The 60,948-nt window shown below is 51.4% G+C and overlaps 1 protein-coding gene across 2 annotated transcripts; it reads right to left on the bottom strand.

Moving 5' to 3' along the window:
* Positions 1 to 10,635: 10,635 nt before the first annotated feature.
* CLK2 (CDC like kinase 2) lies at positions 10,636 to 28,925 on the bottom strand. Of its 2 annotated transcripts, none has more exons than XM_063946617.1 (13): positions 28,753 to 28,925; positions 16,580 to 16,755; positions 16,269 to 16,497; positions 15,280 to 15,376; positions 14,937 to 15,003; positions 14,702 to 14,818; positions 12,487 to 12,653; positions 12,316 to 12,410; positions 12,048 to 12,174; positions 11,887 to 11,969; positions 11,727 to 11,806; positions 11,554 to 11,644; positions 10,636 to 11,200 (listed from the first exon to the last, which is right to left on the bottom strand). In XM_063946617.1, exons 2-13 carry the CDS (start codon positions 16,753 to 16,755, stop codon positions 11,030 to 11,032), a joined length of 1,500 nt encoding a protein of 499 aa, XP_063802687.1. In that variant the 5' UTR covers positions 28,753 to 28,925; the 3' UTR covers positions 10,636 to 11,029. The 2 variants fall into 2 exon arrangements, with proteins under 2 accessions (XP_063802687.1, XP_063802686.1); XM_063946616.1 differs by having other exon boundaries at positions 28,789 to 28,924.
* Between the last annotated feature and the right edge of the window lie 32,023 nt (positions 28,926 to 60,948).

Raw genomic sequence — 60,948 nt, 5'->3', positions numbered from 1 at the left:
GCAACACATTTTTCATTGCCGTAATCATGCATCGGATGGCCCTTGTGGACTGTACATTTGTCTCATCCTCGTCTACACTGGAGTCAGACTCCGTGTCGACATCTGTGTCTGACATCTGAGGTAGCGGGCGTTTTTGAGCCACTGATGGCCTCTGAGACGCCGGCTGTCCCAAGGCTTTTACGTCATCAAACCTTTTATGTAAAGAGTTGACACTGTCGGTTAATACCTTCCACATATCCATCCACTCCGGTGTCGGCCCCGTAGGGGGCGACATCACACTTATCGGCTCCTGCTCCGCCTCCACGTAGCCTTCCACATCAAACATGTCGACACAGCCGTACCGACACACCGCACACACACAGGGAATGCTCTGACTGAGGACAGGACCCCACAAAGTCCTTTGGGGAGACAGAGTATGCCAGCACACACCAGAGCGCTATATAACACAGGGATTATCACTGTACTGAGTGATTTTTCCCAATAGCTGCTTATTAAGACCAATTTGCGCCTAAATTTATGTGCCCCCCCTCTCTTTTTTACCCTTGTTGTACTGGATACTGCAGGGGAGAGCCTGGGGAGAGTCCTTCCAGCGGAGCTGTGAAGAGAAAATGGCGCTGGCTGTGCTGAGGAAGTTAGCCCCGCCCCTTCAGCGGCGGGCTTCTCCAGCTTTTTATAATGTTAGTGGCGGGGTTTTTGGACATATACAGTGTTATACACTGTATTATGTGCTATTTGTGCCAAAAGGTAAACTAATTGCTGCCCAGGGCGCCCCCCCCCAGCGCCCTGCACCCAACAGTGACCGGAGTGTGTGGTGTGCTATGGGAGCAATGGCGCACAGCTGCGGTGCTGTGCGCTACCTTAATGAAGACAGGAGTCTTCAGCCACCGTTTTTCATCTTTATCTTCCGTCTTCTGGCTCTGCATGGGGGACGGCGGCGCGGCTCTGGGAACGGACGATCGAGGTCGGGCCCTGTGTTCGATCCCTCTGGAGGTAATGGTGTCCAGTAGCCTTAGAAGCACAAGCTAGCTGCAAGCAGGTAGGTTCGCTTCTCTCCCCTAAGTCCCTCGTAGCAGTGAGTCTGTTGCCAGCAGATCTCACTGAAAATAAAAAACCTAACAAATACTTTCTTTTCTAGCAAGCTCAGGAGAGCCCCTAGGGTGCATCCAGCTCTGGCCGGGCACAGATTCTAACTGAGGTCTGGAGGAGGGGCATAGAGGGAGGAGCCAGTGCACACCAGATATAGTACCTAATCTTTCTTTTAGAGTGCCCAGTCTCCTGCGGAGCCCGTCTATTCCCCATGGTCCTTACGGAGTTCCCAGCATCCACTAGGACGTCAGAGAAATCGGTGAGGGGGTACGTCTTGAAACTCTAATTTGTACCCTTGCTCTACTATTTCTAATATCCAAGGATCCAGGTCCGAGAGAACCCAGACCTGACTGAAGAGTTTGAGACGCACCCCCACTGGTGCGGACTCCCTTAGAGGAGCCCCAGCGTCATGCGGTGGATTTGGTAGAAGCCGGAGAGGACTTCTGTTCTTGGGAACTTGCCACAGCCTGTGACCTTTTTCCCCTTCCTCTCGCAGCAAGGTAGGAGGATCCTCGTCCTTTTTTGTATTTATTGGCCCGAAAGAACTGCATCTGATAGTGGGGCGTTTTCTTTTGATGCGCAGGAACATAAGATAAAAATGACGACTTACCTGCGGTAGCCGTAGATACCAGGTCAGTGAGGCCCTCACCAAACAGGACACTACCTTTATACGGCAGAGACTCCATATCCTTCCTCGAGTCAGCATCAGCATTCCATTGATGAATCCGCAATGCCCTCCTGGCCGAGACTGCCATGGCATTGACCCTTGATCCTAAAAGGCCAATATCCAGCTTCTTTTAAATATGCTGCAGAATCCCTGATGTGACCCAGAGTCAAAAGCACACTATCCCTGTCTAGGGTATCCATCTCAGATGACAAGTTATCTGCCCACTTTTCAATAGCGCTAATCACCCATGCCGAAGCAAGCGACAGAGGGACAGACATGGGTAGATTCCCTGTCTGTTCTCTAACTTTTTTGTGCAATACATTCACCTCAGCACTTAATTACACATATCCAAACAGGTGTCGGCGTTGTCGACGGTGACACCCTCTCACACACACATTTGCTCCATCTCCTCCTTAGGGTAGCCTTTTACCTCAGACATGTCGACACACGTACCGACACACCACACACTCAGGGAATGCTCTTCTGAAGACAATTCCCCCACAAGGCCCTTTGGAGAGACAGAGAATGCCAGCACACACCCCAGCGCTATAAACCCAGGAATAACACAGTAACTTAATGTTAACCCAGTAGCTACTGTTTATATTGATTTTTGCGCCTAATTATGTGCCCCCCCTCTCTTTTTAACCTCTTCTACCGTGTATCTGCAGGGAGAGGCTGGGGAGCTTCCTCTCAGCGGTGCTGTGGAGAAAAAACATGGCGCTGAGGAAGAAGCCCCGCCCCCTCGACGGCAGGCTTCTGTCCCACTTCTATGTACAATTTTTGGCGGGGGCTCATACATATATACAGTGCCCAACTGTATATATGCTAAACTTTTGCCAAAGAGGTCTCTAATTGCTGCCCAGGGCGCCCCCCCCTCCCCCCCTGCACCCTTACAGTGACCGGAGTATGTGAGGTGTGTGGGAGCAATGGCGCACAGCTGCAGTGCTGTGCGTTACCTCATGTGAAGAACGGAGTCTTCTGCCGCCGATTTCGAAGTCTTCTTTGCTTCTCATACTCACCCGGCTTCTGTCTTCCGGCTCTGCGAGGAGGACGGCGGCGCGGCTCTGGGATCGGACGACGAGGGTGAGATCCTGTGTACGAACCCTCTTGAGCTAATGGTGTCCAGTAGCCTTGGAAGCAGGACCTAGCTTCAGAGAGTAGGGCTGCTTCTCTCCCCTCTGTCCCACGATGCAGGGAGTCTGTTGCCAGCAGAGCTCCCTGAAAATAAAAAACCTAACAAAAAACTTACTTACAGCAAGCTCAGGAGAGCTCACTGAAAAGCACCCAGCTCCTCTGGGCACAGTATCAAACTGAGGTCTGGAGGAGGGGCATAGAGGGAGGAGCCAGAGCACACCAGAATCTAAATTCTTTCTTAAAGTGCCCATGTCTCCTGTGGAGCCAGTCTATTCCCCATGGTCCTTACGGAGTCCCCAGCATCCACTAGGACGAGAAATGGCGCTGGTCAGAGCTGTGGGGGCTAAACCGCGCGCCCTCACCGGCACGCTTCAGTCCCGCTCAGTTTCACATTTTTATATTGGTGGGGGTCTATATTGAGTGCCTAGGCACTTTTCATATAACTTTTGCCAGTTACTTTCAGGTCCACATGCTGCCCCCCCTGCAACCCGTCAGTGCCGAAGTAGGGCTGCTTCTCTCTCCTCAGTCCCACGATGCAGGGAGCCTGTAGCCAGCAGTGCTCCCTGAACATAAAAAAATAAGAATTTACTTACCGATAATTCTATTTCTCGTAGTCCGTAGTGGATGCTGGGAACTCCGTAAGGACCATGGGGGATAGCGGCTCCGCAGGAGACTGGGCACAAAAAGAAAAGCTTTAGGACTACCTGGTGTGCACTGGCTCCTCCCCCTATGACCCTCCTCCAAGCCTCAGTTAGGATACTGTGCCCGGACGAGCGTACACAATAAGGAAGAATTTTGAATCCCAGGTAAGACTCATACCAGCCACACCAATCACACCGTACAACCTGTGATATGAACCCAGTTAACAGCATGATAACAGAGGAGCCTCTGAAAAGATGGCTCACAACAACAATAACCCGATTTGTTAACAATAACTATGTACAAGTATTGCAGATAATCCGCACTTGGGATGGGCGCCCAGCATCCACTACGGACTACGAGAAATAGAATTATCGGTAAGTAAATTCTTATTTTCTCTGACGTCCTAGTGGATGCTGGGAACTCCGTAAGGACCATGGGGATTATACCAAAGCTCCCAAACGGGCGGGAGAGTGCGGATGACTCTGCAGCACCGAGTGAGAAAACTCCAGGTCCTCCTCAGCCAGAGTGTCAAATTTGTAAAATTTTACAAAAGTATTTGACCCTGACCAAGTAGCAGCTCGGCAAAGTTGTAAAGCCGAGACCCCTCGGGCAGCCGCCCAAGATGAGCCCACCTTCCTTGTGGAATGGGCTTTTACGGATTTTGGCTGTGGCAGGCCTGCCACAGAATGTGCAAGCTGAATTGTACTACAAATCCAGCGAGCAATAGTCTGCTTAGAAGCAGGAGCACCCAGCTTGTTGGGTGCGTACAGGATAAATAGCGAGTCAGATTTTCTGACTCCAGCCGTCCTGGAAACATATTTTCAGGGCCCTGACAACGTCCAGCAACTTGGAGTCCTCCAAGTCCTTAGTAGCCGCAGGTACCACAATAGGCTGGTTTAGATGAAACGCTGAAACCACCTTTGGGAGAAATTGAGGACGAGTCCTCAATTCTGCCCTGTCCGTATGAAAAATCAGGTAAGGGCTTTTACAGGATAAAGCCGCCAATTCGGACACACGCCTGGCTGAAGCCAGAGCCAACAACATGACCACTTTCCATGTGAGATATTTTAATTCCACAGTGTTGAGTGGTTCAAACCAATGTGATTTTAGGAAATCCAAAACATTCAGATCCCAGGGTGCCACTGGAGGTACAAAAGGAGGCTGTATATGTAGCACTCCCTTAACAAACGTCTGGACTTCAGGCACTGAAGCCAGTTCTCTCTGAAAGAAAATCGACAGGGCTGAAATCTGGACCTTAATGGATCCTAATTTTAGGCCCATAGACACTCCTGCTTGCAGGAAATGCAGGAATCGACCCAGTTGAAATTCCTCCGTCGGGGCCTTTTTGGCCTCGCACCACGCAACATATTTCCGCCAGATGCGGTGATAATGCTTTGCGGTTACATCCTTTCTGGCTTTTATCAAAGTAGGGATGACTTCGTCTGGAATGCCTTTTTCCTTTAGGATCTGGCGTTCAACCGCCATGCCGTCAAATGCAGCCGCGGTAAGTCTTGGAACAGACAGGGTCCCTGCTGGAGCAGGTCCCTTCTCAGAGGTAGAGGCCACGGGTCCTCTGTGAGCATCTGTTGAAGTTCCGGGTACCAAGTCCTTCTTGGCCAATCCGGAGCCACGAGAATAGTTCTTACTCCTCCCCGCCGTATAATTCTCAGCACCTTGGGTATGAGAGGCAGAGGAGGGAACACATACACCGACTGGTACACCCACGGTGTTACCAGAGCGTCCACAGCTATTGCTTGAGGGTCCCTTGACCTGGCGCAATACCTGTCCAGTTTTTTGTTGAGGCGGGACGCCATCATGTCCACCTTTGGTTTTTCCCAACGGTTTATCATCATGTGGAAGACTTCTGGGTGAAGTCCCCACTCTCCCGGGTGGAGGTCGTGCCTGCTGAGGAAGTCTGCTTCCCAGTTGTCCACTCCCGGAATGAACACTGCCGACAGTGCTATCACATGATTTTCCGCCCAGCGAAGAATCCTTGCAGCTTCTGCTATTGCCCTCCTGCTTCTTGTGCCGCCCTGTCTGTTTACGTGGGCGACTGCCGTGATGTTGTCCGACTGGATCAGCACCGGCTGACCTTGAAGTAGAGGTCTTGCTTGGCTTAGAGCATTGTAAATGGCTCTTAACTCCAGGATATTTATGTGAAGTGATGTCTCCAGGCTTGACCACAAGCCCTGGAAGTTTCTTCCCTGTGTGACTGCTCCCCAGCCTCGCAGGCTGGCATCCGTGGTCACCAGAACCCAGTCCTGAATGCCGAATCTGCGGCCCTCTAGAAGATGAGCACTCTGCAACCACCACAGGAGAGACACCCTTGTCCTTGGGGACATGGTTATTCGCTGATGCATCTGAAGATGCGATCCGGACCATTTGTCCAGCAGGTCCCACTGGAATGTTCTTGCGTGGAATCTGCCGAATGGGATTGCTTCGTAGGAAGCTACCATTTTTCCCAGGACCCTTGTGCATTGGTGCACTGATACTTGGCCTGGTTTTAGGAGGTTTCTGACTAGCTCTGATAACTCTCTGGCTTTCTCTTCCGGGAGAAACACCTTTTTCTGGACTGTGTCCAGGATCATCCCTAGGAATAGAAGACGTGTCGTCGGTATCAGCTGCGATTTTGGGATATTGAGAATCCAACCGTGCTGCCGCAGCACTACTTGAGATAGTGCTACTCCGACTACCAACTGTTCCTTGGATCTTGCCCTTATCAGGAGATCGTCCAAGTAAGGGATAATTAAAACTCCCTTCCTTCGAAGGAGTATCATCATTTCGGCCATTACTTTGGTAAAGACCCGGGGCGCCGTGGACAATCCAAACGGCAGCGTCTGAAACTGATAGTGGCAGTTCTGTACCACAAACCTGAGGTACCCTTGGTGAGAAGGGTAAATTGGGACATGGAGGTAAGCATCCTTGATGTCCAGAGACACCATATAATCCCCTTCTTCCAGGTTCGCGATCACCGCTCTGAGTGACTCCATCTTGAATTTGAACCTCTGTATGTAAGTGTTCAAAGATTTTAGATTTAGAATAGGTCTCACCGAGCCATCCGGCTTCGGTACCACAAACAGCGTGGAATAATACCCCTTTCCCTGTTGCAGGAGGGGTACCTTGATTATCACCTGCTGTGAATACAGCTTGTGAATGGCTTCCAATACCGCCTCCCTGTCGGAGGGAGACGTCGGTAAGGCAGACTTTAGGAAACGGCGAGGGGGAGACGCCTCGAATTCCAATTTGTACCCCTGAGATACCACTTGAAGGATCCAGGGATCCACTTGTTAGTGAGCCCACTGCGCGCTGAAATTCTTGAGACGGGCCCCCACTGTGCCTGAGTCCGCTTGTAGAGCCCCAGCGTCATGCTGAGGACTTGGCAGAAGCGGGAGAGGGCTTCTGTACCTGGGAACTGGCTGTTTGCTGCAGCCTTTTTCCTCTCCCTCTGCCACGGGGCAGAAATGAGGAGCCTTTCGCCCGCTTGCCCTTATGGGGCCGAAAGTACTGCGCCTAATAATACGGCGTCTTTTTATGTTGAGAGGCTACCTGGGGTAAAAATGTGGATTTCCCAGCAGTTGCCGTGGATACCAGGTCCGATAGACCTACCCCAAATAACTCCTCCCCTTTATAAGGCAATACTTCCATATGCCTTTTGGAATCAGCATCACCCGACCACTGCCGCGTCCATAACCCTCTTCTGGCAGATATGGACAGCGCACTTACTCTTGATGCCAGTCGGCAAATATCCCTCTGTGCATCACGCATTTATAAAAACGCATCTTTTAAATGCTCTATAGTCAGTAATATAGTGTCCCTATCCAGGGTATCAATATTTTCAGTCAGGGAATCCGACCAAGCCACCCCAGCACTGCACATCCAGGCTGAGGCGATTGCTGGTCGCAGTATAACACCTGTGTGAGTGTATATACATTTTAGGATATTCTCCTGCTTTCTGTCAGCAGGATCCTTAAGGGCGGCCGTATCCGGAGACGGTAGTGCCACCTGTTTTGACAAGCGTGTGAGCGCTTTATCCACCCTAGGAGGTGTTTCCCAACGTGCCCTATCCTCTGGCGGGAAGGGGTAAGATGCCAATAACTTTTTAGGAATTATCAGTCTTTTATCGGGAGAAACCCACGCCTCATCTCACACTTCATTTAATTCCTCAGAAGCAGGAAAAACTACAGGTAGTTTTTTCTCACCAAACATAATACCCTTTTTAGTGGTACTTGTACTATCAGAAATGTGTAAAACATTTTTCATTGCCTCAATCATGTAACGTGTGGCCCTACTGGAAGTCACATTCGTCTCTTCATCGTCGACACTGGAGTCAGTATCCGTGTCGGCGTCTGTATCTACCATCTGAGGTAGCGGGCGTTTTAGAGCCCCTGATGGTCTTTGAGACGCCTGGACAGGCACCAGCTGAGTAGCCGGCTGTCTCATGTCAACCACTGTCTTTTATACAGAGCCGACACTGTCACGTAATTCCTTCCATAAGCTCATCCACTCAGGTGTCGACTCCCTAGGGGGTGACATCACCAGTACAGGCAATTGCTCCGCCTCCACATCATTTTCCTCTTCATACATGTCGACACAGTCGTACCGACACACAGCGCACACACAGGGAATGTTCTGATAGAGGACAGGACCCCACTAGCCCTTTGGGGAGACAGAGGGAGACTATGCCAGCACACACCAGAGCGCTATATATATGTTGGGATAACACCAAACAGTGTTTTTCCCTTTATAGCTGCTGTGTATATTATACTGCGCCTAATTAGTGCCCCCCCCCCCCTCTTGTTTTACCCTTTTCTGTAGTGCAGGACTGCAGGGGAGAGTCAGGGAGACGTCCTTCCAGCGGAGCTGTGAGGGAAAATGGCGCCAGTGTGCTGAGGAGATAGGCTCCGCCCCCTTCTCGGCGGACTTTTCTCCCGCTTTTTTTCGGAATCTGGCAGGGGTTAATATACATCCATATAGCCCTGGGGGTTATATGTGATGTAATTTAGCCAGCCAAGGTGTTTATATTGCTGCTCAGGGCGCCCCCCCCAGCGCCCTGCACCCATCAGTGACCGGAGCGTGTGGTGCATGAGGAGCAATGGCGCACAGCTGCAGTGCAGTGCGCTACCTTGGTGAAGACTGATGTCTTCTGCCGCCGATTTTCCGGATCTCTTCCTGCTTCTGGCTCTGTAAGGGGGCCGGCGGCGCGGCTCTGGGACCGGACTCTGAGGCTGGGCCTGTGTTCGGTCCCTCTGGAGCTAATGGTGTCCAGTAGCCTAAGAAGCCCAAGCTGGCTGCAAGCAGGCAGGTTCGCTTCTTCTCCCCTTAGTCCCTCGATGCAGTGAGCCTGTTGCCAGCAGGTCTCACTGAAAATAAAAAACCTAAAACTAACTTTTCCTAAGAAGCTCAGGAGAGCCTCCTAGATTGCACCCTGCTCGGTCGGGCACAAAAATCTAACTGAGGCTTGGAGGAGGGTCATAGGGGGAGGAGCCAGTGCACACCAGGTAGTCCTAAAGCTTTTCTTTTTGTGCCCAGTCTCCTGCGCTGGTCCTTACGGAGTTCCCAGCATCCACTAGGACGTCGGAGAAAAGTATTTTGTAGAGAAACTCAGTAGAGCTCCCCTGTGTGTGACCAGTCTCCCTGGGGACAGAATCTAACCGAGGTCTGGAGGAGGGGCATAGAGGGAGGAGCCAGTTCACACCCAAAGTCTTATAGTGTGCCCATGTCTCCTGCAGATACAGTCTATACCCCATGGTTCTTGAAGCATCCCCAGCATCCTCTAGGACGTATGAGAAAGACACACAGTTGGTTGCACAGCTCAGCGGGCTACTAGATGGTTTCTGTAATGCAAAGCATGGTGGGATCCTTGGTTCAAATCTGCTTCAATTTAGTTCTGTGCGCCAGTCAGTCATATAGCTGCCACTAGAGGCAGGTTCTTGCTGGATATACCTGCTGGCGAGACAGCGTCACCTCTCTAGAATGGCTCTTCCAGCGACGGCCACTTATTGCTTTCCACTTGATCTGCTGTAGATCATTTGCTGTATTTTGTGATGTCTGCAGCGTCATCTATTTTCCCACCGCCCATTCTCCTGACTTCCACCAATGAGTAGGGGAACAGACGCCCTCATTAGCTGCCAACAGTGCGTGACATGTCACACTACGTACCAGAATCTGCCGGGGATCACTCCGTTCTCTACAACCAAGTGCAGCTGCCACCCCCAATATCTGGCTTCCAGCTGGTACCAGGAGGGAGAACCCTAGAAGATAAACCATGACATCCCCCAGCCTGGAGCTATCGAAGGGCTGCATTGGCCGACAGCATATGGCGAGGAAATGACCCCCAACCCACTAAAGGATAAAACTAAGAAACCCGGCTCCAGACTGATGAACGATAGCGTCCAGCTGCATTCGTTGTAGAGAGAGTGTAAGAGGGGTAGAAGTCTACGGAGAGGTGCCTGAGACGTCCTGTGATGAAACAGCCGCCAATACAGCGGAGAACAGCGCACGATCGATGCGGCAATTTGCTCTTTGTTAGGAGTAGCAGAGACAACAGACAGGGGAAAGGGCAGATTTCCTAGGTACAGCTGAGGTAATAGCACGTGCGGGAGGCCCATTGCCTAGCATCTGGTTAGCAGTGGTTGTCACTATTGTTACATGTGTCGCTTGCTGCTCTATGTTCCAAGTCTCCTATGCATCTTTTGTTAACGTGCCTTCAACGCTGCGCCTTCCTTTCCTGTACATCCGGTCACTACATATCGGTCTGTGTAACATCTTCTAGGGTACGTTACTCAGCACCCCACCTCACACCAGACCATGCTCACCAAGATCACAGCGGATCCTTCTATCGGCTCTCCTACGCTCCAGCCTGCACTGTGGGACAAGGATGGATTTTAGTGAGCAATTTGCACTTAGGCTTGGGCCTACCTCTGCTGCCCTGGCCAGTCGCCCCATAAGTCAGAAGAATAGCGCATCCACCAGAGGCTGCAGCCTGGGATACACATGGATGGTTTATATAAAGGTAGAATGGACAGACGTTCTCCAGCAAGACTATAGGACAGGGACGCGCAGCACTGCAGGGGAACAGGCGTTTATCAGAGACAGAACCGCTCACATACAAACAGATTGTGTTTATTTCTCACAAAGACTGTACAAAACTTTATATATATAAAAACACTGCCAGATGCCCCGCAGGACGCTGCCCCCTCCCCTTAACACTGACATTATAAATTATAGGACAACTGTACAGGAGCAGTGTAGCCCACCCACCACCAGATGGAGCAGTGACAACACATCATGAGACGGAGCCATCTATTTACACGGCAGGCCCGGCTCACGTCACACGTGCGCCTTTACAGAATATATATATATATTTATATAGACTATTTCACATATTAACAGCTTTACCAGACTGCAAAGTGTTCAGTTCATTCTGTTTAAAAAATAAAACAATAAAGGATGAAGCACCAGGGGTTGTAAAGCAAAAGGTTTGGCGCAAGATGGGCGTCCTCATCGGCTGATGTCACGTCCGCTATCCCAGTGCTTTGGCGGGTGCGAGTTAAAGAACGGGTGTTTCAGGGCCTCTGACAGGGTGAGGCGTTTGGACGGTTCGTACTCCAGCAAACCCTCAATGAGGTCAAACAGCTGATGATGCTCCTCACTTTCAGAAACCATGTACCTCTGTAAGATAGGGAACAAGTCATGCCTCTCGCACAGTCCTGTCAGCACTTTATATGCACCGTTACCCCCCATGAGGAAATGCAATTGCCAGGGAAGGGTGCAACATGCCATAGCACTTAAGTGCCAGCAGCACCCTGTCTTATGCCCTTTGCCCTGGTCGCACAGAAGTGCTAGCTACCCTATGGGGCAGTAAACACTTGCGCGAGTTGCTGTGAAGTGTGGTGCCTAATTGGCTGGGCAAAGGATTCACCTGCTATTGAAACCCCCCTTATGTCTCCTTCCAGATCATCTCAGCAATCCCCTCATCCACTGCCACATTGTATGACAGCCCCCCCCCCCCAGTCCCTCCTTACCCTCAGCGCCTTGCAGTTCTCCCGCACGTAGCGCCCCGCAGACGTGTTCTCATCCCAGTCCAGTCGCCCGTGGTAGAAGTACTTCTGTTTCCTGATAGAGAAATGGTAACTAGGTGACAACGCACATGAAGCGCCCAGGAGGATTATAAGCAGTGTGTTTCACAATCGCTCACCTGGTCTTGCGGATCATCCGTGATGGAATTGGGCCCAGAATCCTCTCCATCATTGCCAGGTGCTCCCTGTTATCGTGCGTCTGCAGAAAGAAAAGACGGCCATGAGACACGGATTCAGCAGAGAGCTCACCGACGCGCCCCACCATCAGCGGAACCTCACCTGGAAGAGGGTGAACCCCACGTAATACTCGAAGACGATACATCCAATGCTCCACACGTCACAGGGCTGGCTCCAGCCCAGCTCTGAGAACAGGAAGAAGGGAGAGTCAGCCACACTGGGGTCACCTCAGAACACTGCAGCCCTGCCCGAGAAACACTCACCTAGGATGACCTCCGGCGCTCGGTAGTGACGTGTGGACACAATGGTGCTGTGGTGCTCATGATCAAACGTGGCACTGCCAAAGTCCACCACCCGAATATCTGTCTTCTTCACACATCTTTCATCTCTCTTCTTGGTGTGAAGGAGGTCACAGGGAGAGACCATAAGTACAAGAATTAGGTAAAGCCTGAGAGCAGCCCCATTCCCACGTGTCCCCCGGGGGTGGGGACAGGCTTAACGACAAAGGCAGGACAGAACCAGAACACCCACCTTGTCCATACTGTACGTCAGCTCAAAGTCCGAGCTAACAAAGAGGATGTTCTCCGGCTTCAGGTCCGTGTGCGTCAGCTTGTTGTCATGGAGAACTGGAAAGACAGAAGACATTACTACATCTGCCGGCCCACCCGGAAGACCCCATACCGCTGTACCGGTACCACTTACACTTCACAGCCTGGCACACCTGCTGGGCCATGTGCCGCACCTGGTGGATGGGGTACGGAAGATAGTTGTTTTCCTTCAGAAAATCAAATGTGCTGAGGCCAAGCAGCTCGAAGGAGATACACATGTGTCCGTGGTAGTCAAACCAGTCATACATCTGGACGCACAGACTGCAGAGAGCACAAAGCCCACTGGTTACACAGAGGTGCTGGGCGGAGGGGGCACCGTCACAGTATTCAGGCATGGGGAGCGGGTGGAGGCACAGTCACAGTATTCAGGCATGGGGAGCGGGTGGAGGCACAGTCACAGTATTCAGGCATGGGGAGCGGGTGGAGGCACCGTCACAGTATTCAGGCACGGGGAGCGGGTGGAGGCACCGTCACAGTATTCAGGCACGGGGAGCGGGTGGAGGCACAGTCACAGTATTCAGGCACGGGGAGCGGGTGGAGGCACAGTCACAGTATTCAGGAACGGGTGGAGGCACAGTCACCGTATTCAGGCACGGGGAGCGGGTGGAGGCACAGTCACAGTATTCAGGCATGGGGAGCGGGTGGAGGCACAGTCACAGTATTCAGGCATGGGGAGCGGGTGGAGGCACAGTCACAGTATTCAGGCATGGGGAGCGGGTGGAGGCACAGTCACAGTATTCAGGCATGGGAAGCGGGTGGAGGCACAGTCACAGTATTCAGGCATGGGAAGCGGGTGGAGGCACCGTCACAGTATTCAGGCATGGGGAGCGGGTGGAGGCACCGTCACAGTATTCAGGCATGGGGAGCGGGTGGAGGCACAGTCACAGTATTCAGGCATGGGGAGCGGGTGGAGGCACCGTCACAGTATTCAGGCATGGGGAGCGGGTGGAGGCACAGTCAGGCATAGGAACGGTAGAGTGGTTTAACAGTTACAGTCAGGCATGAGGGGGAAGTTAGTTACACACATAGGGTGCAGGAGAGGCACAGTCAGGCTTAGTGTGTGGTAGGAGGCAGTGTCAGGCATAGGGTGCAGATGATAGAGGTGACAGATTGAAGTTTGGGATGAGGCAGAATGCAAACGGGAAGGGGCACAGGGAGCAGCACAGTCACAGCCAAGCCCAGGGTGCGGGGGAAGGGGCACAGTCAGAGCCAAGCCAAGCGCCCTGCGGGGGGGAGGGGCACAGTCACAGCCAGGGCGCGGGGGGAGGGGCACAGTCAGAGCCAAGCCAAGCGCCCTGCGGGGGGGAGGGGCACAGTCACAGCCAGGGCGCGGGGGGAGGGGCACAGTCAGAGCCAAGCCAAGCGCCCTGCGGGGGGGAGGGGCACAGTCACAGCCAGGCCGCGGGGGGGAGGGGCACAGTCACAGCCAGGCCGCGGGGGGAGGGGCACAGTCACAGCCAGGCCGCGGGGGGAGGGGCACAGTCACAGCCAGGCCGCGGGGGGAGGGGCACAGTCACAGCCAGGCCGCGGGGGGAGGGGCACAGTCACAGCCAGGCCGCGGGGGGAGGGGCACAGTCACAGCCAGGCCGCGGGGGGAGGGGCACAGTCACAGCCAGGCACAGGCCACGGGGGAGGGGCACAGTCACAGCTAGGCACAGGGTGCAGGGAGGGGCACAGTCACAGCCAGGCACAGGCCACGGGGGAGGGGCACAGTCACAGCTAGGCACAGGGTGCGGGGAGGGGCACAGTCACAGCCAGGCCACGGGTGCGGGGAGGGGCACAGTCACAGCCAGGCACAGGCCACGGGGGAGGGGCACAGTCACAGCCAGGCACAGGCCACGGGGGAGGGGCACAGTCACAGCTAGGCACAGGGTGCAGGGAGGGGCACAGTCACAGCCAGGCACAGGCCACGGGGGAGGGGCACAGTCACAGCTAGGCACAGGCCACGGGGGAGGGGCACAGTCACAGCTAGGCACAGGCCACGGGGGAGGGGCACAGTCACAGCTAGGCACAGGCCACGGGGGAGGGGCACAGTCACAGCTAGGCACAGGGTGCAGGGAGGGGCACAGTCACAGCCAGGCACAGGCCACGGGGGAGGGGCACAGTCACAGCTAGGCACAGGCCACGGGGGAGGGGCACAGTCACAGCTAGGCACAGGGTGCAGGGAGGGGCACAGTCACAGCCAGGCACAGGCCACGGGGGAGGGGCACAGTCACAGCCAGGCCACGGGGGAGGGGCACAGTCACAGCCAGGCCCAGAGTAATGGAAGCCAGAGCAGTACATGTGGGGCGGGAGCACCGTGTCCTTACTGCTTATTATCAGGATCCTTCTCATTAATCTTCTCCAGGACATTGATCTCCAGGCGTGCCGCCTCCTTGTATTTCTCCACGTTTTTAATGATTTTTAGAGCGACTCTGGCTCCACCCCTAGAGCACAAGACAGGAAGCCATTAGCGCGCAGGCAGGAGACGGATACAGCCCAGAGTCCCTGCGGGGACACAACTAGTAATTAATAGCCGCCTCACAGGATCTTCCGCCCACTCACCTGCGATGGTCTATGCACTGTACCACTCGGCCAAACGTCCCCTCGCCCAAGGTGCTGACAATCTCATCTGTGAAGGGGAAGCAGAGAAGGGAATGAGTAGGGGGCTAGAGCCATTGATAGGCCACAATCCGTTACACTAGCTTCCTGCCCTCCAACTAGCAGTACAAGAACACTATATACAGTGTAGCTTTAATAGTAATAAAGGAGGAAGAGGAGGAAGAGGAAGGGGCATCTCTTTGTTTAAATAAAATCAAATAAACACAAAAGACAGACAGGCCTGCAGCGTCTCTGGGGAGGGGGTCTTAGAACTAGAGAGCTAAATTATGTTACGATTTGGCTGTACATCTTTCTTGTAGCCAGTCGCCGCTGCGATAGATCAGGTGACCCTCCACGTCGTCTTCCACACTCTTGGCCTGCCTGCTGCTGCTCTGGCGACTTCTCTGTTGGGACCGGCCCGTCAATCCCGGCAAAACACCACCATTCACCAGCCAATCAGATTTTCAAACCAGCGGCACATAGGTTGGTTGGTTTGGAAATTCACATTGTAGTTTGAGGTAGGAGGGTGTGCAGTAGATTCCCAGCCAATTCATACGGCACATAGGAATATATAACGATAGGGATATTGCAAGGGAACAGGTCAAGATACAAATACACTAACTCAGAAATAAAAAAAGAAAAGAAAAAAAAAATATAACGAAATAAAAAACATTCTGCGTATTTTCTCTTTTCATCGTTGTAAAAGCAGGAGCAAAAAGTAAAAATGTTGGACATGTCTTCACGTTAGTAACCAACCCCCTGAGGTGTCCCCTAAATATATGGTCTTCATTTACCTTCAGCAAGGGCCAGCAAAGGGTCGCCCAGTCTATACGTACACACAGGGGGACACAATCGATTGGGCCTCCGAGCCATTGCACCAGCAGTATTACTGCACCCCTACGAGCACTGGTGCCAGCACCAGGAACACCCCCCATCTATGAGCCTCTACAGCAAGTCATATGAGAAATCACAGCAGCCATGATGGCAGAGTAAGCGTAGCAAGGGACACCCGCTGGATCTCAGGCGCGCATATTCTGGGAGCAGGGCCAGTATGAGAAAGGTCACTCAGACTGGTTATAGCGAGGAGGGGGAGATTATACACTACAGCAGGCCTGGCCAACCTGAAACTACAAGTCCCATCATGCTTTGCCACAGTTTTGCTATGAAGGACTGCTGGGATGTGTAGTTTCAGGTTGGCCAGGCCAGTCACTTGCTATATACACACACAGCAGGGGTAGGGGGTAACTTACCCAGATTGGCTGTAAGAAAGAAATAAGGAGCCTCAGGGATACTCACCGATGTGGACTGGCTATAAGACCTTGTTCTGCGCTTCCTGCGTTTCTGCTTGCGCCTGTTGCTCTTGCAGCTCCGGTAGCTGTCGTCACGGGACCGTCGGTAGTCGTACGAGTGTCTGTATTCTACATTGTAGTAGATGTCCCCTTTGTCCCTGCTGTAATCATTCCTACGGTAACTGTCGCAGTATTTGCGTTCATAGGCCCTTCTGTCTGACGAGCGTGCTTCATAACTGCGGGAAGAGAACAGCGGGACTCATTACACGGACTGCATACAACTTACACGCTGCGGAGAGAAGCAAGGCCTGCACTCACCTGCGCGACCTTTCCTGGTAACTGTCACCATGTCTGTGACGTCGGTCCCGTCCTCTGTCACCGCTGCTCGTCCGCGACCTGCTCCTTCTCCGCCTGTGCTTGCGGCTTCTGTAACGCTCATGGTAGCTTCCTCTGCTGCCCCTCTCCGATGAACGGTACCGACGGGAGTGCGGCATCTGGGACAAGAGAAGCCTGCTCAGTAACGCAGCGTAACGCGATAGCGATTACACCCCAGCGCTCAGCCCAAAGCTCCTTACTGCAGATTCCCCAGGCACATCTAAGCCTGCTCTGTGCAGGGAGACTGGCTGACCCACCTTATAAGGCCACACCTCCAGTGACATCACTAGGTCACCAGACACATGATATGATGGGAATGTGACAGGTGAGAAGGAACGCTGCAGACTGAATATTGTGTTATATGACACCATCACTGGGGGTATTCTACAATAAGGGGCTAGATCATATTACAATGTGGGATATTTAGGAACCCGTAAGGGTAGTTTTATACAGTAAGGAGTATATATTACAAGGGGGAAGATATGACATGACACTATTAGTGTGGACATATATTACATAACGTATTAATGGAGAAATATATATACCCCCCCCCCCCTTAGTGCATATAATCTCATTATGGGCTGTGTAATATATATCCCACTGATAGTGTCACATCATATCTCATCTCCCCTATAATATATACACCTAAGTGTATAAACCACCCTTACAGTGTTCTATATATCCTACAATATAGTATCACCAGTTGCGTTATATAATATATATCCCCCCATCTAAAGTGACAGGGGATATACAAATATGGACGACCAGCACACACATGAAATAGACCCCAATGGGAGCTATACAGAAGACCATTAGCAGGGAAGGAAACAATATGGGCGATATAGGGCATGATTCAATATGACGGGAATTAGCTCCCAGGGCTATTCAGTACAGTGCCATGTAACACCCAACAACGGGATTTCTTCTTACACCCCCTGAAGGGATGGGATCAGAAGCCAATGACCATGATTTCTGCTCGTAGCACGGTGGTAACAGCATTGCACACTGTTGGAGAACGCCCGTTCTCCCGACAAAACACCCTGTTTAGTCCAAGAGACCGGACATCCTCTGACTTACTACTGCGCTGTATGAAAAGCGCCAGGAGCTAATTCCCAACACTATTCACCTGTCATGAGAGAGAGAGAGAGAGAGAGAGAGAGAGAGAGAGAGAGAGAGAGAGAGAGAGAGAGAGAGAGAGAGAGAGAGAGAGAGAGAGAGAGAGAGAGAGAGAGAGAACCAGTAATGTATGGCACTCGTGGCATGACGTAGATCATAACCTGAGTCTGCGTAATTCCTTATGCCGAGAGCAATGCCAGTGTGTACAGAAGTGTGGGCACCACTGGCAGCGTCTCCCCTCTGTAACGCAGCACTGCGTCAGCGCGCCAGAACGCTTTGTGACAAATATCACTTACAACTTGTGAGTCTCTGAGGAGATATAGTATGAGGGGGTAACCTATGACATCCCCCTCATATATTGTGTGTGTGATATGATACAATACAGGGGATTTTTATATATATATATATATATATATATATATATATATATATATATATATATATATATATATATATATATATATATATATATATATACACACATGCATAGATAGATATTAGTATAAGGGGGTAAGCTATGACACTAGGGGGGGCGTATAATTTGGGGGATATGTAGCAGTATGAGGGGGGATAGGATACAATACAGGATTATATATATATATATATATATATATATATATATATATATATATATACACACACATATACATATGCATAGATATTAGTATACGGCGGGTATGCTGTGACATTAGGAGGGTGCACACCATACAATACAGGGGGATGTAGATGAGGGGGCTGGGCATATGATACAATACATGGGAGGGAGATAGACACACATAGATATTAGTATAAGGGGGTATGATGTGACATTAGGGGGGTGCACACCATACAATACAGGGGGATGTAGATGAGGGGGCTGGGCATAAGATACAATACATGGGAGGGAGATAGACACAGATATTAGTATAAGGGGGGTATGCTGTGACATTAGGGGAGTGCACACCATACAATACAGGGGGATGTAAATGAGGGGGCTGGGCATAAGATACAATACATGGGAGGGAGATAGACACATAGATATTAGTATAAGGGGGGGTATGCTGTGACATTAGGAGGGTGCACACCATACAATACAGGGGGATGTGGATGAGGGGGCTGGGCATATGATACAATACATGGGAGGGAGATAGACACACACACACAGATATTAGTATAAGGGGGGTATGATGTGACATTAGGAGGGTGCACACCATACAATACAGGGGGATGTAGATGAGGGGGCTGGGCATATGATACAATACATGGGAGGGAGATAGACACACAGATATTAGTATAAGGGGGGTATGCTGTGACATTAGAAGGGTGCACACCATACAATACAGGGGGATGTAGATGAGGGGGCTGGGCATATGATACAATACATGGGAGGGAGATAGACACACAGATATTAGTATAAGGGGGGTATGATATGACATTAGGAGGGTGCACACCATACAATACAGGGGGATGTAGATGAGGGGGCTGGGCATATGATACAATACATGGGAGGGAGATAGACACACAGATATTAGTATAAGGGGGGTATGCTGTGACATTAGGGGGGTGCACACCATACAATACAGGGGGATGTAGATGAGGGGGCTGGGCATATGATACAATACATGGGAGGGAGATAGATACACATAGATATTAGTATAAGGGGGGTATGCTGTGACATTAGGGGGGTGCACACCATACAATACAGGGGGATGTAGATGAGGGGGCTGGGCATATGATACAATACATGGGAGGGAGATAGATACACATAGATATTAGTATAAGGGGGGTATGCTGTGACATTAGGGGGGTGCACACCATACAATACAGGGGGATGTAGATGAGGGGGCTGGGCATATGATACAATACATGGGAGGGAGATAGACACACAGATATTAGTATAAGGGGGTATGATGTGACATTAGGAGGGTGCACACCATACAATACAGGGGGATGTAGATGAGGGGGCTGGGCATATGATACAATACATGGGAGGGAGATAGACACACATAGATATTAGTATAAGGGGGTATGATGTGACATTAGGAGGGTGCACACCATACAATACAGGGGGATGTAGATGAGGGGGCTGGGCATATGATACAATACATGGGAGGGAGATAGACACACATAGATATTAGTATAAGGGGGTATGATGTGACATTAGGGGGGTGCACACCATACAATACAGGGGGATGTAGATGAGGGGGCTGGGCATATGATACAATACATGGGAGGGAGATAAACACACACAGATATTAGTATAAGGGGGGTATGATGTGACATTAGGAGGGTGCACACCATACAATACAGGGGGATGTAGATGAGGGGGCTGGGCATATGATACAATACATGGGAGGGAGAGACACATAGATATTAGTATAAGGGGGGTATGCTGTGACATTAGGAGGGTGCACACCATACAATACAGGGGGATGTAGATGAGGGGGCTGGGCATATGATACAATACATGGGAGGGAGATAGACACACATAGATATTAGTATAAGGGGGTATGCTGTGACATTAGGGGGGTGCACACCATACAATACAGGGGGATGTAGATGAGGGGGCTGGGCATAAGATACAATACATGGGAGGGAGATAGACACACAGATATTAGTATAAGGGGGGTATGCTGTGACATTAGGGGGGTGCACACCATACAATACAGGGGGATGTAAATGAGGGGGCTGGGCATATGATACAATACATGGGAGGGAGATAGACACATAGATATTAGTATAAGGGGGGTATGCTGTGACATTAGGAGGGTGCACACCATACAATACAGGGGGGTGTAGATGAGGGGGCTGGGCATATGATACAATACATGGGAGGGAGATAGACACATAGATATTAGTATAAGGGGGGTATGCTGTGACATTAGGAGGGTGCACACCATACAATACAGGGGGATGTAGATGAGGGGGCTGGGCATATGATACAATACATGGGAGGGAGATAGACACATAGATATTAGTATAAGGGGGGTATGCTGTGACATTAGGAGGGTGCACACCATACAATACAGGGGGATGTAGATGAGGGGGCTGGGCATATGATACAATACATGGGAGGGAGATAGACACAGATATTAGTATAAGGGGGGTATGATGTGACATTAGGAGGGTGCACACCATACAATACAGGGGGATGTAGATGAGGGGGCTGGGCATATGATACAATACATGGGAGGGAGATAGACACACATAGATATTGGTATAAGGGGGGTATGCTGTGACATTAGGGGGGTGCACACCATACAATACAGGGGGATGTAGATGAGGGGGCTGGGCATAAGATACAATACATGGGAGGGAGATAGACACACACAGATATTAGTATAAGGGGGGTATGCTGTGACATTAGGGGGGGTGCACACCATACAATACAGGGGGATGTAGATGAGGGGGCTGGGCATATGATACAATACATGGGAGGGAGATAGACACACACAGATATTAGTATAAGGGGGGTATGATGTGACATTAGGAGGGTGCACACCATACAATACAGGGGGATGTAGATGAGGTGGCTGGGCATATGATACAATACATGGGAGGGAGATAGACACACACAGATATTAGTATAAGGGGGGTATGATGTGACATTAGGAGGGTGCACACCATACAATACAGGGGGATGTAGATGAGGGGGCTGGGCATATGATACAATACATGGGAGGGATAATAAGAATTTACTTACCGATAATTCTATTTCTCGGAGTCCGTAGTGGATGCTGGGGTTCCTGAAAGGACCATGGGGAATAGCGGCTCCGCAGGAGACAGGGCACAAAAGTAAAGCTTTTACAGGTCAGGTGGTGTGTACTGGCTCCTCCCCCTATGACCCTCCTCCAGACTCCAGTTAGGTACTGTGCCCGGACGAGCGTACACAATAAGGGAGGATTTTGAATCCCGGGTAAGACTCATACCAGCCACACCAATCACACCGTACAACTTGTGATCTAAACCCAGTTAACAGTATGATAACAGAGGAGCCTCTGAAAGATGGCTTCCTAAACAATAACCCGAATTAGTTAACAATAACTATGTACAAGTATTGCAGATAATCCGCACTTGGGATGGGCCCCCAGCATCCACTACGGACTCCGAGAAATAGAATTATCGGTAAGTAAATTCTTATTTTCTCTATCGTCCTAAGTGGATGCTGGGGTTCCTGAAAGGACCATGGGGATTATACCAAAGCTCCCAAACGGGCGGGAGAGTGCGGATGACTCTGCAGCACCGAATGAGAGAACTCCAGGTCCTCCTTTGCCAGGGTATCAAATTTGTAAAAATTTACAAACGTGTTCTCCCCTGACCACGTAGCTGCTCGGCAGAGTTGTAATGCCGAGACCCCTCGGGCAGCCGCCCAAGATGAGCCCACCTTCCTTGCGGAATGGGCCTTAACAGATTTAGGCTGTGGCAGGCCTGCCACAGAATGTACAAGTTGAATTTTGTTACAAATCCAACGAGCAATCGACTGCTTAGAAGCAGGTGCACCCAACTTGTTGGGTGCATACAGTATAAACAGCGAGTCAGATTTTCTGACTCCAGCCGTCCTTTAAATGTATATTTTTAAGGCTCTGACAACGTCCAACAACTTGGAGTCCTTCAAGTCGTCTGTAGCCGCAGGCACTACAATAGGCTGGTTCAGGTGAAACGCTGATACCACCTTAGGGAGAAAATGCGGACGCGTCCGCAGCTCTGCCCTATGTCGAATGGAAAATTAAATAAGGGCTTTTATAAAACAAAGCCGCCAGTTCAGATACTCTCCCGGCCGAAGCCAGGGCCAGTAACATAGTCACTTTCCATGTGAGATATTTCAAATCCACATTCTTTAGTGGTTCAAACCAATTGGATTTGAGGAAATCTAAAACTACATTTAGATCCCACGGTGCCACCTTAGGCACCACAGGAGGCTGTATATGCAGTACTCCTTTGATAAAAATCTGGACCTCAGGGACTGAGGCCAATTCTTTTTGGAATAATATTGATAGGGCCGAAATTTGAACCTTAATAGATCCCAATTTGAGACCCATAGACAATCCTGATTGCAGGAAATGTAGGAAAACGACCCAGTTGAAATTCCTCCATCGGAGCACTCCGCTGCTCGCACCACGCAACATATTTTCGCCAAATACGGCGATAATGCTTCGCGGTGACTTCCTTCCTTGCCTTTATCAAGGTAGGAATGACTTCTTCTGGAATGCCTTTTCCTTTTAGGATCTGGCATTCAAACGCCATGCCGTCAAACGCAGCCGCGGTAAGTCTTGAAAAAGACAAGGACCCTGCTGAAGCAGGTCCCTTCTCAGAAGTAGAGGCCACGGATCGTCCGTGACCATCTCTTGAAGTTCCGGGTACCAAGTCCTTCTTGGCCAATCCGGAGCCACTAGTCTTACTCCTCTTTGCCGTATAATCCTCAATACCTTTGGTATGAGAGGCAGAGGAGGAAACACATATACCGACTGGTACACCCAAGGTGTTACCAGCGCGTCCACAGCTATTGCCTGCGGATCTCTTGACCTGGCGCAATACCTGTCCAGTGTTTTGTTGAGGCGAGACGCCATCATGTACACCATTGGTTTTACCCAACGGTTTAATAGCATGTGGAAAACTTCTGGATGAAGTCCCCACTCTCCCGGGTGAAGGTCGTGTCTGCTGAGGAAGTCTGCTTCCCAGTTGTCCACGCCCGGGATGAATACTGCTGACAGTGCTATCACATGATTCTCCGCCCAGCGAAGGATCCTGGCAGCTTCTGCCATTGCCCTCCTGCTTCTTGTGCCGCCCTGTCTGTTTACATGGGCGACTGCCGTGATGTTGTCCGACTGGATCAACACCGGTCTTCCTTGAAGCAGAGGTTCCGCCTGGCTTAGAGCATTGTAGATTGCTCTTAGTTCCAGAATGCTTATGTGAAGAGACTTTTTCAGGCTCGACCACACTCCCTGGAAATTTCTTCCCTGTGTGACTGCTCCCCAGCCTCTCAGGCTGGCATCCGTGGTCACCAGGATCCAATCCTGCATGCCGAATCTGCGGCCCTCCAATAGATGAGCCTCCTGCAACCACCACAGAAGGGATACCCTTGTCCTCGGCGACAGGGTTATCCGCAGGTGCATCTGAAGATGCGACCCTGACCATTTGTCCAACAGATCCCTTTGCATGGAATCTGCCGAAAGGGATTGCTTCGTAAGAAGCTACCATTTTTTCCCAGGACTCTTGTGCATTGATGTACAGACACCTTTCCTGGTTTTAGGAGGTTCCTGACCAGGTCAGATAACTCCTTGGCTTTTTCTTCGGGAAGAAAAACCTTTTTCTGAACTGTGTCCAGAATCATCCCCAGGAACAGCAGACGAGTTGTCGGCATTAATTGGGATTTTGGAATATTCAGAATCCATCCGTGCTGCTTTAGCACCTCTTGAGATAGTGCTAAACCCATCTCTAGCTGTTCTCTGGACCTTGCCCTTATTAGGAGATCGTCCAAGTATGGGATAATTAATACGCCTTTTCTTCGAAGAAGAAATATTATCTCGGCCATTACCTTTGTAAAGACCCGAGGTGCCGTGGACAAACCAAACGGCAGCGTCTGAAACTGATAGTGACAGTTTTGTACAACGAACCTGAGGTACCCCTGGTGTGAGGGGTAATTGGAACGTGGAGATACGCATCCTTGATGTCCAAGGATACCATAAAGTCCCCTTCTTCCAGGTTCGCTATCACTGCTCTGAGTGACTCCATCTTGAACTTGAACTTCTTTATGTACAGGTTCAAGGACTTCAGATTTAGAATAGGCCTTACCGAGCCATCCGGCTTCGGTACCACAAAAAGAGTGGAATAATACCCCTTCCCTTGTTGTAGAAGAGGTACCTTGACTATCACCCGCTGAGAATACAGCTTGTGAATGGCTTCCAAAACCGTCTCCCTTTCTGAGGGGGACGTTGGTAAAGCAGACTTCAGGAAACGGCGAGGTGGCTCTGTCTCTAATTTCAACCTGTACCCCTGAGATATTATCTGCAGGATCCAGGGATTTACCTGCGAGTGAGCCCACTGCGCGCTGTAATTCTTGAGACGACCGCCTACCGCCCCCGAGTCCGCTTGCGAAGCCCCAGCGTCATGCTGAGGCTTTTGTAGAAGCCGGGGAGGGCTTCTGTTCCTGGGAAGGAGCTGCCTGTTGCTGTCTCTTCCCTCGTCCTCTGCCTCGTGGCAGATATGAATAGCCCTTTGCTCTCTTATTTTTAAAGGAACGAAAGGGCTGCGGTTGAAAGGTCGGTGCCTTTTTCTGTTGGGGAGTGACTTGAGGTAGAAAGGTGGATTTCCCGGCCGTAGCCGTGGCCACCAAATCCGATAGACCGACCCCAAATAACTCCTCTACGCATCGCCTGTCCACTGTCGTGTCCATAAAGCTCTTCTGGCCGAAATGGACATAGCACTTACCCGTGATGCCAGTGTGCAGATATCTCTCTGTGCATCACGCATATAAAGAAATGCATCCTTTATTTGTTCTAACGACAGTAAAATATTGTCCCTGTCCAGGGTATCAATATTTTCGATCAGGGACTCTGACCAAACTACCCCAGCACTGCACATCCAGGCAGTCGCAATAGCTGGTCGTAGTATAACACCTGCATGTGTGTATATACCTTTTTGGATATTTTCCATCCTCCTATCTGATGGATCTTTAAGTGCGGCCGTCTCAGGAGAGGGTAACGCCACTTGTTTTGATAAGCGTGTTAGCGCTTTGTCCACCCTAGGAGGTGTTTCCCAGCGCTCCCTAACCTCTGGCGGGAAAGGGTATAAAGCCAATAACTTCTTTGAAATTAGCAGTTTTTTATCGGGGCACCCCACGCTTCATCACACACGTCATTTAATTCTTCTGATTCGGTAAAAACTACTGGTAGTTTTTTCACACCCCACATAATACCCTGTTTAGTGGTACCTGTAGTATCAGCTAAATGTAACATCTCCTTTATTGCCAAAATCATATAACGTGTGGCCCTACTGGAAAATACGGTTGATTCGTCACCTTCACCACCGGAATCAGTGCCTGTGTCTGGGTCTGTGTCGACCGACTGAGGCAAGGGGCGTTTTACAGCCCCTGACGGTGTTTGAGGCGCCTGGACAGGCACTAATTGAGTGTCCGGCCGCCTCATGTCGGCAAACGACTGCTTAAGCGAGTTGACGCTATCCCGTAATTCCACAAATAAAGGCATCCATTCTGGTGTCGACCCCCTAGGAGGTGACATCCTCATATTTGGCAATTGCTCCGCCTCCACACCAATAACGTCCTCATACATGTCGACACACACGTACCGACACACAGCAGACACACAGGGAATGCTCTATACGAAGACAGGACCCACTAGCCCTTTGGGGAGACAGAGGGAGAGTCTGCCAGCACACACCAAAAAACGCTATATATGACAGGGATAGCCTTATGATTAAGTGCTCCCTTATAGCTGCTTTTATATTAATATATTGCCATTTATTTGCCCCCCCTCTCTGTTATACCCTGTTTCTGTAGTGCAGTGCAGGGGAGAGACCTGGGAGCCTTCCTGACCAGCGGAGCTGTGACAGAAAATGGCGCCGTGTGCTGAGGAGATAGGCCCCGCCCCTTTTTCGGCGGGCTCGTCTCCCGCTATTTAGTACATTTAGGCAGGGGTAAATATCTCCATATAGCCTCTGGGGCTATATGTGAGGTATTTTTAGCCTTTTTAAAGGTTTTCATTTGCCTCCCAGGGCGCCCCCCCCCCAGCGCCCTGCACCCTCAGTGACTGCCGTGTGAAGTGTGCTGAGAGGAAAATGGCGCACAGCTGCAGTGCTGTGCGCTACCTTAAGAAGACTGCAGGAGTCTTCAGCCGCCGATTCTGGACCTCTTCTTGCTTCAGCATCTGTGAGGGGGCCGGCGGCGTGGCTCCGGTGACCATCCAGGCTGTACCTGTGATCGTCCCTCTGGAGCTTCATGTCCAGTAGCCAAGAAGCCAATCCATCCTGCACGCAGGTGAGTTCACTTCTTCTCCCCTCTGTCCCTCGTTGCAGTGATCCTGTTGCCAGCAGGAATCACTGTAAAATAAAAAACCTAAGCTAAACTCTCTAAGCAGCTCTTTATGAGAGCCACCTAGAATTGCACCCTTCTCGGCCGGGCACAAAAATCTAACTGGAGTCTGGAGGAGGGTCATAGGGGGAGGAGCCAGTACACACCACCTGACCTGTAAAAGCTTTACTTTTGTGCCCTGTCTCCTGCGGAGCCGCTATTCCCCATGGTCCTTTCAGGAACCCCAGCATCCACTTAGGACGATAGAGAAATAGACACATAGATATTAGTATAAGGGGGGTATGCTGTGACATTAGGGGGGTGCACACCATACAATACAGGGGGATGTAGATGAGGGGGCTGGGCATAAGATACAATACATGGGAGGGAGATAGACACACACAGATATTAGTATAAGGGGGGTATGATGTGACATTAGGAGGGTGCACACCATACAATACAGGGGGATGTAGATGAGGGGGCTGGGCATAAGATACAATACATGGGAGGGAGATAGACACACACAGATATTAGTATAAGGGGGGTATGCTGTGACATTAGGGGGGTGCACACCATACAATACAGGGGGATGTAGATGAGGGGGCTGGGTATATGATACAATACATGGGAGGGAGATAGACACACAGATATTAGTATAAGGGGGGTATGCTGTGACATTAGGGGGGTGCACACCATACAATACAGGGGGATGTAGATGAGGGGGCTGGGCATAAGATACAATACATGGGAGGGAGATAGACACACACAGATATTAGTATAAGGGGGGTATGATGTGACATTAGGAGGGTGCACACCATACAATACAGGGGGATGTAGATGAGGGGGCTGGGCATAAGATACAATACATGGGAGGGAGATAGACACACACAGATATTAGTATAAGGGGGGTATGATGTGACATTAGGAGGGTGCACACCATACAATACAGGGGGATGTAGATGAGGGGGCTGGGCATAAGATACAATACATGGGAGGGAGATAGACACACACAGATATTAGTATAAGGGGGGTATGCTGTGACATTAGGAGGGTGCACACCATACAATACAGGGGGATGTAGATGAGGGGGCTGGGCATATGATACAATACATGGGAGGGAGATAGACACACAGATATTAGTATAAGGGGGGTATGCTGTGACATTAGGGGGGTGCACACCATACAATACAGGGGGATGTAGATGAGGGGGCTGGGCATAAGATACAATACATGGGAGGGAGATAGACACACAGATATTAGTATAAGGGGGGTATGCTGTGACATTAGGAGGGTGCACACCATACAATACAGGGGGGTGTAGATGAGGGGGCTGGGCATAAGATACAATACATGGGAGGGAGATAGACACACACAGATATTAGTATAAGGGGGGTATGCTGTGACATTAGGAGGGTGCACACCATACAATACAGGGGGGTGTAGATGAGGGGGCTGGGCATAAGATACAATACATGGGAGGGAGATAGACACACAGATATTAGTATAAGGGGGGGTATGCTGTGACACTGGGGCGTATAATTTAGGGGGATAGGATACAATACAGGATAGATATATATATATATATATATATATATATACATACATACACACACATACATATACACACACATATATACACACATACATACATACATACACACAGTTATTAGTATAATGGGGGTGAACTATGCCATTAGGGCAGGAGTGGGGAACCTTTGGCCCTCCAGCTGCTGTTGAACTACACATACCAGCATGCCTTGCTACAGATTTGCTATTTGGCCCAGCTAAAACTGTTGCAGGGCATGCTGGGATGTGTAGTTCATCAACAGCTGGAGGGCCGAAGGTTCCCCATTCCTGCATTAGGGGGTCGCACACTGTATAATAACGGGGGGAGCAGCTGACCCCCGGCCGCCATTTTGTGTCCCAGTCTCCAGCGGCCGCCATCTTGAGCTGCGCTCCCCGCGGGGAAGCCTCCGTCCCTCGCTTTCCCCCTCACCTCACCCTCCCGGCGGATCCCTCTCGCTCCCCTCACCGTCCTCGCAGCCAGGCCGGTTCTCTTGTCCCACAGGAAGTCCGTGATGGCGGTGAGCGAGCCCGGGACTGCTGCCGCCCGCTGCTGCCACCTCCTCTCTTCTCCGCCTCACAGTGCGCGGGCCCGCCGTCCGTGCACGAGCACGTCAGCGAGCGCGCCCCGCCCCCGCCCCCGCCCCCGCCCGGCGCTGATTGGCCCGCCGCGCTCTCCGCCTGCCCGGAAACGTCCGCAGCCCGTCACGTGACTCTGGCTGGCGCCCCGCGCCACCATTTTGTGCCCGGGAACGTTGCCAGTATAATAGTATATATCCTGTGTATGCCCACATGCACCCTCAGGCCCGTATACTGTGTGTACGCCTGGCTGTGGTACTAGCCAGTGCCTCCCCACCCCGCATACCTTCCACTGAGTGACACCATCACTGCCACGCACAAGGGTGCCCGGCGGGGAGCAAGCGGGTGATAATTACCAGGGCCTGTGTAGGGACCCAGGGAAGGTGTAACCATGCAGATGCATGAGGGGTCCCGGCGGTCATGTGACCGATGCCAGAAGCCCAACACCCCCAGGAGACCAGCGCCGAGACACCGTCAGACAACATCCCTAAAGCGAATATTGGGGTGGGGGTTAGGGCCTGCGGTAGCCATAGCCAACACCCGGGAGGGGGAGAAGGGTAAATGACTTTCCCATGTCAGGATTCTCACTGGCAGGATGGTGGTAATTTGACCACCGGCATTTCATACCCAACCTTTAACCATGCCCCCCTGGGCTGGCATCTCGTCCACTTAGTAGTCACGGCTGCACTGGCAGTGAATGTGGAGGCCCTAGTTCATGCCCCCACGCAGGCTCCCTGCTGGCACCATCTGTATCTTCCTGTAATCCCAGACAGGTGCTTACCCATCATACAATACCATCAGAGAGGCGGCTGATTGGCTCCAAATTTATTCTGCAGCAGGACAACAACTTCAAACCTACAGCCAAAGACATTAAGAACTATTTTCAGTGTAAAGAAGAACAAGGAGTCCTGGAAGTGATGATATGGCACCACAGAGCCCAGATCTCAACATCATCGCATCTCATGGGATTACATGAAGAGACAGAAGAATGTGAGCAATCTACATCCACAGAAGATCTGGGGTCACTTCTCCAAGATGTTTGGAACAACCTCCCTGCCAAGTTCCTACAAAAACTGTGTGCTAGTGTACCTGGAAGAACTGATGCTGGGTTGGAGGCAAAGGGAGGTCACACCAAATACTGATGTGATTCACATTTCTCTTCTGTTCTTTCACTTTGGATTTTAATTGATGAAAATAAACTATTAACACTTTTATTTTCTAAGCATTCTTACTTCGCAGCATTTTTTCCACACCTGCCTAAAACTTTTGCACAGTACTATAGATGAGGAGGTGGCTTGGAGCCCTGGGGAAGATGTATTATAGCAGCATAACCCTCCAGCGATGCCCATCTAAGCACATCAGCATACTGCTGATGCACTCAGTCTCTCTGTCCGACTGGCTCCAATGTGCATGCGCGGGATCTCGCTATTGTTGCGAGTTCTCTTGTGCACAACCTAAAGCAGGCGCCCGTCAAAGCCAGCTGTCCCTGCTGTGGAGATAGGGCATCAACCTGTAGAGGCAGGACGGGAGCGGTGCAGCCTGTACGGAGACACGCCTGTAGAGGTAGGACGGGAGCGGTGAAGCCTGTACGGAGACACGCCTGTAGAGGTAGGACGGGAGCGGTGCAGCCTGGATAAAGACACGCCTGTAGAGGCAGGACGGGAGGGGTACAGCCTGTACTCAGACACGCCTGTAGAGGTAGGACGGGAGCGAACATCGAGGTCGGGTCCTGTGGTTGATCCCTCTAGAGCTAATGGTGTCCAGTAGCCTAAAAACCCAAGCTACCACCAGTTAGGTAGGATCGCTTCTTCTCCCCTTAGTCCCTCGCTGCAGTGAGTCTGTTGCCAGCAGATCTCACTGTAAAATAAAAAACCTAAAATATACTTTCTTTCTAGGAGCTCAGGAGAGCCCCTAGTGTGCATCCAGCTCAGCCGGGCACAGAAATCTAACTGAGGTCTGGAGGAGGGTCTTAGTGGGAGGAGCCAGTGCACACCAGTAGTCTAAAGCTTTCTTTTAGTTGTGCCCAGTCTCCTGCGGAGCCGCTATTCCCCATGGTCCTTACTGAGTCCCAGCATCCACTTAGGACGTCAGAGAAAAAGGAATTGTGGCACAGATAGTAAGTATAAGGAACAGGCGGGTAAACTTTACCAATCATTTCTAGAACAGGGATATCTGGATAATATATTACAAAAGGCTCTGACAGAGGTAAATCAAATAGACCGAGCAAATCTTTTGCAGACCTCTAAAAAATCTAATATTAAAGGTAATACAGATAGAACTGCTCTATTTACTACACAATATAATAACTGTGCATATAAAATTAGGTCTATTATAAAGAAAATTTCAGCTTTACTCAAACTAGATAATATATTACGTGAAAATGTGGACTTGGAAGGCACAGTTATATTCAGGAAGTCTACTAATTTACAATCACTATTAGTTAAGAGCCATTATCAACAAGAACAGGCTATCAATAAAACATGGATACCGGAACGTCCAAAAGGTTTTCATTCATGTGTGAAATCCACATGCACTACCTGTAAACATGCTTTAAGAAAAGCCACAGACTTTACTTCAAATACTAATGGAAAATTATTTACAATTAAAGATTTTATGAATTGTAAGTCTACATACATAGTCTACATAATTCAATGTGGCTGTAGCAAGCAATACGTGGGAAGAACTACCCGTATGTTGCACACCAGATTCATGGAACACTGGCGGAATATAAATAAGGGAATTAAGACACATCCCCTTTCAAGTCACATTTCCCAATGCATGAAATCAGATACATTTAGTAGAATAAATAGTAGGGCAATAGAATCCATCAAATTTACAAAAAGGGGTGGTGATAGGTTCAATACGCTATGTAGAAGAGAAGCGTATTGGATCTACAGGCTTGAAACGCTAGTACCCTATGGACTTAATGACACAGTAGAGTTGAATAATATTTGATACATATATTGGTTTAATGTATTTGTTGGAATATTATGGTAGAGGGTATGTGTATGCATGTGCACACGTTACACGTGTATGTGTATACATGTATTCACATACACACCTGTGATTAGGGATGTCTGTGGTAAAAAGCTACATGGGCATACCAATATGGAATGTGTATGACTATATATGTAATCAACTGTCCGCATTTGTTGGTTTAATGGTGTGCATGCATATATCTATATTAACATTGATTTTGCATGTGTAGGAGGTATTTATGCATCTGCAGCAAGATTTTGTACTCGCTTTATAAACCTGCAAAGGAATTATATTATTATGCCACTGTACAAGGAATTATTGTGATAATTATAGGAAGTCTCTCTATATTTATACGAAGTTATGTATCTAAGTATGTATTTTGAACTGACTTTAAAATCTAGTCAATAAGTAACATCATGATATAACCACTTCTTCTCTGTTTATAATCTATAATTTATAATCTATATAATATATACAACCCAAAAAGATAATAGAGTTTATTAAAATGTATTACGGTGAAGATAAATGTATACACTATACTTATATGGATTTATATGGTTTTAATTTACTTACATAAGTAGTGTTAGGTTGTGTGTATTGGTAATAATGCATTGGGAGATTGCCTTCTTAGGAGAACATAATATTAGTTGGAGTAGGAGAGGTTAAATTTAATCAACAATACAGGTGTATGGAATAATGAAAGGTTTAAAAACACACCTCTATACAGACGGCCTCACTACGTTCTGAGGAAGCCGCCGATCTGACTTGAAGGCAGAGAAACGCGTAAACCTTCTTCATTATTTATTACAAGCCGGCTTTTTTTCATTCTATAACACTGAGGAGATCAATTCGATCTGCATGCCCTGAAAGCTACCGGATATCCAAGGAGAGAGTAGCACCTGCAGTAGTGCGGCTCACGTGCAGCCCGACACAAAGCACAGAGGGAGCGAGTCACGAAGTGGCCTGGGGAGAGAGAATCGCTTGAAGCAGCGCCGGCCGCACAGTCCATGTGCAGCGTGCAGCCTAGCACAGAGAACGAGGTGAGCACTTATCACTACACCTCGTCCCAATGGAAACATTGCTGAAAAGCTCTCACATCATCAGCTAAATAGCCACTCGTGTAAAGAAAATCACTATTCCCTCCATGCTATACTGATTAAGAGACTGCTTCACCTCAGTTAAAAACTAACCAAACATCACTTGGTGAGCCAGTATTATTCTTTGGCAACTTCTAAACATCTATAAGTTAAACGCCTTTACCTGACCTCCTGATATGTCCGCATATAAAGGAACTGCTACCAGCGGACGGGAAGAGTGATTACAATAATAATATTGGGCTCACGTATAGGTGAAACAAACGATCAGTATTTGGATACTTGATAACTCTAAAGGACACTTTATATTGCAGATTTGTATTCATTAATTAACAAGTTTTTTAAATTTCTTATTTTTATGTATCTGATTGTTTAAACAGTGGAATATATTTTACTATACTTACCGGCCGGTAATAACAAAAACAATCTTTTTATTAGATTTGTATAATAAACCAAAAATTATATATATTGGTAATAGTGTATTTATTAATAATATTTTAATATCAGCGCCTCTATCTTTCCCCATCCGTGGGAAAAAAAACTTTGGTTTTTTTGGATGCAGACACGCCTATAGAGGCAGGACGGGAACGATGCAGCGGGGACGCAGATACGCCTGTAGAGGCAGGACGGGAATGGTGCAGCGGGGACGCAGATACGCCTGTAGAGGCAGGACGAGAGCGGTGCAGCCTGGACGCACATACGCCTGTAGAGGCAGGAGAGAAGAGGTGCAGCCTGGATGCAGATACGCCTGTAGAGGCAGGACGGGAACGGTGCAGCCTGGACGCAGATACGCCTGTAGAGGCAGGACGGGAACGGTGCAGCCTGGACGCAGATACGCCTGTAGAGGCAGGACGGGAACGGTGCAGCCTGGACGCACATACGCCTGTAGAGGCAGGACGGGAACGGTGCAGCCTGGACGCACATACGCCTGTAGAGGCAGGACGGGAGCGGTGCAGCCTGCACGCAGATACGCCTGTAGAGGCAGGACCGGAGCGGTGCAGCCTGGACACAGATACGCCTGTAGAGGCAGGACGGGAGCGGTGCAGCCTGGACGCAGATACGCCTGTAGAGGCAGGACAGGAACGGTGCAGCCTGGACGCACATACGCCTGTAGAGGCAGGACAGGAACGGTGCAGCCTGGACGCACATACGCCTGCAGAGGCAGGACGGGAGCGGTGCAGCCTGGACGCAGATACGCCTGTAGAGGCAGGACGGGAGCGGTGCAGCCTGGACGCAGATACGCCTGTAGAGGCAGGACGGGAGCGGTGCAGCCTGGACGCACATACGCCTGTAGAGGCAGGACGGGAGCGGTGCAGCCTGGACGCACATACGCCTGTAGAGGCAGGACGGGAACGGTGCAGCCTGGACGCACATACGCCTGTAGAGGCAGGACGGGAACGGTGCAGCCTGGACGCACATACGCCTGTAGAGGCAGGACGGGAGCGGTGCAGCCTGCACGCAGATACGCCTGTAGAGGCAGGACCGGAGCGGTGCAGCCTGGACGCACATACGCCTGTAGAGGCAGGACAGGAACGGTGCAGCCTGGACGCAGATACGCCTGTAGAGGCAGGACGGGAGCGGTGCAGCCTGGACGCAGATACGCCTGTAGAGGCAGGACGGGAACGGTGCAGCCTGGACGCACATACGCCTGTAGAGGCAGGACAGGAACGGTGCAGCCTGGACGCAGATACGCCTGTAGAGGCAGGACGGGAGCGGTGCAGCCTGGACGCAGATACGCCTGTAGAGGCAGGACGGGAGCGGTGCAGCCTGGACGCAGATACGCCTGTAGAGGCAGGACGGGAATGGTGCAGCCTGTACGCACATACGCCTGTAGAGGCAGGACGGGAGCGGTGCAGCCTGGACGCAGATACGCCTGTAGAGGCAGGACAGGAACGGTGCAGCCTGGACGCACATACGCCTGTAGAGGTTGGACGGGAGCGCTGCAGCCTGGACGCACATACGCCTGTAGAGGCAGGACGGGAGCGGTGCAGCCTGGACGCACATACGCCTGTAGAGGCAGGACGGGAACGGTGCAGCCTGGACGCACATACGCCTGTAGAGGCAGGAGAGGAGAGGTGCAGCCTGGACGCACATACGCCTGTAGAGGCAGGACGGGAGCGGTGCAGCCTGGACGCAGATACGCCTGTAGAGGCAGGACGGGAACGGTGCAGCCTGGACGCACATACGCCTGTAGAGGCAGGACGGGAACGGTGCAGCCTGGACGCAGATACGCCTGTAGAGGCAGGACGGGAACGGTGCAGCCTGGACGCAGATACGCCTGTAGAGGCAGGACGGGAGCGCTGCAGCCTGGACGCAGATACGCCTGTAGAGGCAGGACGGGAGCGCTGCAGCCTGGACGCAGATACGCCTGTAGAGGCAGGACGGGAGCGCTGCAGCCTGGACGCAGATACGCCTGTAGAGGCAGGACGGGAGCGGTGCAGCCTGGACGCAGATACGCCTGTAGAGGCAGGACGGGAACGGTGCAGCCTGGACGCACATACGCCTGTAGAGGCAGGACAGGAACGGTGCAGCCTGGACGCAGATACGCCTGTAGAGGCAGGATGGGAACGGTGCAGCCTGGACGCAGATACGCCTGTAGAGGCAGGACGGGAGCGGTGCAGCCTGCACGCAGATACGCCTGTAGAGGCAGGACGGGAGCGGTGCAGCCTGGACGCAGATACGCCTGTAGAGGCAGGACGGGAGCGGTGCAGCCTGGACGCAGATACGCCTGTAGAGGCAGGACAGGAACGGTGCAGCCTGCACGCAGATACGCCTGTAGAGGCAGGACGGGAGCGGTGCAGCCTGCACGCAGATACGCCTGTAGAGGCAGGACGGGAGCGGTGCAGCCTGGACGCACATACGCCTGTAGAGGCAGGACGGGAGCGGTGCAGCCTGGACGCACATACGCCTGTAGAGGCAGGACGGGAGCGCTGCAGCCTGGACGCAGATACGCCTGTAGAGGCAGGACGGGAACGGTGCAGCCTGGACGCACATACGCCTGTAGAGGCAGGACGGGAACGGTGCAGCCTGGACGCAGATACGCCTGTAGAGGCAGGACAGGAACGGTGCAGCCTGGACGCAGATACGCCTGTAGAGGCAGGACGGGAACGGTGCAGCCTGGACGCAGATACGCCTGTAGAGGCAGGACGGGAGCGCTGCAGCCTGGACGCACATACGCCTGTAGAGGCAGGAGAGGAGAGGTGCAGCCTGGATGCAGATACGCCTGTCGAGGCAGGAGAGGAACGGTGCAGCAAGCATAGGCCAAATAAGGGCACGCTGAGGGATCTGTACCTGATGTAGACCTGGATGCTGACGCTCCTGTCAGGAGCCATCTCTCTTGAAGGACTACTGCAATAGGACGCCACGACTGGTCAGCACCACCAGGTAGTTGTTTCTGATTGGCCTATTTCACCATCAACAATCCAGATTTTTTTTTATTTTTTATAACGACTAAAAAAAAACCACACAAAAAAAAATAAGATTTTACTCACCGGTAAATCTATTTCTCGTAGTCCGTAGTGGATGCTGGGGACTCCGTAAGGACCATGGGGAATAGACGGCTCCGCAGGAGACTGGGCACATCTAAGAAAGATATAGGACTATCTGGTGTGCACTGGCTCCTCCCCCTATGACCCTCCTCCAAGCCTCAGTTAGGAACTGTGCCCGGAAGAGCTGACACAATAAGGAAGGATTTTTGAATCCCGGGTAAGACTCATACCAGCCACACCAATCACACCATATAACACGTGATAGGAACCCCGGTTAACAGCATGATAACAAAATGGAGCCTCTGAAGAGATGGCTCACAACAAAACCCGATTTTTGTAACAATAACTATGTACAGGTATTGCAGACAATCCGCACTTGGGATGGGCGCCCAGCATCCACTACGGACTACGAGAAAATAAGAATTTACTCACCGGTAATTCTATTTCTCGTAGTCCGTAGTGGATGCTGGGAACTCCGTAAGGACCATGGGGAATAGCAGGCTCCGAAGGAGGCTGGGCACTCTAGAAAGATTTCAGACTACCTGGTGTGCACTGGCTCCTCCCACTATGACCCTCCTCCAAGCCTCAGTTAGGATACTGTGCCCGGACGAGCGTACACAATAAGGAAGGATTTTGAATCCCGGGTAAGACTCATACCAGCCACACCAATCACACCGTACAACTCGTGATATGAAACCCAGTTAACAGTATGAAACAAATGAGCCTCTGAAAAGATGGCTCAACAATAACCCGATTTAGTTAACAATAACTATGTACAAGTATTGCAGATAAACCGCACTTGGGATGGGCGCCCAGGATCCACTACGGACTACGAGTAATAGAATTACCGGTGAGTAAATTCTTATTTTCTCTGACGTCCTAGTGGATGCTGGGAACTCCGTAAGGACCATGGGGATTATACCAAAGCTCCCAAACAGGCGGGAGAGTGCGGATGACTATGCAACACCGAATGAGAGAACTCCAGGTCCTCCTCAGCCAGGGTATCAAATTTATAGAATTTTGCAAACGTGTTTGCCCCTGACCAAGTAGCAGCTCGGCAAAGTTGTAAAGCCGAGACCCCTCGGGCAGCCGCCCAAGATGAGCCCACCTTCCTTGTGGAATGGGCATTGACAGATTTTGGCTGTGGCAGGCCTGCCACAGAATGTGCAAGTTGAATTGTACTACAAATCCAACGAGCAATAGTCTGCTTAGAAGCAGGAGCACCCAGCTTGTTGGGTGCATATAGGATAAACAGCGAGTCAGATTTTCTGACTCCAGCCGTCCTGGAAACATATATTTTCAGGGCCCTGACCACGTCTAACAACTTGGAGTCCTCCAAGTCCCTAGTGGCCGCAGGCACCACAATAGGCTGGTTCAAATGAAACGCTGACACCACCTTAGGGAGAAACTGGGGACGAGTCCTCAATTCTGCTCTATCCATATGGAAAATCAGATAAGGGCTTTTATAAGACAAAGCTGCCAATTCTGATACTCGCCTGGCAGAAGCCAAGGCCAATAACATGACCACCTTCCACGTGAGATATTTCAGATCCACGGTTTTTAGTGGTTCAAACCAATGTGATTTTAAGAAACTCAACACCACGTTGAGATCCCAAGGTGCCACAGGAGGCACATATGGGGGCTGAATATGCAGCACTCCCTTTACAAATGTCTGAACTTCAGGTACTGAAGCTAGTTCTTTCTGAAAGAAAATCGATAGAGCCGAGATCTGTACCTTAATGGAACCCAGTTTTAGGCCCATATTCACTCCTGCTTGCAGGAAATGCAGAAATCGACCTAGTTGAAATTCCTCAGTTGGGGCCTTTTCGGCCTCACACCATGCAACATATTTCCGCCATATGCGGTGATAATGATTTGCTGTAACCTCTTTCCTGGCTTTAATAAGCGTAGGAATGACTTCCTCCGGAATGCCCTTTTCTTTCAGTATCCGGCGTTCAACCGCCATGCCGTCAAACGCAGCCGCGGTAAGTCTTGGAACAGACAGGGCCCCTGCTGTAGCAGGTCTTGTCTTAGCGGCAGAGGCCACGGGTCCTCTGAGATCATCTCTTGAAGTTCCGGGTACCATGTTCTTCTTGGCCAATCCGGAACCACGAGAATTGTGCTTACTCCTCGCTTTCTTATTATTCTCAATACCTTTGGTATGAGAGGCAGCGGAGGGAACACAAACTGACTGGTACACCCACGGTGTCACCAGAGCGTCCACAGCTATCGCTTGAGGGTCTCTTGACCTGGCGCAATACCTCTCTAGTTTTTTGTTTAGGCGGGACGCCATCATGTCCACCTGTGGACGACCCCACTGATGTACAATCATTTGGAAGACTTCTGGATGAAGTCCCCACTCTCCCGGGTGGAGGTCGTGTCTGCTGAGGAAGTCTGCTTCCCAGTTGTCCACTCCCGGAATGAACACTGCTGACAGTGCTAGTACATGATTTTCCGCCCATCGGAGAATTCTTGTGGCTTCTGTCATTGCCATCCTGCTTCTTGTGCCGCCCTGTCGATTCACATGGGCGACTGCCGTGATGTTGTCTGACTGGATCAGCACCGGCTGGTGTAGGAGCAGGGATTTTGCTTGACTTAGGGCATTGTAGATGGCCCTTAGTTCCAGAATATTTATGTGAAGGGAAGTCTCCTGACTTGTCCATAGTCCTTGGAAGTTTCTTCCCTTTGTGACTGCCCCCCAGCCTCGCAGGCTGGCATCCGTGGTCACCAGGACCCAGTCCTGAATGCCGAATCTGCGACCCTCCAGAAGATGAGCACTCTGCAGCCACCACAGAAGAGACACCTTGGTTCTTGCAGACAGGGTTATCAAGCGATGCATCTGAAGATGCGATCCGGACCACTTGTCCAACAGGTCCCACTGAAAGATTCTGGCATGGAACCTGCCGAATGGAATTCCTTCGTAAGAAGCTACCATCTTTCCCAAGACCCGCGTGCAGTGATGCACCGATACCTGTTTTGGTTTCAGGAGGTCTCTGACTAGAGAAGACAACTCCCTGGCTTTCTCCTCCGGGAGAAACACTTTTTTCTGGACTGTGTCCAGAATCATCCCCAGGAACAGTAGACGTGTCGTCGGGACCAGCTGTGACTTTGGGATATTCAGAATCCAGCCGTGCTGGTGTAGCACTTCCTGAGATAGTGCTACTCCCACCAACTGTTCTTTGGACCGTGCCTTTATTAGGAGATCGTCCAAGTACGGGATAATTAAAACTCCCTTTCTTCGAAGGAGTATCATCATTTCTGCCATTACCTTGGTAAAGACCCTCGGTGCCGTGGAGAGTCCAAACGGCAGCGTCTGGAATTGGTAATGGCAATCCTGTACCACAAATCTGAGGTACTCCTGGTGAGGATGGTAAATGGGGACATGCAGGTAAGCATCCTTGATGTCCAGGGAAACCATGTAATCCCCCTCGTCCAGGCTTGCAATAACCGCCCTGAGCGATTCCATCTTGAACTTGAATTTTTTTTATGTACATGTTCAAGGATTTCAAATTTAAAATGGGTCTCACCGTCCGGCTTCGGTACCACAAATAGTGTGGAATAGTAACCCCGGCCTTGTTGAAGTAGGGGTACCTTGATTATCACCTGCTGGGAATACAGCTTGTGAATCGCTGCTAGCACCGCCTCCCTGTCTGACGGAGCAATCGGCAAGGCAGATTTTAGGAACCGGTGGGGTGGAGCCGCCTCGAATTCCAGCATGTATCCCTGAGATACTACTTGAAGGATCCAGGGATCCACCTGTGAGCGAGCCCACTGATCGCTGAAATTTCTGAGGCGGGCCCCCACCGTACCTGGCTCCACCTGTGGAGCCCCACCGTCATGCGGCGGACTTGGAAGAGGAAGCGGGGGAGGACTTTGGTTCCTGGGAACCTGCTGTCTGTTGCAGCCTTTTTCCCCTACCTCTGCCTCTAGACAGAAAAGACCCTCCTTTTCCACGCTTGCTTTTCTGGGTCCGAAAGGACTGAACCTGATAAAATGGCGCCTTCTTAGGCTGTGAGGGAACATGGGGTAAAAATGCTGACTTCCCAGACGTTGCTGTGGAAACTAGGTCGGAGAGACCATCCCCAAATAATTCCTCCCCTTTATAAGTCAAAACTTCCATGTGCCTCTTGGAATCTGCATCTCCTAGCAGAGATAGACAATGCACTTACTTTAGATGCCAGCCGGCAAATTTCCCTCTGTGCATCTCTCATGTATAAGACTGAATCTTTTATATGGTCAATCGTTAGCAGAATAGTGTCTCTGTCTAGTGTGTCAATATTTTCTGACAGGTTATCTGACCACGCAGCGGCAGCACTGCACATCCAAGCTGACGCAATAGCTGGTCTAAGTATAATGCCTGAGTGTGTATATACAGACTTCAGGATTGCCTCCAGCTTTCTATCAGCAGGCTCCTTAAGGGCGGCCGTATCCTGAGAGGGTAGTGCCACCTTTTTTGACAAACGTGTGAGCGCTTTATCCACCCTAGGTGGTGTTTCCCAACGTGACCTATCCTCTGGCGGGAAAGGGAACGCCATTAGTACCTTCTTAGGAATTACACATTTTTTATCAGGGAAAAGCCACGCTTCTTCACACACTTCATTTAGTTAATCTGATGGGGGAAAAACTACGGGTAGTTTTTTCTCCCCAAACATAATACCCTTTTTTGTGGTACCTGGATGTAAATCAGAAATGTTTAACACCTCTTTCATTGCCTCAATCATGCAGTGAATGGCCCTGACAGGCATTAGGATTGACTCATCGTCGTCGACACTTATCAGTATCCGTGTCGACATCCGGGTCTGCAAACTGAGGTAGCGGGCGTTTTAGAGCCCCTGACGACCCCTGAGGCACCTGGACAGGCATGAGCTGAGATCCCGGCTGTCCCACATTTGGCATGTCGTCAAATTTCTTATGTAAAGAATCTATACGTGCACTCATTTCTTTCCATAAGTTCATCCACTCGGGTGTCTGCCCCGCAGGGGGTGACGTCCCTTCAAAATGCATCTGCTCCGCCTCCACCTCATTATCCTCATCAAACATGTCGACACAGCCGTACCGACACACCCCACACACACACAGGGAATGCTCAACAGAGGACAGGACCCACAAAAAGCCCTTTGGGGGGACAGAGTGAGAGTATGCCAGCACACACCAGAGCGCTATATATATATATATATATATATATATATATATATATATATATATATATATATACATACATACATACACAGGGACTAACTGAGTTATGTCCCTAATAGCTGCTTTTCATATAATATATGTATATATACTGCCAAATTTAATGCCCCCCCTCTCTTTTCCCTCTTACTGTTACTGTATATTGCAGGGAAGAGCCAGGGAGCTTCCTTCCAGCCGAGCTGTGAGGGAAAAATGGCGCCAGTGTGCTGAGGAGATAGGCTCCGCCCCTTTTTCGCGGCCTATTCTCCCGCTTTTTATGGAATTCTGGCAGGGGTATTTACCTCATATATAGCCTCTGGGGTTATATATTGAGGTATTTTAGCCAGCCAAGGTGTTTTTATTGCTGCCTCAGGGCGCCCCCCCCCCCAGCGCCCTGCACCCTCAGTGACCGGAGTGTGAAGTGTGAGAGGAGCAATGGCGCATAGCTGCAGTGCTGTGCGCTACCTTGGTGAAGACTGAAGTCTTCTGCCGCCGATTTTCCGGACCATCTTCTTGCTTCTGGCTCTGTAAGGGGGACAGCGGCGCGGCTCCGGGACCGAACACCAAGGACTAGGCCTGCGGTCGATCCCTCTGGAGCTAATGGTGTCCAGTAGCCTAAGAAGCCCAATCCGGCTGCAAGCAGGCGAGTTCGCTTCTTCTCCCCTTAGTCCCTCGCTGCAGTGAGCCTGTTGCCAGCAGGTCTCACTGAAAATAAAAAAATCTAAGACTATTACTTTCTAAGAGCTCAGGAGAGCCCCTAGTGTGCATCCAACCTCGGCCGGGCACGAAATCTAACTGAGGCTTGGAGGAGGGTCATAGTGGGAGGAGGAGCCAGTGCACACCAGGTAGTCTAAGATCTTTCTAGAGTGCCCAGCCTCCTTCGGAGCCCGCTATTCCCCATGGTCCTTACGGAGTTCCCAGCATCCACTAGGACGTCAGAGAAATAGATTTACCGGTGAGTAAAATCTTATTTTCTCTGACGTCCTAGTGGATGCTGGGGACTCCGTAAGGACCATGGGGATTATACCAAAGCTCCCAAACGGGCGGGAGAGTGCGGATGACTCTGCAGCACCGAATGAGAGAACTCCAGGTCCTCCTCAGCCAGGGTATCAAATTTGTAGAATTTTGCAAACGTGTTTGCCCCCGACCAAGTAGCTGCTCGGCAAAGTTGTAAAGCCGAGACCCCTCGGGCAGCCGCCCAAGATGAGCCCACCTTCCGTGTGGAATGGGCTTTTACAGATTTAGGCTGCGGTAAGCCTACCGCAGAATGCGCCAGCTGAATAGTGCTACAAATCCAGCGCGCAATAGACTGCTTAGAAGCAGGAGCACCCAGCTTGATGGGTGCATACAGGATAAACAGCGAGTCAGTCTTTCTGACTCCAGCCGTCCTGGAAATATAAATTTTTAGGGCCCTGACTACGTCCAGCAACTTGGAATCCTCCAAGTCCCTAGTAGCCGCAGGCACCACAATAGGTTGGTTCAAGTGAAAAGCTGAGACCACCTTTGGGAGAAACTGAGGACGAGTCCTCAATTCTGCCCTATCCATATGGAAAATCAGATAAGGGCTTTTACAAGACAAAGCCGCCAATTTTGAAACCCGCCTGGCCGACGCCAAGGCCAACAGCATGACCACTTTCCACGTGAGATATTTTAAATCCACAGTCTTAAGTGGTTCGAACCAATGTGATTTCAGGAATGCCAAAACCACATTGAGATCCCAAGGTGCTACTGGGGGCATAAAAGGAGGCTGAATATGCAGTACTCCTTTGACAAAAGTCTGAACTTCGGGCAGTGAAGCCAGTTCTTTTTGGAAGAAAATCGACAGAGCCGAAATCTGGACCTTTATGGACCCCAATTTGAGGCCCAACGTCACCCCTGCTTGCAGGAAGTGCAGGAATCGACCTAGTTGAAATTCCTCCGTCGGGGCCTTCATGGCCTCACACCAAGCAACATATTTTCGCCAAATGCTGTGATAATGTCTTGCGGTGACATCCTTCCTGGCTTTGATCAGGGTAGGGATGACTTCCTCCGGAATACCCTTTTCCTTCAGGATCCGGTGTTCAACCGCCATGCCGTCAAACGCAGCCGCGGTAAGTCTTGGAACAGACAGGGTCCCTGCTGCAGCAGGTCTTGTCTGAGCGGCAGAGGCCAAGGGTCCTTTGTAAGCATCTCTTGAAGTTCCGGGTACCAAGCTCTTCTTGGCCAATCCGGAACCACGAGTATGGTTTTCACTCCTCGCCTTCTTATTATTCTCAGTACCTTGGGTATGAGAGGTAGAGGAGGAAACACATAAACCGACTGGTACACCCATGGTGTCACTAGAGCGTCCACCGCTATCGCCCGAGGGTCTCTTGACCGGGCGCAATATCTTTTCAACTTCTTGTTGAGGCGGGACGCCATGTCTACCTGTGGTTTTTCCCACCGGTTGACCAGCATTTGGAAGACTTCTGGATGAAGTCCCCATTCTCCCGGGTGGAGGTCGTGCCTGCTGAGGAAGTCTGCTTCCCAGTTGTCCACTCCCGGAATGAACACTGCCGTCAGTGCTAACACATGATTCTCTGCCCATCTGAGAATCCTTGTGGCTTCTGCCATCGCCATCCTGCTTCTCGTGCCGCCCTGTCTGTTTACATGGGCGACCGCCGTGATGTTGTCTGACTGGATCAGTACCGGCTGGTTTTGAAGCAGGGGTCTTGCCTGGCTTAGGGCATTGTAAATGGCCCTTAGCTCCAGGATATTTATGTGAAGAGAAATCTCCTGATTTGACCACAGTCCTTGGAAATTTCTTCCCTTTGTGACTGCCCCCCAGCCCCGAAGGCTGGCATCCGTGGTCACCGGGACCCAGTCCTGTATTCCGAATCTGCGGCCCTCTAGTAGATGAGCCCTCTGCAGCCACCACAGCAGCGACACCCTGGTTCTGGCCGATAGGGTTATCCGCTGTTGCATCTGGAGATGGGACCCGGACCATTTGTCCAACAGGTCCCACTGGAACGTCCTTGCGTGGAACCTTCCGAATGGAATTGCTTCGTACGACGCTACCATTTTTCCCAGGACTCGTGTGCATTGATGTACCAACACTTTTCCTGGTTTTAGAATGTCTCTGACCAGAGATGACAATTCCTCTGCTTTTTCCAGTGGAAGAAACACTCTTTTCTGGTCTGTGTCCAGAATCATTCCCAGGAACAGAAGACGTGTCGTCGGGACCAGCTGTGACTTTGGAATGTTTAGAATCCAGCCGTGCTGTTGTAGCACTTCCTGAGAAAGTGCCACCCCCACTATCAACTGTTCTTTGGACCTCGCCTTTATCAGGAGATCGTCCAAGTACGGGATAATTAAAACTCCCTTCTTGCGAAGGAGTATCATCATTTCGGCCATTACCTTGGTAAAGACCCTCGGTGCCGTGGATAACCCGAACGGCAGCGTCTGGAACTGATAGTGACAGTCCTGTACCACAAATCTGAGGTACTCCTGGTGCGGATGGTAAATGGGGACATGCAGGTACGCATCCTTGATGTCCAGGGATACCATGTAATCCCCCTCCTCCAGGCTCGCAATAACCGCCCTGAGCGATTTCATCTTGAACTTGAACCTTTTGATATAAGTGTTCAAGGTTTTTAAATTTAAGATGGGTCTCACCGAACCGTCCGGTTTCGGTACCACAAACATTGTGGAGTAGTAACCCTTTCCTTCCTGAAGGAGGGGTACCTTGACAATCACTTGCTGTGAATATAGTTTTTGAATAGCCACCAACACTGCCTCCCTGGCAGAGGGAGTTGCCGGCAAGGCAGATTTTAGGAAACGGCGGGGGGGAGACGTCTCGAATTCCAGCCTGTACCCCTGAGATACTACTTGAAGGACCCAGGGATCCACTTGTGAGAGAGCCCACTGTGTGCTGAAAAACCTGAGACGTGCCCCCACCGTTCCCGATTCCGCCTGAGCAGCCTCAGCGTCATGCTGTGGACTTACCGGACGCAGGGGAGGACTTCTGCTCCTGGGAACTAGCTGTGTGCTGCAGCTTTTTCCCCCTTCCTCTGCCCCTCGGCAGAAAGGATGAGCATCTAGCCAGCTTATTTTTCTGGGGCCGAAAGGACTGTACCTGATAATACGGTGCTTTCTTTTGCTGTGGGGTAGCCTGTGGCAAAAAAGTCGATTTCCCAGCAGTAGCTGTGGAAACGAGGTCTGAAAGACCTTCCCCAAAAAGTTCCGCCCCTTTATAGGGTAAAACTTCCATGTGCCGCTTGGAGTCGGCATCACCTGACCATTGCCTAGTCCATAACCCCCGTCTGGCGGCAATGGACATAGCGCTTATTTTTGATGCCAGCCGGCAAATATCCCTCTGTGCATCACGCATGTATAAGACCGCGTCTTTTATATGGTCAATCGTTAGCAAAATATTGTCCCTATCCATGGTATCAATGTTTTCCGACAGGGAGTCTGACCACGCAGCAGCAGCACTGCACATCCAAGCTGATGCAATAGCGGGTCTCAATATAATGCCAGTGTGTGTGTATATAGCTTTTAGGGTACTTTCCAGCTTTCTATCAGCAGGTTCTTTTAGGGCGGCCGTATCCGGAGACGGTAGTGCCACCTTCTTTGATAAGCGTGTCAATGCTTTATCTACCCTAGGGAGTGTTTCCCAGTGTGACCTATCCTCTGGCGGGAAAGGGTACGCAGCCATTAACCGTTTAGAAATGATCAATTTCTTATCTGGGGAAGTTCACGCTTCCTCACACACCTCATTTAATTCGTCAGATGCAGGAAAAACTACTGGTAGTTTCTCACCAAACAGAATACCCTTTTTTGTGGTACCTGGGGTATCATCAGAAATGTGTAAAACATTTTTCATAGCCTCAATCATATAACGGGTGGATCTATTGGAGGGTACACTCGTCTCATCATCGTCGACACTGGAGTCGGTATCCGTGTCGACATCTGTATCTGTCATCTGAGGTAGCGGGCGTTTTATAGCCCCTGATGACATTTGAGACGCTTGGACAGGCACAAGCTGAGTAGCCGGCTGTCCTATGTCGTCAAACCTTTTATGTAAGGAGCTGACACGGTCACGTAATTCCTTCCATAAGTCCATCCACACTGGTGTCGACCCCGCAGGGGATGACATCACATTCACAGGCATTTGCTCCGCCTCCACATCATTATCCTCATCATACATGTCGACACAGCAGTACCGACACACAGCAGACACACAGGGAATGCTCTTACAGAGGACAGGACCCCACAAAGCCCTTTGGGGAGACAGAGGGAGAGTATGCCAGCACACACCAGAGCGCTATATAACACAGGGATATCACTATACAGAGCGTTTTCCCCTATAGCTGCCTATAATATATATATATACTGCGCCTAAATAGTGCCCCCCCCTCTCTTTTTTACCCTTTCTGTAGTGCAGGACTGCAGGGGAGAGCCAGGGAGCTTCCTTCCAGCGAAGCTGTGAGGGAATAATGGCGCCAGTGTGCTGAGGGAGTTGGCTCCGCCCCTTTTTCGGCGGGCTTTCTCCCGCTATTTTATCGTTTCTGGCAGGGGTTAATATACACCTATATAGCCTCTGGGGCTATATATGGTGTTAGTTTTGCCAGCCAAGGTGTTATTGCTGCTCAGGGCGCCGCCCCCCCCCCCCCCCCCGGCGCCCCCCCCGGATTTTTAGAACCAGGACCAGCTCGATGAGCCCGAGGCTGGTTATGGTTTGGAGGGGGGACCCCACGCCATTTTTTTTTCCGGGTTTTTCCCGTTTTTTCCCGTTTTTTAAAATCGCGGCAAAATCCGCCAAATCGGCCGATTTTCGCCCGCGATTCTGGCGAATCCGTTTTTCATTGAATATGGTGAATTCCGGCAGGCACCTGCCGGAATTCACCTGGCGAATTGAGTCGGAAAAAAAAACGGCGAAAAATTGCCGCAATTCGCCGTGAATTGCATATACCCCTTAGACTCTCACCACTACACTCCATTCTGACTGCAGCTGCGAGGCTAATCTTCCTCGCTAGACGTTCATCATCTGCAGATCCGCTCTGTCAGTCCCTCCATTGGTTACCTGTACTCTACCGCATTCAATATAAAATACTTTTACTCACACACAAGGCCATTAACCAAACTACACCAACGTACATCACTTTTCTATCTCATAATATCTCCCAACCCGACCTCTTTGCGCTTCACAAGATCTGCGTCTCTCATCCACACTCATTACTCGCTCCCACTCACGATTGCAGGACTTTCATCGGGCTGCACCCACTCTGTGAAATGCCCTCCCACGCACAATAAGACTCTCCTCTAGTCTCCAAACCTTCAAGCGTTCCCTGAAAACTCACCTCTTTAGGCAAGCATATCAAATTCAGAACCACCCACATAACTTTCATAAACCTTATCAAATTGCATCCACTCTGCACAGTCCACACATATCCTCACATCTTCTCATTCTTCACTTTCCCCTCCTCTGAAACCCGGTTCGTCATTGCTGTATGACCATATCATACAGCCCACCAAGAACCTCTGCAATCTGGCAAACAACTATGCAATAGATAGCACCTTTCCTTGTGTATACATGCCTATTTCCCTAGAGTGTAAGCTTGCGAGCAGGGTCCTCCTACCTCTATGACTGTTTGTTATTACCCAGTCTTCTTGTATCATTGTTTTGTTATAGCATTGTTATTTCCAATTGTAAAGCGCAACGGAATTTGTTGCGCTATATAAGAAACTGCTAATAAATAAGATTTTAAACCTACCGGTAAATCTTTTTCTCGTAGTCCGTAGAGGATGCTGGGGACTCCGTAAGGACCATGGGGATAGACGGGCTACGCAGGAGACATGGGCACTTTAAGAATTTAGTTCCTGGTGTGCACTGGCTCCTTCCTCTATGCCCCTCCTCCAGACCTCAGAGAAACTGTGCCCAGAGGAGACGGACAGTACGAGGAAAGGATTTTTGTTAATCCAAGAGCAAGATACATACCAGCCACACCGTATAACTTGTGATATACTAACCAGTTAACAGTATGAAACCAACATAGCATCAGTCCAAGACCGATGAAAACTATAACATAACCCTTATGTAAGCAAAACTATATACAAGTCTTGCAGAAGTAGTACGCACTTGGGACGGGCGCCCAGCATCCTCTACGGACTACGAGAAAAAGATTAACCGGTAGGTTTAAAATCTTATTTTCTCTAACATCATAGAGGATGCTGGGGACTCCGTAAGGACCATGGGGATTATACCAAAGCTCCCAAACGGGCGGGAGAGTGCGGATGACTCTGCAGCACCGATTGAGCAAACAGGAGGTCCTCCTCAGCCAGGGTATCAAACTTATAGAACTTTGCAAAAGTGTTTGAACCCGACCAAGTAGCAGCTCGACATAGTTATAGTGCCGAGACCCCTCGGGTAGCTGCCCAAGACGAGCCCACCTTCCTAGTGGAATGGACCTTGACAGATTTCGGTAACGGCAATCCAGCCGTAGATTGCGCCTGCTGAATCATGTTACAGATCCAGCGAGCAATAGTCTGCTTTGAAGCAGGGGCGCCAACCTTGTTGGCTGCATATAAGACAAACAGTGCTTCTGTTTTTCTGACTCTAGCCGTTCTGGCCACGTAAATTTTCAAAGCCCTGACTACATCAAGGGACTCTGAATCCTCCAAGTCTCGCGTCAGGCACCACAATAGGTTAGTTCATATGAAAAGATGACACCACCTTATGCAAGAATTGAGGACGGGTCCGCAATTCCGCTCTATCCATATGGAAAACCAGATAGGGGCTTTTATGAGACAAAGCCGCCAATTCCGACACTCGCCTAGCCGAAGCCAAGGATAATAACATGACCACCTTCCAAGTGAGATATTTCAACTCCACTGTTTGAAGTGGTTCAAACCACTGCGACTTAAGGAAACTCAACACCACGTTAAGGTCCCAAGATGCCACCGGAGGTATAAAAGGAGGCTGAATATGCAGCACTCCCTTCACAAAAGTCTGTACTTCTGGGAGAGAAGCCAATTCTTTTTGAAAGAAAATGGATAAGGCCGAAATCTGAACCTTAATGGAGCCTAATTTTAGGCCCAAATTCACTCCAGCCTGTAGGAAGTGAAGGAAACGGCCCAGCTGGAATTCCTCCGTAGGAGCATTCCTGGCCTCACACCAAGAAACATATTTTCGCCATATACGGTGATAATGTTTAGCTGTCACGTCCTTCCTAGCCTTTATCAGCGTAGGAATGACCTCATCCGGAATGCCTTTTTCCGCTAGGATCCTGCGTTCAACCGCCATGCCGTCAAACGCAGCCGCGGTAAGTCTTGGAACAGACAGGGCCCCTGTTGCAACAGGTCCTGTCGTAGAGGAAGAGGCCACGGATCTTCTGTGAGCATTTCCAGCAGATCCGGATACCAGGTCCTTCGTGGCCAATATGGAACAATGAGAATTGTTCTCACTCCTCTTTTTCTTATTAATTCTCAACACCTTGGGTATGAGAGGAAGAGGAGGAAACACATAGACCGACTGGAACACCCACAGTGTCACTAGGGCGTCTACAGCTACCGCCTGAGGGTCTTTTGATCTGGCGCAATACCTCTGTAGCTTTTTGTTGAGGCGGGATGCCATCATGTCTATCTGGGGCAGTCCCCACTGACTTGCAATCTGTGCAAAGACTTCCTGATGAAGTCCCCACTCTCCTGGATGCTGGTCGTGTCTGCTGAGAAAGTCTACTTCCCAGTTGTCCACTCCCGGAATGAACACTGCTGACAGTGCGCTTACATGATTTTCAGCCCAGCGAAGAATCCTGGCGGCTTCCGCCATTGCCACTCTGCTCCTTGTGCCGCCTTGGCGGTTTACATGAGCCACTGCGGTGATGTTGTCTGACTGGATCAGAACTGGACGGTCGCGCAGTAAAGTCTCCGTAGGGCGTTGTATATGGCCCTCAGTTCCAGGATGTTGATGTGAAGACAAGTCTCTTGACTGGACCAAAGACCTTGGAAGTTTCTTCCCTGCGTGACTGCTCCCCAACCTCGGAGGCTCGTGTCCGTGGTCACCAGGATCCAGTCCTGAATGCCGAACCTGCAGCCTTCTAGAAGGTGAGCACTCTGCAGCCACCACAGGAGAGATACCCTGGCTCTGGGGTACAGGGTGATCAACCGATGCATTTGTAAATGCGACCCGGACCATTTGTCCAATAGGTCCCATTGGAAAGTCCTCGCATGGAACCTGCCGAAGGGTATGGCTTCGTATGATGCCACCATCTTTCCCAGGACTCGAGTGCAGTGATGCACTGACACCTGTTTTGGCTTCAATAAGTTCCTGACTAGAGTTATGAGTTCCTGAGCTTTTTCTATCGGAAGATAAACCTTTTTCTGGTCTGTATCCAGAATCATGCCCAAGAAAGTCAGACGAGTCGTAGGAACCAACTGCGACTTCGGGATGTTGAGAATCCAGCCGTGTTGCTGTAACACCTTCAGTGAAAGTGACACGCTGTTCAGTAACTGCTCTCTTGATCTCGCTTTTATGAGGAGATCGTCCAAGTACGGGATAATTGTGACACCTTGCTTGCGCAGGAGCACCATCATTTCCGCCATTACCTTGGTGAAAATCCTCGGCGCCATGGAAAGCCCAAACGGCAACGTCTGAAATTGGTAATGACAATCCTGTACCGTAAATCTCAGGTACGCCTGATGAGGTGGATAAATGGGAACATGAAGGTATGCATCCTTTATGTCCAGAGATACCATAAAATCCCCCCCTTCCAGGCTGGCGATGACCGCTCTGAGCGATTCCATCTTGAACTTGAACCTCTTCAACTATAGGTTCAGGGATTTTAAATTTAAAATGGGTCTGAACGAACCATCCGGTTTCGGGACCACAAATAGGGTTGAGTAATATCCCTTCCCTTGTTGAAACAGGGGAACCTTGACCACCACCTGTTGAAGATACAATTTGTGAATTGCATTTAACACTATCTCACTCGTCTAGCAGAAATGGACAACGCGTTGATTCTAGAACCCAGTAGACTAATGTCTCTTTGAGCATCTCTCATATATAAGACCGTATCTTTTATATGCCCTAGGGTCAATAAAATGGTATCCTTATCTAGGGTCTCAATATCCGCTGATAAGGTATCTGTCCATGCTGCTACCGCGCTACAAACCCAGGCCGATGCAATCGCCAGTCTGAGTAAGGTACCAGAATGTGTGTAAATGGACTTCAGGATAACCTCCTGCTTGCAGTCAGCAGGGTCCCTGAGGGTAGCCGTATCTTGTGATGGCAGCGCTACCTTTTTGGATAAGCGTGTTAATGCCTTATCCACCTTAGGGGAGGATTCCCACCGTATCCTGTCTGTTGGCGGGAAAGGATACACCATAAGAATCCTTTTGGGAATCTGCAGTTTTTGTCTGGAGTTTCCCAAGCTTTTTCACATAATTCATTCAACTCATGTGAGGGGGGAAAGGTGACCTCAGGTTTCTTCCCCTTATACATGTGTACCCGCGTGTCAGGGACAGGGGTTTCCTCTGTGATATGCAAAACATCTTTTATTGCAATGATCATATATCGAATACATTTAGCCACTTTTGGCTGTAATTTTGCATCATCGTAGTCGACACTGGAATCAGAATCCGTGTCGGTATCTGTGTCTACAATTTGGGATAGTGGGCGCTTTTGAGACCCCGAAGGTCCCTGCGACATAGGGACATACATGGGTTGACTCCCTGACTGTACCCTAGCTTCAGCTTTGTCTAATCTTTTGTGCAATAAATTTACATTAGCACTTAAAACATTCCACATATCCATCCAGTCAGGTGTCGGCGTTGTCAACGGAGACACCACACTCATTCTCTCCTCCTCCCCCTGAAAGCCTTCTACCTCAGACATGTTGACACACGCGTACCGACACACCACACACTCAGGGAATCCTCTTATCTGAAGACAGTTCCCCCATAAGGCCCTTTGGAGAGACAGAGAGAGAGTATGCCAGCACACACCCAGCGCTATATGACCCAGGAAAAAACACTATATAAATATATGTTTACCCAGTAGCGCTGTTTGTACATGTAAAATCGCAACAAATTATGTGCCCCACTCCCTTCTTCAAAACCCTCTTTCACCGTGGATAAGCAGGGGAGAGTCTGGGGAGCTTCCTCTCAGCAGTGCTGTGGAGAAAAACATGGCGCTGGTGAGTGCTGAGGGAGAAGCCCCGCCCCCTCGGCGGCGGGCTTCTGTCCCGCTCAAATATACTGAAACTGGGGGGGCTCTTTATATATACAGTGCCCAACTGTATATATGTCTATTTTTGCCAGGAAGAGGTTTATATGCTGCCCAGGGCGCCCCATCCCCTGTACCCTTACAGTGACTGCCGTGTGTGAGGGAGCAATGGCGCACAGCTTCACCGCTGCGCGTTACCTCAGTGAAGATGATGAAGTCTTCTGCCGCCTTTGAAGTGTTCTTTTCTTCTCATACTCACCCGGCTTCTATCTTCCGGCTCTGTGAGGACGGCGGCGCGGCTCTGGGACGGACGGCGAGGGTGAGATCCTGCGTACCGATCCCTCTGGAGCTAATGCTGTCCAGTAGCCTAAGAAGCAGGACCTATCTGCAGAGAGTAGGGCTGCTTCTCTCCCCTCAGTCCCACGATGCCGGGAGTCTGTTGCCAGCAGATCTCCCTGAAAATAAAAAACCTAACAAAATACTCTCTCACAGCAAGCTCAGGAGAGCTCACTGAAAAGCACCCAGCTCGTCCGGGCACAGTCTTAAACTGAGGTCTGGAGGAGGGGCATAGAGGGAGGAGCCAGAGCACACCCATACCTAAAGTCTTTCTTAAAGTGCCCATGTCTCCTGCGGAGCCCGTCTATCCCCATGGTCCTTACGGAGTCCCCAGCATCCTCTAGGACATAAGAAAAAAATAGATTGGCGTCGAAACTCTCGAGACCAGTTCCGTGTACACAGATTGGTGGCACGCCTCCCGAGAGCCGTTCCGTGTGCACAGATTGGTGGCGCTCCTCCCGAGAGCCGTTCCGTGTGCACAGATTGGTGGCGCTCCTCCCGAGAGCCGTTCCGTGTGCACAGATTGGTGGCGCTCCTCCAGAGACCAGTTCCGTGTGCACAGCTTGGCGTCACTCCTCCAGAGACCAGTTCCGTGTGCACAGATTGGCGTCGCTCCTCCCGAGACCAGTTCCGTGTGCAGATTGGCGTCACTCCTCCAGAGACCAGTTCCGTGTGCACAGATTGGCGTCTCTCACCCCCGAGACCCGTTCCGTGTGCACAGATTGGCGTCGCTCCCCCCGAGACCCGTTCCGTGTGCACAGATTGGCGTCGCTCCCCCCGAGACCCGTTCCGTGTGCACAGATTGGCGTCGCTCCTCCCGAGACCCGTTCCGTGTGCACAGATTGGCGTCACTCCTCCCGAGACCCGTTCCGTGTACACAGATTGGCGTCGCTCCTCCCGAGACCCGTTCCGTGTGCACAGATTGGCGTCGCTCCTCCCGAGACCCGTTCCGTGTGCACAGATTGGCGTCACTCCTCCCGAGACCCGTTCCGTGTACACAGATTGGCGTTTTAGTGCAGGGTGATCAGTAATCTCGGCACATGACACCAGTCACATAGAAATGAGTTTATTGGGAGTTTTACATTCACACCTCATAACATTGTCACAAAGTCTAGAATTGATAAACCACAGACATGAGTATAATGTATTACTACCGGTATTACCGCGTAGTATTGGTTGTATTTCTGAGACTTTCAGCTTTAGTGCAATGTCTAGATTCACCGCTAACCGGAGGAGATAAGTATTGATTAGGTATTTGCGGATACTCTCAGCGTTTCTGATATGATCACACATTGGTTTTATCACATTTTATACATTGAATTCATGATATAATGATGGTCAGATGCCCCCTATACATACATTACCGTGCACACAACTCACATCAGGGGCTGTATTTACTAAGTGTCCGGTACTGCGACCCGCCGCCTCATACCGTGCTTACAGAGCCTCGCTCACCTAGTCTTCTCTGCTGCACCAAGGTTTATTAGCATAAGCCTTTCATCTATTGTTCTCAGCTGCAATACAATACACAGAACAATACGGCAGGGGGTTCAGTCTGACAGCCCTGGCTCACTTACTCCTATTACAGGGATAGATGAGCAGGGCTCTATCTGTATGCCAGACACGTACGAGGGCACTGCTGTCACTAGCCGTCTTCTGCCTGCAGAATCAGCGCCTTTTACCACGGGAGAGCCCGACGATGAGTAAATAAACCCCCAATCTGGGGTAGGTGACCGGCAGAAAACCATGTATAACCTTGTGGGAAGTCCAGGGAGTGCAGTCTCAGATGGTCTAGCTTCCAATAATTAATGATCACCCACATTGGAACGAGTGGGGTCCCTCTTTCTGGTGAGGCAATCCCTTTTCCCTGTGGTCACCAGACAGGATCATCCAGTGGTAGGGTACATTCTCATACATGGGCACAGTCTCTTCTCTATACGGGCCTTGTTAGACAGAGTGTAACCGTACACCAAGCTGACGCCTGCCGGAGCCCAGAGCGCAACCCCCAGCGCCATTTCCTGCCAACCTGCCCCGAATACAGGCCTGCTATACATAATACACACATGTAATCTTATAGGACACTCTCTCTGAGCAATATCCCATGTAGCACCCATATAGACCAAAGCAATGGCTGCTCTTCCAGCGGCAACGCCAGTTACCTAGACTGTCTCTGGATTCTGCCTCCTGCCCTGCTGTGGCACTACATATCCCAGCCTCCCTGCCACAGGGTTAGCATGCCATAACATAACACCTGTGGCAGGGCATGCTGGGATGTGTAGTTGCACAGCAGTTACCCTATACAATATCCTTTATCTCCAGTGCAGAAGTCGTCGCTATAGACCCCCAGGAAAAGCCACACACCAATCAGAGTAGTCACGCCCATCAGCCCTATCCGGAGAAGCAGGTGGGGTGTTACACGAGTCACACCCTAGGGTCGCTGAATGGGGTCAGGAGTCCTGTGCCTGGCCAGTGCCTCAATGTTGTCCATCCAGGAGCACTGTCAGGAAGAGAAAACATCAGGTAAGGAGAGCGGCCAGCACCACAACCCTCTGTAAGCCACAGCCCGCGCACCGGCTCCACGGCCTGGCTCTTACCAGCACTTTGGTAACCTGGAAGACCTGGGCCTGGTACTGGGAGACATCCTGGATGGTGTGTGCCAGCTTGTCCAGCTCAGAGCGCAGCTCCTCCACCGCCTCCCTCAGGTCTAGAGAGGAAGAGATCGTGGACGGTTTCCAAGTGTACGTGGTACAACAGTCACATGACCCCCCCCCCCCCCAAAGTGTACGTGGTACAAGTCACATGACCCCCCAAGTGTACGTGGTACAAGTCACATGACCCCCCCCCCCCCAAGTGTACGTGGTACAACAGTCACATGACCACCCCCAAAGTGTACGTGGTACAACAGTCACATGACCACCCCTCCTCAAGTGTACGTGGTACAACAGTCACATGACCCCCCCCCCCCCAAGTGTACGTGGTACGACAGTCACATGACCCCCCCCCCCCAGTGTACGTGGTACGACAGTCACATGACCACCCCTCCTCAAGTGTACGTGGTACAACAGTCACATGACCCCCCCCACCCTCCTCAAGTGTACGTGGTACAACAGTCACTGTCTTCCTGTTTTGATTATGTGCATATGTACTCTGTAATTGGGCGCTGCAGAACCCTTGTGGCGCCATATAAAGGATAATAATAAATAACAGTCACATGACCCCTCCACCCCTCCTCAAGTGTACGTGGTACAACAGTCACATGACCCCCCCCCAAGTGTACGTGGTACGACAGTCACATGACCCCCCCCCCCCAAGTGTACGTGGTACGACAGTCACATGACCACCCCTCCTCAAGTGTACGTGGTACAACAGTCACATGACCCCCCCCACCCTCCTCAAGTGTACGTGGTACAACAGTCACTGTCTTCCTGTTTTGATTATGTGCATATGTACTCTGTAATTGGGCGCTGCAGAACCCTTGTGGCGCCATATAAAGGATAATAATAAATAACAGTCACATGACCCCTCCACCCCTCCTCAAGTGTACGTGGTACAACAGTCACATGACCCCCCCCCCCCAAGTGTACGTGGTACGACAGTCACATGACCCCCCCCCCCCAAGTGTACGTGGTACGACAGTCACATGACCACCCCTCCTCAAGTGTACGTGGTACAACAGTCACATGACCCCCCCCACCCTCCTCAAGTGTACGTGGTACAACAGTCACTGTCTTCCTGTTTTGATTATGTGCATATGTACTCTGTAATTGGGCGCTGCAGAACCCTTGTGGCGCCATATAAAGGATAATAATAAATAACAGTCACATGACCCCCCCACCCCTCCTCAAGTGTACGTGGTACAACAGTCACATGACCCCCACCCCTCCTCAAGTGTATGTGGTACAAGTCACATGACCCCCCCAAGAGTACGTAGTACAAGTCACATGACCCCTCCATCCATCCTCAAGTGTACGTGGTACAACAGTCACATGACCCCCCACCAAGTGTACGTGGTAAAACAGTCACATGACCCCTCCAAGTGTACGTGATACAACAGTCACATGACCCCCACCCATCCCTCCTCAAGTGTACGTGGTACAACAGTCACATGACCCCCACCCCTCCTCAAGTGTATGTGGTACAACAGTCACATGACCCCCCCTCCTCAAGTGTACGTAGTACAAAAGTCACATGACCCCACCCCTCCTCAAGTGTACGTGGTACAACAGTCACATGACCCCCTCCTCAAGTGTACGTGGTACAACAGTCACATGACCCACCCCCCAAGTATACGTGGTACAAGTCACATGACCCCCCCCCCAAGTGTAGTCACATGACCCCCCCCCCCACCTCAAGTGTACGTGGTACAACAGTCACATGACCCCCCCATTCCTCAAGTGTACGTGGTACAACAGTCACATGACCCCCCCCCCAAGTGTACGTGGTACAAGTCACATGACCCCGCCCCAAGTGTACGTGGTACAACAGTCACATGACCCCCCCCCCCCCCCCAAGTGTACGTGGTACAACAGTCACATGACCCCCCCCCCCAAGTGTGCGTGGTACAACAGTCACATGACCCCCCCCCCCCCAAGTGTACGTGGTACAACAGTCACATGACCTCCCCCCCCCCCCACACACACGTGTATGTGGTACAACAGTCACACGGCACCCCGCCACAAGTGTATGTGGTACAACAGTCACATGACACCCCCCCCTAATCTCCCAGTATCCCCTGCACCACCCCTATTCTCCCCACAAACCCCCAATCCCCCTAGTTATCCCCCGCTACTCCCGATATCTCCCGCTATCATCCCGGTATCCCCCGCACACCCTCTGTCCACCCGGTATCTCCTGCACACAACCTGTATCTCCTACGCCTCCCCCGCACACTCCCTGTATCCTCCGCACAAATCCTGTCCTCCCAGTATCCCCAGCACCTACCCCGATATCCCCCGCACACACCCCGTCCTCCCAATATCCCTCGCACACACCCCATCCTCCCACTATCTCCCGCACACACCCCATCCTCCTATCTCCCGCACACACCCCATCCTCCCACTATTTCCCGCACACACCCTGTATCCCCCGCACCTCGCCTGTCCTCCCACTCTCTCCCATACACACCCCATCCTCCCACTCTCTCCCGCACACCCCCCATCCTCCCACTATCTCCCGCACACCCCCCATCCTCCCACTATCTCCCGCACACCCCCCATCCTCCCACTATCTCCCGCACACCCCCCATCCTCCCACTATCTGCCGCACACCCCCCATCCTCCCACTATCTCCCGCACACCCCCCATCCTCCCACTATCTCCCGCACCCCCCCATCCTCCCACTATCTCCCGCACACCCCCCATCCTCCCACTATCTCCCGCACACACCCTGTATCCCCCGCACCTCGCCTGTCCTACCAGTATCTCCCATACACACCCCCTGCCCTCTCAAAATCCCCCGCACACACCCCGTCCTCCCGCTATCTCCCACACCCCCCGTCCTCCCGGTATCTCCCTCACGCCCCCCGTCCTCCCGGTATCTCCCTCACGCCCCCCCGGTATCTCCCTCACCCCCCCCCCCCCCCCCCGTCCTCCCGGTATCTCCATCACGCCCCCCGTCCTCCCGGTATCTCCATCACGCCCCCCCTCCCGGTATCTCCCTCACGCCCCCCGTCCTCCCGGTATCTCCCTCCCGCCCCCAGTCCTCCCGGTATCTCCCTCCCGCCCCCCGTCCTCCCGGTATCTCCCTCACGCCCCCGTCCTCCCGGTATCTCCCTCACCCGCCCCCGTCCTCCCGGTATCTCCCTCACCCGCCCCCGTCCTCCCGATATCTCACGCACACCCCCCGTCCTCCCGGTATCTCACGCACACCCCCCGTCCTCCCGGTATCTCACGCACACCCCCCGTCCTCCCGGTATCTCACGCACACCCCACCGTCCTCCCGGTATCTCACGCATACCCCCCGTCCTCCCGGTATCTCACGCACACCCCTAGTATCTCCCTCACTAACCCGGAATTCCCCGCACCTCCCGGTATCCCCCGCACACACCCCGATATCTCCCACACACACCCCGATATCTCCCGCACCTCCCCCGGTATCTCCCGCACCCACCCCCGGTATCTCCCACCCCCCCCGGTATCTCCCGCACACACCCCGGTATCTCCCGCACACACCCCGGTATCTCCCGCACCCCCCCCCCCCCCCGGTATCGCCCGCACTCACCCCGGTATCTCCCACCCCCCCCCCGGTATCTCCCGCACACACCCCGGTATCTCCCGACCCCCCTCCGGTATCTCCCGCACACACCCCGGTATCTCCCGAACCCCCTCCCCCCGGTATCGCCTGCACTCACCCCGGTATCTCCCGCACACCCCCCGGTATCTCCCGCACCTCCCCCGGTATCCACCGCACCTCCCCCGGTATCCACCGCACCTCCCCCGGTATCCACCGCACCCCCCCGGTTTCTCCCGCACACAACCCCCGGTATCACCCCCCCCCGCATCTCCCGCCCCCCGGTATCTCCCGCACCCCCCCCCCCAGTATCTCCCGCACACACCCTGGTATCCCCTGCACCTCACCCCCGGTATGCCCCGCACCTCCCCCGGTATCTCCCGCACAACCCCCCGGTATCCACCACAACCCTAACTCCCGGTGTCCCCCGCACACCCACCCGATATCTCCCGCACACACCCCTGGTATCCCCCCACCCCCACCCCGGTATCCACTGCACCTCACCCGGTATCCCCCACACACACCCCGGTATCTCCCGCACACACCCCGGTATCCCCCGCACACACCCCGGTATCTCCCGCACCTCCCCCCACCCCGGTATCTCCCGCACCTCCCCCCACCCCGGTATCTCCCGCACACACCGCGGTATCCCCCCGGTATCTCCCGCACACACCCCGGTATCCCCCGCACACACCCCGGTATCCCCCGCACACACCCCGGTATCTCCCGCACCTCCCCGGTATCTCCCGCACACACCCCGGTATCCCCCGCACACACCCCGGTATCCCCCGCTCACAGCCCCGGTATCCCCCGCACACACCCCCGGTATCTCCCGCACACACCCCGGTATCCCCCGCACACACCCCGGTATCCCCCGCACACACCCCGGTATCTCCCGCACCTCGCAGCCGCGCACTCCGCTCTCTCTCAGAACGATGACGATCCATACCACTTCCAACAACACGGGAACGTTCGCGCCTTATTCCGACCAATCAGACGAAAGGAGGCGTGTCTAATTGCCAGTCTGTAGCGTAAAATGGGCGTTCCCGGCGCTGTATTATTAATGAGGGGGCGGAAATGTTGCTGCTGCAGCTGTCAGGCGTGATGCGCATCTACCACAGATCCTGTACTAACTGCGCAGCTCCTATGTCCGAGTGCTCCCCTACTACAGCATATCCCCTACCCCAGTGTTACATCACCAGTCACCCCCATTATATCCCTCTACCCCAGTGTTACATCACCGGTCCCCCCCCATTATATCCCCCTACCCCAGTGTTACATCACCGCTACCCCCCATTATATCCCCCTACCCCAGTGTTACATCACCGGTCCCCCCCCATTATATCCCCCTACCCCAGTGTTACATCACCGCTACCCCCCATTATATCCCCCTACCCCAGTGTTACATCACCGGTCCCCCCCCATTATATCCCCCTACCCCAGTGTTACATCACCGGTCCCCCCCATTATATCCCCCTACCCCAGTGTTACATCACCGCTCCCCCCCATTATATCCCCCTACCCCAGTGTTACATCACCGGTCCCCCCCATTATATCCCCATACCCCA

Source organism: Pseudophryne corroboree, chromosome 12, assembly GCF_028390025.1.
Source record: "Pseudophryne corroboree isolate aPseCor3 chromosome 12, aPseCor3.hap2, whole genome shotgun sequence".
NCBI lineage: Eukaryota > Metazoa > Chordata > Amphibia > Anura > Myobatrachidae > Pseudophryne > Pseudophryne corroboree.
The sequence above is the reverse complement of the archived record's forward strand: the minus strand, read 5'-3'. Positions and strand labels throughout refer to the sequence as shown.

Bases quoted from the DNA above. Each gene is read 5' to 3' on its own strand.
- CLK2 (XM_063946617.1), bottom strand. From the start codon at position 16,755: ATGCCGCACTCCCGTCGGTACCGTTCATCGGAGAGGGGCAGCAGAGGA. The intron at 12,411-12,486 runs GTAAGTGGTACC...CTGTCTTTCCAG, and splicing joins GGTGTGCCAGGCTGTGAAGT to TTCTCCATGACAACAAGCTG. The intron at 11,807-11,886 runs GTGAGGTTCCGC...TTCTTTCTGCAG, and splicing joins TGGGGTTCACCCTCTTCCAG to ACGCACGATAACAGGGAGCA.